The sequence below is a fragment of the Gopherus flavomarginatus genome, chromosome 24, assembly GCF_025201925.1.
Source record: "Gopherus flavomarginatus isolate rGopFla2 chromosome 24, rGopFla2.mat.asm, whole genome shotgun sequence".
Taxonomy (NCBI): domain Eukaryota; kingdom Metazoa; phylum Chordata; order Testudines; family Testudinidae; genus Gopherus; species Gopherus flavomarginatus.
Window position 1 is genome coordinate 13,979,092 of NC_066640.1, and position 56,864 is coordinate 14,035,955.

Here is a 56,864-nt window from a genome sequence, read left to right on the forward strand (position 1 = left end):
ATGTCAGCATAGACCAGGCTCAGGCATTTTTAGCATTGTGTCATGAAACCCTGAGACAGAAACCCTCAACAGCAACAAAACGAGGGGCAGCATCACATTGAGCAGCACTCCACCTCCATGCATGGTGCTGTTCTGGTCCTGCTCCCTGCATGCTGCCACGTCACCTCCATGCAGCTACCGGGTTGGGGTCCTGCTGGGGCATGGCTCTCTCTGAACAGTGTTTTGTCCCAAAGCAGCAGCACCTTAACCAACTTTCAACAGCAGATCCGGAGGATGGGTTGAGTCACCACCTCCATATAAGAGGCCTTAGTAGTCATAGTTATTACAACTAATGGAATTAGTATTTTACAAGTTACTAAAATTAGAGGTCAGATTTAACTTTATTAAAAATTCTTCTAATATAGAAAACGAGAGGAACCAAACGCAACAAACTATCGCCTAAAGTTACGTCTCTTTACATCAGTTACTGTATTTACAGTGTTAGACGGAAGTAGTAGTCCTGGTATTTAGGGAGAACTACAAACACAAACAATACATTGTACAGACCCAATCATTAACATTTCACTGCAGCAAATAATTTGAGACACTTGCTCAGACAGACAGCAGAACAGTACAGACAAGTAATACTTCACTTTGTTGTTTTCACCAAAGGTTTTTCTGTACAGGCTGAAATACTGATTGGCTCCCCGCTCCACCCCTCTGCCACAAAAGAGCTTCCACAGTTTTGGCATGAATGCCATATAGTATAAATGCTAATCAGGTTCATTTAGTGTGGTATGTAGTTTTGTCAGCACCCCTGTACATTAAAGCAAGATGGTATACTAATTAGAATTTCCGTCATAAAAGAAAAACAACTATCCATCCTCTGGGTAAATTGAAAAACTGAAATCAAAGAGGCAAAACAACAGAGTCCTGAACTGCATATGTCTATAGGTAGCATAACAACTCAAGGCTCTAACACTGTTGTAACATCAGGTATTTCTGAGTGCGCGTGCACGCGCACACCGGGGGAATAAATTTCCTATATACTTTTTCAAGAAACCGTGAGCTAATTTAAATGGTCTTTCCCAAGTATGAAATTTATTAGCTGAAACCTCTCTGAAGTCTGTACTGCAGGAAATGAAAATATAATACGCAAACACTGTTTCAGATTGCATTGTCTATACATATTGAAGCTTTTACACTATCTACATGATAATGATTAAATGTTTCTGTATAAATTTTACTACTCATTTAAAATGCTAAAGAAACTGTACAGTTTTTTTTAAGAAATTCATAAAAACGACTGTGTATGTTTCATATAAAGAGAATTCAGGGACAGGAGTTTGAAGACTAGAAATATGTAGTGTTGATCAAATCAATTTAAAGTCAGATCAAGCATTTAACCAAAAAATATTTCTAAAATGTAAGTTTCTAGTTTTCTGTTCATCCTGACATACAGATGACCAAAGATACTATGCATTTTAAAATCAGGAAGAACTCAAGTTATGAGACCCCTATTTTAATCTGCGCTACATACAAAATGTATTGAAAAGCAAATATAACTATTAAATAATTTAATACACAAGTATAGTCAATAAGCATTGTACATTGTAGCAAATGTACATTGAGTTTCAGATATACAAAATTACCAGGTTAATTCAAATTTACACAGTTTGCAAAATTCTGCACACGGGAAGAGGGCAGGAGAAAGGGAAGGGAGTTTGAATTCAAGTAGAGGGACCTATGGTGGGTGATACGTCAGTTGTCAACAGATGTGAACAAGCATGCCATTCTGTCCAGAGAAGATTGGAAATGCAGCACCACCCTCCTATGCAGAAGCAAGTGTTGGCTAGTCGGGTAACAGGTGGCATTCCCATTGTTATTTTCTATCACTTTACAAGTTCCTATAATTTCTACAGATAGAACAAAGCAATCCATATGTGCCAAGGTATTGCCAACAAGAAGCTAGAAAATCACCTCTGCAAACTGAAGAGCTGCACAGAGGATAATACACGGCCTCTTTATAACCCTTAGCCTTGAAAACCACTTTCAAGACCTTTGGGCACAACAGCTTCCCCTGAAAGCCAGAAGGCAGTAATGCCACAGGAGGCAACGTACCTGTGTAGACTCAAGTGAACATGCCTGGCTTGTCTGGAGACCCTTCATGTGAACCATCCCTAATGGTTTTGTTTCCTCCCCTCCACATTGCTTCACAGATAAGGCATTTGACTAACATTTATAATGGATTTCTTTCAGTTGAATGGGAACATGATAGGTGAATAAAGAGCTTAGGGTGGATGACAAGAGCCTAGAAGGCAGGAAAGGAACAGTGCTTGGATCATCTGAATAGGCCGATCTTTGAAGGGAATTATTGAAAAATATTTGTATTAATTTGAATATTACATTACAGAACAAGAACGTTCCCTATCAGTGAGAAACCAAGACAGACACACTCATCCCATTTTGTAAAGGCTCCATTCTTTAACACACATCCAAATGCAAAGTATAAACACTTCTAAACCAAGATTCTTTCACAGGATTTTCAACTGACCAGCACCCAGAACTGGGGGCATATTTTTAAGACAAGTCAGCAACCAGAAGTTGAGAATCATGAGGGTGGGGTGAGGTACTGACCACCACTGAGAATGTGGCCACCTTCCATAAGTGTTTCAATAGGAGGTGGTGTCTGTTCAGCACTTTTGGAAATCTGGCCATAGATGTATGAGAAAGACTAATTGCTTCATGCCCCAGAGTAAAGAAGGGATGTCCTAAGACAAGGGTCTGGATGGCACATGGAATGTGGCACCATTCACCTGAACATCACTGGCTGAAATCCAGACAAAGTGACTGCAGTGATAGCTGCTTGACTGCCAGTGTGAAAAGTCTATTGTGCCAGTACCCTTCCTAGTGGCAGAGGTCCATACCACAGTCTGGCATCTTTACTGGTAGTCCCATCAGAGGCCAGCAACACAATCCACCTGTTGAGAACGGAGGCCACAATGGTACTGTGATGCATGCTTGCAGTGCTACTGCCAAAGCTGTCTTATGAAGAGAGAGGATTTCTGTCCCCAGAGCTGTCAATCTGGGACCCTTCATGGGAATGCTGCACTGTCCTAAGTGTCAGTGATATAATTCAAAGGAACTCCGCAAAGTATACTCTGGGTAGCTTTCCTCACGATCAACTGGCACAACCCTTCTTGGGTACAAGACTGGCATTCCAGTCTGGGCAAAAAACATTCACTGGAGATTGTGCTGATTTAAAAGAAGAGACACTATCACAAATGTTGTGGAACAGTTTCTATTTGTATAAATATGGGAAACAAGGGATGCGTATTTGCATAAAAAGTACCCATAAAGTCCTGTCAGCTCACAAAAATGCTGTTATAGCCCGAGTTCTGGAAAAAAACTAAGTTTATGCTGCATCCATTACTGCTCTGCAGGCCTGAAATTGAAGTATCTCCCCCTATCAGTTTTGAAGATAACCATCTTCCCCCTACCGTGCATCCAATGAAGCCTAAAATTACCATGGCTTGCACAGCTCTGAGAACAGAGGTTAAACAGCTGCAGTACAGCAAGCAGAAGGATCACAAAACCCCATCGTTACATGGACAAAACAGATTTTTGTCCCATTTTAAAAAAATACATAAATTACTCAATGGTCAAGTAGTAGACTGATTTCTAGAAGGCAGGTAATATGCAATCAGGCAGATACCAGATTGCTAAATAGGAGAACCACCACCCCAAGAGACAAGTTTCAAATACACTCTGACCTTAAAATTGTCGAGTCTAGTAGGAAAGTTACCCCAAACATAAGATTAGCATTTCTTTAAAAAACATACAGGTATTACTGGAGTACCAGCAGTACTCATTTGATTAGAAATCTTAATAAGTATTTTTCTTATGAAAAATGCAAAGTTAAATATGTTTCAAAAAGGGGAAACACATTTAACCCTGTCTGATGACATTTACACCATTCTGCACTCAACATGTTGGAATCCCCACTATAAGCTGTGGACACTGCTCCACAGAATTAACTGCCAAACTCTACTCTGCAAAATGGAAATGACTGAGTTGTGACCACATCTTTCCTATTTTGGTAGGCAGCTGGACAGCACACAGACAGAGAAACACAGTAACTTCACAGCACCAGGGTTCCAAAATTTGAGGTACAAAACAAAAGTTGCCCAGCAGATGGAAAATCATTTGGAAATGCAAGGTTTCCCAGGTGCATGTGTTATTCTGTTGTAAGCCTCTTCTATATAGATATTCATGTCAGATTTGGGGAATGTTTACCCTAAACCACACACTTCGTTTTGCTTCTCTCTTCAACAGTTTAACTAGTAAATGAGCTAATTTTTACCTTCATTATGGAATTCTAATACTTTTGGCATTCTCAAAACCTTGATACAGAAGAAGAAAGGATGCCACTTCATGAACCAACTTCTGAAGCTTGTTGTAACCTATGGCTAGTCATGATTCTATCCAATTATTCCCAGGGAGTGGAGAGCACAGAAAACAATAAAAGCAGACATGCGTCATTTCAGGTAGGGTTTAAATATTTAGATTATGATCACTGTTCCAATCTCAATACATTCTTCATTTTCTGGTATTGTCTTTTTAAAAAACAAACATCTAACCACTTTAAGGAACAAGTGTTCCTCTTGTCCAGAATTAAGGTTTAGACAAAGAGGAAAACAAGTTAAAACCAGATTGTGAGTATACACACAAACTAGCTGTATGTTCACACAGGCTACATAAAAGCTGCTTAAAATGCCCTTCCCGCTTTGTAAGTCTATGAAATGTACATTATGTGATTATCAATCCATTTCCTATGAGGCCCTTGCTAGAAGAGGAATTTGCTTTTTCTTCTTTGCAGAAAAGTTTTTGGGAAAACGTTCTGGTTTTTCCCCCTTTTTTTGGCTACATTTTTAAGCATTGTCCTGGTAGTTTCTCTTTCACAGGAGACTGGCCAGGCTGGTGGTAGGTCCATTCTGAGCCTGGAACTGTACAGGAGGCGGTCCATCTGTCCACTGAAAGACAACATACAATATGAAAAAACCTATATTCACTACATGGGAGGGGGGAAAAAAATCACCGCAAGGTCAGAAATGAAGAGTTGGCCATATAATATTTACCACACTGAGATAATAAAAGTCAGGGCATCAAAATTAGTTGAGAACCAGAATGTTTGATTTTTATCAGCCAGCAGTCCGTTACTAGGAAACACCACAGAAACAAAATGCTACTATTCAAACTGCCAGTCATTCCTGGGTTCAATTTAATTTCAGACATTGGTCTCTTACTTCATTTGACCTAGGACTGACAAGCTACTGAGTGAATGCATATCCTGTTCCTTCCCGTAAGAATGCGAAGGTCCAATCCTGAAACCACTCACACAAGTACAGATTTGATGGATAGGGCCCCAAGTTGAGTCTGTCTGTACAAGTCCATTAAAATGTTCAATCTACAATTCAATTCAATAAAGGCCTGTTCCTCACCCACCTTAATACATTTGGGTGTTTTACGTTTTACAAAAAGTCTGCTGAGACAGAAAACTAATTTTTGTAATATACATTTTTCCAATCCACACTATCTAGCCTATGCAATCAGAACATGGATTATGAAAAGCTCAGCAGTGCAGGTTGACATCAAACTGAAGTCACTAGCACAGCACTATCACTGAAATCTGTCCTCTGGGATTGCAGGTTTTATACACATGCTCCTAGAAATCACACAATTGCTGTGGGCATCTTTGTAAACAAGAGGTTATATCTCAAGCATTCCCACCCCTGGGAAATCTCTAGAGGGACCTACTGCAGACAAAGCAGTTAAATGATTTCTTTCCATTCTCCCCCTCATTTGGTCCCCAGAAAGTTAAGACATTTAAATTATTATTAATTAAAAAAGATGGATTGACTTCTTTACCTCTTCAAAACAATTTGAGTGTCAGAACATTTTGACACTGATACAGTCAAAATTAGGGAGTCAGAGGTTAAGGTAATTCTCTGGATTCCAAATTCAGACACTGTATTTAGTTCTGTTAGAAGTGAATCTAAGTGGCTTCAGAAGATTAGCACATTCAAAGGGGTAAAAACAGTTTATGGCAATGTCTGTATAGATACAAAATGTGAAATTAAACCAAAACCTAGACTGGCTACCCAAAGACATTTCTATTTAGGCACAGAAAATCTAAACATGGCAGAAATGTCAACAGTAGTGGATATTTCTTGCAATGTACAAGACAATATCACTCTCAGATTGAAGATCTGGGTGCACTACCATAACCTAACAACATATCCAGAACATAAGTGGTTTCTTGCTTTTGAAAGCAAGAACTGTAAGTAAAATGAACCAGCTGATGGGTTACAAAAACTACTTTGCTCATGCAATAAATAATCATGTGACACTCAGAGAAAAATACACTTGAGAAATAAAGACATCACCAACCTAACAGCCTGTACAAAAGTTAACTCATTAATTTGATCTCCATTTCTCTTTTCTGTAATCAGTCCATTATAAATATGAGGAAGCAGCCTGAAGTTTGACGACTTACTGAGATACTTGTGTGTTGGGGAAAAGGGTGGCAGATGAGAGAAGAGATCAGTGTGTGGCTTTACACACACTGCACTGTGAAAGATGAAGACTACCTACCGTAATTAGGTTGTGTTCTGGAAGACTACAAGCTTCAATATGATCCTGAAGAAGCTGCTGTGAAAAGTTCTGATGCATCTGTGCAGCCTCATGAGCATCCATTGCGTTTCCACAGGCTTTGTTCAGATCTGAAAGAGAAAAAAGTGGAGTGTGTCACATTTTTGTACTAAGAGAAGATTAAATGGCTGACAGTTCGGGCAGATGGCATTTTTAATTCTTAAGAATGCCCCTTTTTATTGGCTGGAGGAAGAGATTACTTGTGTAGCCCCATGTGCAACTTCCTTCCTGTCTCTGACTTTATAAAAAAAAAGTCGTTTTCAAGGGACACTGAATTCAAAGCTTTTTAAATTGATTATCTCTCCCCAAAAGAGTCTGCCCTTTAAATAGTATGCTTGGATACTTTTATAACAACTCCTCAGGCCACGTCCAGACTACCAGCCGTATCGGCGGGTTAAAATCGATTGCTCGGGGATCGATATATCACATCTAATCTAGACGCGATATATCGATCCCCGAGCGCGCTTATATCGATTCTGGAACTCCATCAACCCTAACAGAGTTCCGGAATCGACACGGAGAGCCGCGAACAATCGATCCCGCGCGGTGTGGACGGGTGAGTAATCCGATCTTAGATATTCGACTTCAGCTACGTTATTCACGTAGCTGAAGTTGCATATCTAAGATCGATTCCCCCCACCCCCAGTGTGGACCAGCCCTCAGAGAAGTTTAAAGGTGTTTCTGCTACACTAGGGATGTTTATAAAGTTATTTTCAGCAAGGGAGAACAATGAAAATAATGACACAGAGTTAGTCTACACTAGAAATACTGCAGTGGCACCACTATGCCAGCACTGCCTTAGCACTTCACTGTTCACACTGGGAAGGGTTCTCCTGTCAGCATAGGTAAACACCTTCCTGAGAGGCAGTAGCTAGGTTGAAAAAAGAATTCTTTGTTTACCAAGCACTGCTTACACTGGAGATTAGATCAGCTTAACTATGTCACTCAGGGGTATGGATTTTTCATACCTCTGAGTGATGTAGCTGGGTGGACCTAACTGTTAGTGTAGACCAGGCCAAAGCCTGGAATTTTCAAAGGGACCCAGGGGAATTAGGCTCTCAAATTCTACCACCATTCAGTGGGAGTTTGACACTTAACTCCCAAGGCTTCCAGCCTAAGTACTGTGTACTGCACAAAGTAAAACTGAAAAGATAGAAAACACTCCCCCTTTCAATCCTGGTAACACTAGGTGATACCTGCAGCGATAGCCGGTAGATCGTTCAGACGGAAAGGTGAGTTTGCAACCGATGGCCCTTTATAACAAACGTTTACTTTTCTTATAGTCTACAACTCACTCTAAAGCACTCTGTAATAACGACCATGACAAGATGTTCTCCAAGTGCTTTTACTCTGCTACTTAACGGAAAGGCAAGATCAGACAGAATTGGACCAAAACGGCCAAAAGTTACATTTGGTGCTAACTTCTACCCTCATAGGGTACTCCCTCCCAGTGTCTTCAGTAGGAATTGCACACTTGCATCTGAGGGCAGATTAATCTTAGATATTGTATAAAATAAAAAATATTTAACAAAATATGCCTAAAATACTTGATGCTATTACACCAGCCACATCTCACATTCTCCACTATTGCACTGTTCTATTCTGCACAATGAGAGGGCAGGAGAAAGTTTCACTTTTGCTCAATGGTCTGTTATCTTTCCCTGTTTCAAAACTTATTTGTGTTCCTCTCAACATTTATTCTCTTTTTATTTTCAACCTCTATGGACAAATACACCAGTAGTTCCACAAGGACCAGTAATTTTTACTTGAACAGTAAACACCTTTGACAGTGTGTCTAGTTTACAGTGCCACCTATTGGGAAAGAAGTGTGTGACTGCATGTTTTGATAATTACAAGGAATTATATTCACCTGACTGGAGTGCTGATTTTAATAGAAGTTGAGTTATAATTTGCTATTACAAAACCTAAATTTTGTGGAGCTTTAGAACTGCACTGTTTTAATTCACTACAGGCTGAAACTTGGCATCAGTCTCACGCTATGTAATGTTTGCTCATTTAAACGAGTCCATCCCTTTTTAGTTCAGATTTGTGCCAAAAGAGCCTCACAACACAATTCTCACTCTCACATTATGAAGCACTGTCTGGTGGGGGACAGTAGCACTTTGCATACAGGAGTCACAGTGCCTAGTGCCCCTTCTAGTAGCTTTGTCTCTCTCTGCATTTGTCATTAACCTCTTTTTGGCACTGCTTGGGGAAAGCAGTCATAGCTGCCTTCACTTCACATCACTTTGGATTCTGCCTTTCCCAAGATCAGTTTCTGCCAAAGATGCTTGCCAGTCTCTCCCTCAACCCCAAACAGCATACACAATCCATTTGATTTTGCAGGCTGCTCTCATATTAGGTGACTGAAGAACTTTGTTCCAACACTAAATATCTCTGTTTATACAGAAAATTCTTATCACTATGACACTCTTAAGCAGGATGGAAGTTGGTGCACACACAGAATGAGTTCTCAGTGTAGTGTTTCAATAGGTAGTTTCAGCTAAACCATATTCCACCTCCGAAGTTAAAATACAGCTGAAGTTAACTGAATCTGTGTTCACAAGAGAAAAATGTAAGTTTTCAAATGCAAATTGAAGACAGATGGAGAATCAGTGAGGCCCAGAAATACAACACGGCTGTTCCCAATGCAAGGAACTGCAGTGAAGAAGGCTCTCACCCCAAACAGAGGTAACATCGTGAAAAGTGATGAAGAGAAGGCCCATGCTAGACAAGCAGAGGAAGTAGGAAGAGGTGCAGGAAAAGGTCAAAGGTAGGTAGGAGCATTGCAGTGTTAGTAGTAGTGTGAAGTTTCAAAATGCTCTGCAGAGCAAAGTGAAGGGACGGCTCTTAAGGGTGCCAATCTGCCCTTAATACGTCCATTTTGCCAGGGTACTCTCAGTGACTAGTAGCCAAGTGCTTTTTCATCAGCAATTCTAGGATGTGAACACAGGAGGAATTTATGAAGTAAAGTTGCATTTTTTTGTGGTTCAAAAGGGAAACCTGGGCTAAACAGGCAGCTATCATTATGCATAATCTTCAGTTAACCAAAAAGAAGAATGTTTATATCTTCTATTATCATAAACCTGAAGCAGTGTTATCCTGCAGTGAATATGATACTTATTAGAAATCAAGCTCTCCCTTAGACATCTTAATTCTTAAAAAAATATATATATTTTACCAGGATGACAGTACCAAGATAAAGAGCCTCTGTGTGGTGTATTTTGCCATCATTCTGATTTGACTCTTAAATATTTTGTCACATTCTAGTGTACTAACCCAGGGCTGTTTTTTCAGTATAAGCAATTCCACAAACTGTCCGTGTGTATGGCTCTGTCATCCCCCATTACTGAAGAGCTTTAATCTATTTCAAGGTGACTGCCATTTCCTTGAAAGAAACTTTATGAAAGACCTGTAACCACATACAAGGACTGCAAAAAGAGGAAAATCTTAATCCAGGTGACTAGTGACTGAAAAATGCTACTATCACATGGCTGCCTGTTTGGCAATCTATTTGCAGTAAATTAGTGGGTCACAGGCTAGTTACTAATGGACAAGTATCCACATCAAGAAACAAGTGGACCTCTTCTAGGCAGTCCCACCAGGTAATAGCCATTGAGACAGAGTCCTCCTTTCCACTCGAGCTCTATCCAAGGCCTGAATAAGGCACACTGATGGGACAGCATGGGGGAAGCTTATATTGCACCCGGACTGTGGATAAATTGAGGGTATCGGTCTCCAGGGCTATCAACACACCTCGCACAAGAGCGACACTCACATACAAATTAGAAAAGTATTTCAATTGCACAGAAGACATTTGTAACCAAAGCAGCAGGAAAACACGAAAATGTAAGTCTGGCCTTTCTTTCCTGCAGAGCTTAATGTGCAGCACAGTTTTTGTAGTAACACGACTATTTATATTAAATTGAAGCTGCAGGGTAAGTCAACTGTAGCATTAACACTGTCTGCCAAGAAACTAGTCAACATTTGTACAAAGAATCCTGGGTCTTGTGGGAGTCAAATTAAATGATATTTATGTATGATGTGGTATAACAGTCTCCCCGTCCTATTTATGAACGCTCTGACAGCAGCAGAAACTATGAAGTGAAACAATCAATGCTTGCAGTATCCAGGATACGGTGAAGCACAGAGAATAATGTTGAAAAAGGGATACTTTGTGAGAGAATCAACTACATACACGGAGAAAACATCCTTTAGAATCCTGCCTATTCATTCACCCTCGCAGCAGGCTAACCTCCCTTTACAGTCAAGAACTAGATCAACCTCTCTCTGGATTAATTTAACGCTGCTCTTGTGCTAGCCACATGGGATTGCTAGAAAGCAATACAAGATTCTCTCCCACCCCTTTTGCAAGATGTTCATGAAGAGATACTATGAACTGCAGGCACTAGTGATTCTACTGCTGTAGCAAAACATGCAGGGATGACCTCGGCATCCAAAAAAATCTGGGGCTGGTGTCAAGGTTAAAGATTCAATAGGCTCCCGGAACAGCCAGTAGCATCCATCTGGTATTTGCGTGGTGGTTAAGTGGGAAAACAAAATGTAAACCTCATCTTTCCCTCCTGGTTTAATTTACTTCCCTTTCTTTCACCTTGCACCCTAATGCTGAACTAGAAAAAAGTGATATTAAGATTTGAGACTACCACTTCTGCTATCAGGCACTGAAAAGCCGGTCAAACATTTCCCCCCTCTTTTTCAGACTGTGCTGCACCAGCTCATAACTGTCCCCACTGTCAGCCAATGTATCCTGATCTTTTTCTCCTCTGGGAACTGCACCTCTTTAGTGACTAACAGATGAAGTTATTTCTGGGCAAATAAGATCAGCATACAAGTTGGCTGAAAGTGGGAACAGTTGGGAGCTACTGCAATAGTCTGAAAAAGTGGGAGAAAAGTTTCTTAAAAATTACAGGCTTCCAATGATACACCAAAGACCAAGATTTAAAAAGTGACTAGTGATTTTGGGTGCCCACCTGGAGACACTATGTGGGGCTGATTTTCAGAGGATGGTTCTCAGAACTTTCTGAAAGTCAATCCCCTTTAAGGTGGCAAGTTAGACATTCAAAATCAACCTGTCCCTTTAGAAAATCTTGGGCAAGATCATTCTGCTCAAAATCAGGGCATCAAGTGCACATAGCTGCAAAGGAGAGGCTACATTAGCATATGCGAGTTGCTGCACAGCAAGACTGATAGTCAGGATTTTTGACATTCAGGTGACTGACCACCAGCTTCTCCTGAAGAGCTTCTCTGTAAGAAGCACCTGATTTTCACACACTTTAACTATGAGCATATCTGGTCAGAAAATTAACATTTATTGTCTTCGACACACACACACACACACACACACACACACTCCTAAAAAAACTGAGTACATAAGATGTTTATGTCACTAGCTTCTTTGTAAGCATTAGAACCAAAAAGCATGGTCTTTCCCTTCTCCCCAATCCTGAGAACTCAACTTGCTACTTGTCTTGTATACAAATATTTAGTCAAAGTGTCGCTCCTATCTTACCTCGCAGCAGAGCTGAAGACCATAGTTGCACAGACATGTCTGGGATCTTGCTAGCAAGTTGCATGGCTGGTACCACCATGTTATTACTTTCCTAGTCAAGAATGCATATTAAGGTCAAACACTCATTGTAGCCACAGATATTTTTAAGATAGAAAAATGTCCCATAAAATTTATAACACAAATGTCACAATGGCATGCTCACAGCCCCCCAGCTCTTCCCCCCTCACCCGAAGATATCTACCACCAGACAGAATATCTAGTTGACTCTTAACCCAACACTGTTCTCGTGTATTAGCTAAGATCTACTAAGAGCAATTTTCGCCTATGCAGTAACATGACAGTCAGTGTCTATCCTGGGCTATTAGAACCAATCTCATGTGAGATTATAATTCCTCTATATAACTCCAGTTTTGTTATTTCATCAGTTACTGATCTGCTTGCAGGAAACTAAATCCAAGCATCAGATATCAGGATTTATTCAGAAGAGAGTACAGACACCTGAACACACAATCTATACATTATGTGTATGACAGATTGACAGAGTACATATAGGAAGTTCAGAATTAAAGTTTACTGCTCCCTACTGCATAAGAAAAGCAAAGGAGGACAGAGATGGCAGATATAAAGAAGGTCTACACTATACAAGGGGCCAATTAAGAAAAGTAACTTTAAAGCAAGTGACCTATTAAGGATTTTGTTTCAATATATGGATCGCCAATAATTACAAATATTAAGTTATTGCTGAAATTGAAACAACTTTGATAACCACAGAATGGCTGCCATATGTTCCAATCCAAGAAGTGGCTGTGTTTCTGAGGTAGGACGGTAACCCCTAAAATATAGTCTAAAGTTGTCTAGGATCTTTCAACACAATAGAAGTTAGAGTACATCTACTGGGCACATCAGGGAAAACATGCTGTGGCATGCATCAGCTTGCCACAGCATGAGGATTTAAAAAGGATCTGAATTCAGAATACTTTCCAAAACAATCTAGTTTAAACCATTTCTCCTCTACTTTGATCCTCTTTTCAAGTGATTTTAAACATTACAAAAATACAATCTTCTGAAATAGATTGCAAATGTCACTGCTTTGTCAATGTACCATTAAACATGCAAATCACAAATTGAAAAGTCAATATGCTGCCCACTTTAGGTAGGATACTGCTATGTATGGAACTCTTAAAACAGATTAGTTTTACAAAACCCACTGATTTTTTTTTGGCAAACAGCAAGTAAAACAAGGGTCTCAGTAATAATACTGAAGACTGTAAAGGCTTACCCTGTGATTCCCTAACACATAGAATATATGACCCAGGAGTACAAGAGAACATGCTGTTAATCGGTTCAAGTCTTCTGCATTTGACATTTTCAGTGTCTCTCGCAAAAATCGTCTACAAAAACACAACGAAAATAAAACAAACATTCTATAAAACATTCTCCTTTCCTTCTAATATGTAACAAACATGTCATAAGCATAATCCAGAACTGAACGACTAACTGTGGAAGTCAAGAGGCAAATACTGGGACTCGGGAGACCTAAGATCTACTCCCAGCTCTGACACTGGCTGGTTGCAACACCTGGGGCATGTCACTTCCCCTCTGTGTGTCTCAGTTTCCCTATCTGTAAAACAGGGATTACAATACAGACATTTGTAAAGCACTTGTGAGATCTACCAATGAAGAGTGCTAGATATTGTCATTACTAGGAATTCAAAGCTGTAGAAAATTAAATCTAAAGGGGAATTTCCCTAAACTGTTTGTCAATCCTATTTAGACAACCAGCAAGTATTAAATCAGCCTGGCCAAATTCAAGGGAAGGATTCTGGCAGGCCTGGAAGAGGTCTCATTTCTCCCTTTCGCTCACCCCTTCCAAACAGCACTGACTTTGCACTCACTTTGCTTCATTGTATCTTCCTTGGAAGAAGGAGAACAGCCCTCGGATGTAGAAAGCAGCTGCTCGGAGACAGTGAGAGCTGGGGACAAAGCAATCAACTTAAATCCAGGAGTTCTACCATCATTAGATGCGTGATACAGAATACATTCTAGGAATTTATTTTCCAACACTTCATAAAGTATAGTTCTTTGTGCCAATGACTGACAAAACTGTAAGTACCCCTTCCTTGACATCACTTGCTTTTCATGCCATGCTTTTTTTTATTTTAAGAATTTTACAAGGCAAAAACGCTCTTGCAAAAACAGCATTTAGAAGATACCCAGAATCCTTACCTTACAGGGAAGTTGTGGTCTGGATTTATCCTTTCCAATAAACTGTAAAGCTGTAGTCAAGAAACAGAAATGGAAAAAAATTGTTTAACAAATATTAGCTTACAGTATGGGATATAAAAGTTTTAATGGGAGCAGTACATAAAGCAGAATGCCACAAGTTATATAAAAAACACAGCAAGCATTTGCTGTTACTGGCTAGAACACAGGATGGAACATTCCAACATTGGAAGGGTACCATCAGCTCAATATTGGCCCTAAAAATCAGGTTTACAAAGAACAACTTTCTTTCTTTCTTTCTTTAAGACTGTATAAGTGCTAGCATGAAACTTCAAATTTAACTGGAAAGACATTTAATGGAAACATATGACTGGAGTGCTTGAAATCCAAAAGCTGAATCATCTTGCTAGCTAACAAGAACCAGAACCTGACACTAGCCAAAAATTAAGGTGACTAATTTTCATTCTCCAAGCGTCCCTTTTTAACATGCTTCATGCTTTTGCTTGTTCAAATTGACAACGTACCATTTGTCCACATAACATTTGAAAGTAGTTTCTGAAAAGTAGCTAAAGAACCCAATTGTAAGTGCTAGAGAGAATACACTAATGCTGCTGTACAAATCATAAATACTTGACAGTTGATGTAAACTTCTTTGGAAAGAGAGTTGATTCATCAGTCCTCTGTGGGTAACAATTAACACCTGCAAATGTCCACTTCCAAACACTTGGCCATCATTTAATTAATTCTCATTAAACTTCATGTAATGTAGATATTGCTCTTAGATACAGATGGAAACTGAAATGGACAAATTAGTGATTGGCTCAAGATCACAGAGGGAGTCAGTGACAGGCCTGAGATTAGGACTCAAGTTCCTGACTCCCACTGCTGTGCTCAGACATCTAAATCACCTCTCTGTAGGATCCAAAATGCTTGTTTCCTTTAATAGTCTGCACTGGGCCAACTCATACCCTCAAGCCCCTGTAAGTATTATTATTAATAAATGACACTACTTTGATCAGATGGGTGGTTGCCCAACAAAGCACTTGCGGCAAAGCACACCAAGAATGAATAATCAAAAGTTCTGTCCTAAAATTTTTTCTTCTTGCAAACATGCACCTTGTAAAGCCACAGAACAGAAGCAGCCAGACACATACCTCTTGATGTCTGTTGCCCTCCCTGATGTACACACTGGCCAGGTTTGTCACAATAAATGCCCACAATTCCTGATGTGTGGTGAGCTAAATAGAAGAATACAAAACACAAACTAAAACCGGAAATAGCTGCAGTGGTATTAGTTACTAAGCAACATGTTTACAGCCCTTACAAGACAAAGATATAGCCTAGCCTAGAAGATCCAAGCCATCTAGACACTCAAAAGTGCACTCATACATAGAACTCATTTCTGAGAAGGTAATAAATGTTAAACCCAACAGCAGTCTGTAAAAGTCTCTAAAGCAAAATTCATGACAGGCAGCATTTAAACAACACATTCCTGTGATGAGGCTTTTTTGTTTTGCTGTTTCATCTTAGTTTCTCTTACATCTCTTCATATTAAAGTGCTCTCAGTTTGGGTAAGACAGACCTGCTAGGCCAGCCCTTTGAGCAGTGTCCTCTGATACTGCCACATTCTAGTAAAGAGAGATTGTTGCGAGCACAAATGATAACATTAAAGCACTCAGGCTCTGCACCCCCCTCCCAACCTTAATCCTCTCCCTCTCAACAGGAATAGTGGAATGATCCATTCAGATGTTTCACTGAGTAAGATAGCTTTGCCTTACCCAAGGAGATGTAAAGCAATACCCATGGCTGCTTCTAAACAGTTACTTAGACCCTAGAGAAATTGAAGGTAAGTATTCTGTGCCCACCTCTACATTTAATAGAGCTACCTCAAGTAGTTTTAGCATTAAATCTTACCCGCAATGCTGTTGTAAACTGTGCTTCTGCATTGTCCATGCAATTAACAGAAATGCAGTAAAGCCCCTGTAAAAGAAAGTGCGTTTTAGACTATGCATTCTAATAACTGTAGCAAAATTGCAATTCTGCAAGTAAAGGAGATGGTCGCAAGTTTGATCCACGAAATCCTGACATTATGAGTCATTAACAGGAAAACAATTTAATGTGTTATGCCAGACACCACCAAGCCTCAGTTTTGTTTGGTTCACTTGAAAAGATCAAGTAATTCCTGTATTGCCAACTTCTCATCACATTATTGTAAAGTTCATTTCTTCTTAGAATCTATTTGTTTCATATAACATTAAAAATACAAATTCTACATACAATGAATCATCTGATGCTTATTCTGTTACCAAAATGGATTCCCTACAGCATACAATATACCTTGTGGATGTTCACTTGCAAAGCTCCCATACTTAAATGTGATGTATTTTTAAAGGAGAAGAGTTTAAATAGTTAACAGTTCTATGGCTATTACAAAATGCTTGGTGTTTGCTTAAAAGACAGATTAAGGCAATTCACAAGATTTCTAGACAATGAATAAATGATCTTGCTTGGCGCAAGTCTAAAAAACTGGCTGAGGTTTGCATCACTATAACAGTTATCTGTAACAATTAAGGAGGAACTCTAGGTATGGTGCCATGTATAGGCCAAAATTCAAGAGTAATAGTGTGTACTCACTAGGAGAGTATGTAGCTGCGCAGCATGATTAGAAAACAGTCTGGGAGATTGCTGGCAGAGTTGACAGACTTGTGAGATCTGTTAGAAAAAAATATTTTAAAAGATTAAACCAATTATTTCTTTATTACATCTAGGATGAGCCTGCCCCCACTTCCCAACTGCCTGAACTGTAAGAGCCATTCAGCTTATTGCTGTGCTTTGCTCAAAATTAAGTTAAGCTCTGCCTTGCACCTTTGAAGCAGAGACCAGACATGCTGCAAGCTAAGCCTTATATACAGTGTGTATACGCTCTTCCCCATACTAGGATATGTGCACCAGTTAGTTTTCAGAATTATTTGCTTTATGGCAGATAATATCATGTGCTGGGCACTATCCACCCACATGAAGTCATGGGTCCTGTCCTGAAGAGCTCACAATCCAAGACAACATGCAGCAGGAAAAAGATGGAAGAGAGGGACAAATATTCAAAGGGTTTAAAAAAACAAACAAAACACCCATGAACTATCACCAATTACTCCTTTATTTAGGCACTATTACCTGGCTAATTTCTTCTAAGCACTGTGGTAGGCAGTGTGAAACGATTTGAAAGGTCAGTGGACCAATTCAGAAAGCATGTTTCATAAATAAGGGATGGAATGGAAGACAATGCAGACATTTGGGAGAGGACTGGGCAAAAGGGAAGCTGAGACCATTATCATCATCAGCGGGGAGAAGGAGGTGGTGACATAATAAGACAAAGAAAAGTAGGGAAGGGCTGGGAAAGCCAGTGTAATATGTCTGAGCTTGAGTCAAACAGAGAATGGGGAACCGGAGGAAGGATTCAAAAGGGGGATGACATGATCAGAGGAACAAACAAGGAAAATTAATCTTCAACTGCATTTTTTTATGAACTATCAGAATGGAGAGGAGAGCCTGGATGACAGTTTTAGCTGTATGGATAGAAAGAAACAGCTGGATCTTATTATATGCACAGGATGAAGTGCACCATGGTCAACACTATGTGGAAGTAAGGGAAAGAAGAGTTGAAGACAACTCTAGTTATGGGTTTGAGTTTAGAGTGACAGAAAAGAAGATGAGGGAAAAGTATCTGGAACTCAGTTCTGGCCATTAGCAAGCTATACTATTTTAAAACCCTGTGAATAAAATCTCTGAATGAATGGGAGCTTAATTTCAAGGCTTAAGAACCTTGTCGTCTTAAGGATTCCCAGACACTGCTATGCATGTTAGTAGTTACACTGAGACTACTGGGATTCCAGTGAGAGTCTGAACATGTTATTTGGAAATTAAATTTCCATATCTTTAAACTAATGTTTATTGCAATGATTCATGAATATTCAAAAGATTAAATGAGCATGGAAAGACAGTTTTACCTCCTGCAGTGCTGTAGCTTTGTGCCCCGTGACAAGCCGACACATGATAATATGTTCCAACAAAATAACTTGGAAAGATGACAAAATAGGACTGCAGTCCAACACTAAGAGGGAAGCAAGGGCAGTTCAGGAAATAAACTTATATAGCACTACAACATCCTAATCTCACAGCCTAGGCCCCATATAACTACTACAAAGCTAGCTTCCCTCATGCCAACAGTTCAACATAACTTCAGCACAAAGACTTCTGAGCAGAAGTCTGTATGAACTATGTGGCACTGGATAAGCCAGTTTGCTCCGACCTACTGTTTCAGTTGCCACTGGGGAAGTGAGCCTATTTTTAAAAGGAGAATTGTCCCTTCATCAGGGAAGAATGGCAACCCAAGGTTCACTTAGCTGAACCCCTGGGGATCATGACTTTGCTTCCAATAAGTGAGATCTTGAATAGTCCAGCATTTTGGATGGCCAAGATTCCACAAAGCAGTTTAAAAACTGCAAGGAACTGATAAATTAATCTTTTTGTACTCCCATAACTCAGCAGGCTAACCAGTAGGGGGGAGGGATAGCTCAGTGGTTTGAGCATTGGCCTGCTAAACTCAGGGTTGTGAGTTGAATCCTTGAGGGGGCCACTTAGGGATCTTGGGCACAAATCAGTACTTGGTCCTGCTAGTGAAGGCAGGGGGCTGGACTCGATGACCTTTCAAGGTCCCTTCCAGTTCTATGAGATAAAATAATTGGAGATATACCTTTCTTTTTAAAAAAAAAATATGTAGGGAAAAGAATTCCTGTTCTGGACTCAGATCTTAAGAAACCAACTTTCAGACCAGAGCAAAATTCTTACAGCTAAGCAGTAAATCCTCATACATAATCTTATGGAAGTAACCCTGAACAGATCAATAGCATTAGAGGTGCCTGTTCTTGCAGGCAGACAACATGTTTTGATATTTTTATTTTAGCACCAGATAAAGGTGCCTTGCAACTCATCAAAAGTTTTAACCTCCATACTTACTTTTTAGCTTTTCTAGCTGCATGAGTGCTTTGTCTGTGTACTTTTGTGCCTTCTCCAGGTATCCTGCTTGCATGGAATGCATCACTGTCACCTGCCACAGAACATAAGAAAGAGGCTCTGAAAGTCTAACGCCACACTCCAGAACTGAAGTCAAAACAATTTAAAACATCAAACTGAAATCTAGTCTAGTTAAGTATTTTCAGGCACATGGAGTCATATCTCCTTGCTTTGTTAAAAAAAATAAGCTTCTGCCACTGTCAGTCATGAAGAACCAACAAAGCTCTAGGAGAATGAACTGGATTCCACTTGGCTCATGTAAGGATGTCATTGTTAACTAAGTTTCATTTTCAGGGCTTCTTGTACAACCCCTTTAAATGCTGCCGTGACTGAAGGGAATAAAAAGCTGCACAGGTGTCACAGACCAGAATCTGAAGCTAATGGTAGAAGTACAACAAAGCAACACAGAGTCTGAAAAACCTTTATTACCGCTGATTATGGACAAGCTAGAAAAAACAGCACAACTTTCAGATCCCAGATTTAGTTGGCAGGGATGATCGATCTGGAAATTAACACAATGATCATGATGCCATCTTTACAAAGTCAATTTCTAGAGCAAAACTCCATAGATTATTAAACTTCCACGTAAATTTACTGCTCTTCCATGATAGTCTCCCACAATATAGGACATCCACTGATATTTAAAAGACCTTGATTGCCAGCTGCAGCTTACCACGTGGTGACTTGGACCACTAGGAACTAAATTTGAGAGTACCAGATTCATGCTTACTTGTGACAACTCTGGTTTCTAGAAGCAAAAGGCTATTGCATTAAAAAACACTGTATTTAAAACACACTACAACAAGGTGCAGAATGGCAAACTCTCCTAGCCAATTCTTTCAGATCATGTTTGCCATCTGTTGGTTGTTTTAAGCCATGTAAGTCACCAAACTCTGACCTCAGTAAGTTTGAACTTACAGGATGAACTGCATCTTTTTGATCCCTGTGGAGAGCAAGGATCAAGCATTAGATTAGAAGAACTATATACATGTGGGAGGGCAGAAGTAAAAACTCTTTGCTCTGTACTGTGCATTCAGTCCATACATAACAATGGCAAAATCCACAACCATTTAAAGAATTAAAGTGCTTGTACACTGGATTATACTCTGGATACAAGGTTCATCCTGACATGAAATGAGCGCATTTATCCCACACCTCATCAGTTAACAATGGCCGCCTAAGTAAAACAAAGCTTCTCACCAGGTAGACCAGCACACACATATGCTCCTTCGGCAGCCAGTGAAAGAGATCTGCTGGGTTGCTGGGTAGAATTTCGTCGTCATGAAGAGTCGATATGGTCTGAATGCACTGCTGCAGCTGCTTCAGACATGGTTTCACACTTTTCACCTGTGAAAGTTGATTCATATGAGTCACAGGTCATGCCATCTGGGACAACACCTGAATATGTATACAGTTCAGTAAAGATGCCAACCAGTTAACAGTACTTGCCTTAAAGAGTTTACTCTACTCTAAAGGCATAAGATGATGCAGTAATTTCACAACACAAGACACCACAGCCTTTTGGACAGGAATCTTTTCCTGATTCCCAAGCATGGTAACTTTGCGGAATTATCACATACCTGCCCAGCATCCAGGTAATGAGTCACCTGCAGCACCAAGAAGAATACTCGCAGTGATTCCTTCTGGATGGGATTTCCTTGCCAGTTTTCAACTATCTGTCCGCACAAAGTAAGGAGTGGGTGCACTTCCTGCAGTTTCCGTTCCATTAGAAGAAGCTGTAAGAAAAGCATTATGTGTATAAACAGTGCAGAAGAAACAGCTTAAATGCTCAGTGAAGCTGAGTCGAAGCTGTTGAGTGCTCTTCCCTTTTGAATGTTGAGTGTGATTTATTTAAGTCCCTAAATGTAGATTTAAGACGTTAACTTTAAAGGCACCCTTTTTTAGAAAAGAATTTGTCATTATATGTTACTGGACCTTTTATCTTGCATCACAAAAGGGCTTCTTCACAGATTATAATCAACTTCGCTAATCTGAGATATGCCTGCCTAACGGTGCTTGATTTCTTCATGAAATTACTTGTGTGTTATGCGTATTATACTTGTGTATTTTGAGCAAGCAAGACATTGAACTACATAAAAATCCTGCAAGCCAAAGGGCAGATTTCAGCTGCATTTCAAACATCACGCTTGCTTATGGAAATGAAGCAGAATATGCTTAGCACAAGGAAGGCACACAACACACATTCAAACCAGACAATTTCAAGACCAGTAGCCTTATTCTGTTCCTATAAAGTATATGAACTGAAGTAATAGTATTAACTTATTTGTTACACTTAAATATATCCAACTTACCATCCCTTTACTTAGCAGAAACAGTGCCCTGAAATAAAACAAAACCGTGTCACAGCTCTAAGAAGGTACAACACTGAACAAGATATACTCATGAGAGAAAACTCAGGGTAAGAGAATGCTGCAGATCCTTTCAGCACAGACTATACCATGCCAGAGGAAACAAGCTATTGGTATAAGCATCACATTTATAATGCTCAGACTGCCTGGGACTTTGGGTCAAAAGTCTAGTACAGGTGTCGGCAACCTTTCAGAAGTGGTGCGCCGAGTCTTCATTCATTCACTCTAATTTAAGGTTTCACGTGCCAGTAATACATTTTAATGTTTTTTGAAGGCCTCTTTCTATAAGTCTATAATATATGACTAAACTATTGTTGTATGGAAAGTAAATAAGGTTTTTCAAATGTTTAAGAAGCTCCATTTAAAATTAAATTAAAATGCAGAGCCCTCAGGACCGGTGCCCAGGACCTGGGCAGTGTGAGTGCCACTGAAAATCAGCTCGCGTGCCATAGGTTGTCTACCCTTGGTCTAGTAGAACCAACTCAGCCCTTCACCCTTTCATGGTAAATGAAGTCCATGCAATCTATCACGTGAGGGCCTTTGAAATGAGATCTTACTAAAAGAGGTCTTGCCGGCTCTGCAAGGCCATCCATTCCATGGTCCTATTTATCAGAGCAAAGGTGTCCTTGGTCAAATTTTGCCCTCCCTCATCACTGTGCAGCATGCTGTGTCACTGGCTGGGTGTGGCCACCCCAGTAGTGGCAGCACAGACTTTAGAGTACCTTTGACGTAAAAGACACAACATAAAGTAAATTATAAGACAATATGTGGGATGGAAGAAGAGGGTTTAATCAAACTTTTGCTGTTTATCAACCAAACCACAGAAAATACCCATTGTCCTCCATCTCTGGGGCTCCACTCAAAGCAGCAATAAGGGTCCTGCCAGAGCTAGAAGAGGAAGGCAAGTGTAAAGTTGGAAAAAGGAGTCCAAATCACAGTGTCAGGGAATTAAAGAGTCTGAGGCTTTAGGTCTGTATCTAGGCCTTGAAAGGTCCCAAAATGCAGGGGAGCCAAAGACTAAAGCCTACACGTTGGGAAGATTTGAGTAGATGAGGAAGGCAAACAAAGTTCTGTTTAAGACTAAGGCTCTCCAGAGCTTTGGTGCAGAGTGCTGGTGTTTGTTTTCTGCTAAAAGGAGCCTTGGATAGGCAAGAGACTCAGATTTGAGAGAGAGAATACATGATAAGTACTGGTTTGATTATGATGGATTTACAGAAGCTCATTTGCAACCAGTGTCTCTATGTAAATCAGAATAAATTAGAAGAGGTAAGCGAAGGAAACATACCTGGTATATTCTGATCCTACTACCCGAGCATATTCTGCTCCAACTCCTAGAAGGTCACATGCAGATACCAAATCTTTTTCAAGTGTGTGAAGTTGCTGAAGAGAAAAAAAAAGTTAGTTTTCAAGCTAGCATTTTTAATGACTCAAACTTCCAATTATGGGTTTGTTTTCTCTCTTTTTGCTCTAGGTACATACTCTTGTTACAATAATTGTATCAAACTTTAATTTCATAACAAAGTATCCAACTGCTTAACAGGAGTTCTTTACATGTCACCTGAACACAACAGGTGTTTTGTTTCAGGTTTCAGGAAACGTTTCCTATTCCTCTTCTGAAAAAAGTCTTCAACATTTCAGAGAAAATCCCCTTCAAACCATTTTTTTTACACTTATCCAAGTTACCATAAAGTAGAGATGGTTTATTCGATATACAGCCTAATCTAAACCTAACGTACAGTCAATAGCAGTGGTTCCTTTGGCAGGGAATGCACTATCATAAAGTCAGTGAGCACCACCTGATATTCAATGCTCCAGGCCAGGGAAGAAGAGTGGGGTAGGTTTTTTTGTGATGCATCCTTAGTTTTTGAAATTGGAATTTTCCCAATCTCCAGCCAGAAAGCCAATTCATCTCAGTGAAATGTATAACAGAATAAAGAATTCAGGCCTTCTGATCAGAAAGAAGCTAGAAAGAAACATGCCCCAATACCAGCAACATATTTGGGGGTTGTAAGAAGAATCCTTCACAGAAGCACAGAATGTAACTGGAGGTTAAGCTTCCTATAAGTACACATATAACTCACTGATAGCTAAACATTTGTCCCTGAATTGACAGAAGTGCAAGGCTCTCAAAATCTCAACTCAAATTACACAGATGAGTAATTTTCAAGGAAATAAGTTGTTGCTATTTGCTTGAGCCTACACAGAACGAGGAAGAAGAAGAGTAAAGGTGAATGTTAACACATCCTTCAAGAAAATAGTTTGGCAAGCTCCCTTTGAAAGTGCCTCTAAAGTGCCTGCCCTGGAGATTTCCACTACGTGCACCCAACGAAGTGGGTATTCACCCACGAAAGCTCATGCTCCAAAACACCTGTTAGTCTATAAGGTGCCACAGGACTCTTTGCTGCTTCTAAAGAGCAATTCCCTCAATTCTTATCAAACAGCCTTCACTGTATTCTGCATATCTAACAGGCTGCTGAGAAAAGGCACATCTTGGAAGAGATATTGCTGAACAGTGCTCTCTTGACTGTACAGTCCAGCAGAGAGAATGACCTGCCTCTCTCACTGCTTAGTTAGCCTGTAAACTCTTTAGATGATATGATGTGCTCCTAATCTTAACAGGTTGGGATACCCTATAGATAGGTTAAGAAGTATTCTCTGAACACATGGACAACAAAAGTAAGGACAAGATGTCAAGCACACCTAATTCCAAGATTATTCTCAGATGATGCCTAAAAACCAGTACTGTGTTAAACGTTCAACCAAAGCCAAGCCTAAGAACATTTACAAAATAGGGACAATAACATTTCTGATGTTGACCTGAAGCCTTCATAGTAACTCCACTTTCTAACCCAGTTCTGCTGTGGATGTTACGGGAAGTGGAAAACAGTGGAACCCAGACTTCTATCACACCATCCTCAGGTAGGAAACTCACTATTCTATCCAGTAAGGCTTTACGGGGAGGTTTCTATTTTATGTACGTTTTGAAGGGGATTCTTCTACCTTTTCTCAGGATTCTGTATCCCTGCTAGAATCCTGAGGATCCCACCCTCCCTTCTCTGCCAGCCACATCATCACTTATGCAGGCAAGGAGGCCTCTATTAGACTCCATTTGAAGTCTATCGCAATAGTACAACATGAAGCATACGCGATAATTCAGTCTATCCACTAGTACCAGCCACTGGATCAAGAGACAGACACTGCAGACACCGCAAGGCATGGGTAATACAGAAGTATTCTCTCCTCTTTGCAAAAATCTAGAAATTTACAAGCGCATTATACTTTCTTCCTGCCATTTTCATAGTCCTTTTATGCAGCTTTATAAGTCACCTGAATAATACTTACGGCAAGCTGAAAAAGTAGTCTACAGTGCCAGTATGGAGTCTGCTGTGAAATCTGGATGGCTTTACGCAACAAAGGCTTTGCTGCATCAACTGAATTCTGAAATAAAAATATGTACGTTAAATTCAACAGTAAAACAAACCTATACAAGGAATCTTCAGCATTAAAAGCAGTGAGATTTAATGAAAGATATTCTGGTTAGGTCTTGATTTAAAAGTCATAAAGCAAGAAAACAAAAAAAATTGAAAACAAACTGACATGAGTAATCAAATTTGCAGTCCTCTAAAGATGTGCTGAACAATATTAGTAAATAAATCCATCTGCACACTCACATCAAACTCTTCATACATGCACAAAAATGCATACTAGAGAACACAAATGGGCTTGCTTGAAAAAACTGAAGACCCCTTTTAAAAGCCTTTTAGTAAATCTAATCCAAAATATTCAAGGCACATAACAAAAGTATCTCAGGCAACTCCAAAAAAGTTAGCCTGTCTTTTCCTCCATGACTAATGGAATAAATAAGGATAGTAAACTCATTTTATCACAGAACTTAACTGTAACAGTAATTGCAACCAGCATAATGTGATATATTGAAACACCTCAGAACTTCCATATTACTTCACTATAAATTAAGCTTCCTTGCAACAGAGATCACCCATACTCAGAAATATGTTGTAACTGATGTGTGCTCATGCGGTGGTTCTATACAAAAGAAAATACGTAAATTTTCAAAAACCCTTCATCCTCTTGACAGAGCATTTATGATCAGAAAAGTAGCATATTTTTTAGGAGCAGCCTCAATACACTTACCTCTTGACAGTACAGTTCAGACAGAAGGCTTGCTGCTTCAAATTTAACATCTTCAAACTGTGGAATCTTGCAGCATCAGAGTTAAGCGAATAATAAACTTTGCTACAATAAGTATTAATCCACCAAGCAATGCTCAATATGCCAAGTCAAAGCTAAAAAATTGAAGAAAGAAGCCCCATGTCTGGAAATTGGGAGAGAACTCCCGACAAAACAACAAAACAGATTCACTCTGGCCAGTTATGTTTGCTGAAATATTTCACATTAAATCCAGACTATAAAAGTGTTCAAGTTGTACTGTCAGATGGTAAGGAAAGGATACTTGTTGTGATATCAACCACTGAAAGAGAAGACAGATTACCATAGTTATTGCACAGTCAACAATACTAAGGGGTTAATTAAAGAAACTGCCCCCGGCCACCCATTCTCTCCCTCTACAATTTCTCTGGTAAATAGAACATGGCTTGTGGGCCTCAATCAAAGGAGTCAGCACGGTCTCCCTCCATGGCATGAAACCTTTCACTCTGCCCCCCTGCTCAGTGGGCACCCAGTCACGAGCTGGCTGGGGCAGAGACGGGGAGAGCAGCCTGACTGCCATTCAGGGAGCTGGTCACCAGGGCAGGGAGAGCTGCGGTGAGTGGCGGGCAGCCTCCACCCGTGAGCACCCTGCAGGACCCCCCTCTCCTGCCCCAAGTGTCCTCCCCCAGCCCCACTCGCTCACCGCCTTCTCGAGGTGCCCGCGGGCCTGGTCCCCGTTGCGGGTGTGGTGGTAGAGCACGGAGCCCAGCTGCAGGTGGGTGCGGGCCTCCATGCGGGCCGGCGGCTTGCGGGGCAGCACGGCCTGCAGGCAGTGCACGCACAGCCGCACCTTGGGCGGGCTCGACGTGCGGAAGTGCTCGGCCAGGCCCAGCAGCGCCAGGTACCACGACTCGCCCCCGCCTCCGGGCCCGGCCCCGCCGCCCGAGCCCGCCCCGGCCCCAGCCCCAGCGCCGCCCCCGCCGGCCTCCCCGGAGCCCGAGCCCGCCGCGCCCCCCGCCGCCTGCTGCGGCGGCGCCTGCTGCTGCTGAGGGGCCGCCCCGGCCGCCGAGCCCGAACCACCCCCAGCTACCGCCGCCATCTCAGGGCCGCCGCCACAACGCGGGGGCGGGAGCGGCTGCCCGCGCAAGGGCGCATGGGAGATGGAGTCGCTAGCCTGCCTCACAGGCCATGGCGGCCCCGGCGCGCATAGGTCACGCGAGAACTCAGAGCAAATCCCGCGCGCGCGGACGCCGGGGAGCAGCACTCACGTCCGAGGAGGGCCTGTTCCGCGCGAACAGGCTCATGGGAAATGTTGTTCTTCACTCCCCTTCTCCCCCGCCTCCTTGGAGGCCTCGCCAAATCGCGCGAGAACTGCGCGCTCTCAACGGGACTTCCCGCGCGCAGTCTCATGGGAGCCGTAGTCCCTCTCTTCAGCCCTACCCGCGAGGCCGAATCTGGCTGTTGGGGCGAAGATGGGATCTTGGGCCACATACGGAAGCGAGATGACCTTTAATCCTTCCAGATTCCCCACCCCATCCGCCTCCCGCTTTCTGGATTTAGGACTACAACTCCCAGGCGCCTTTGCGGCGTATTAGCCCTCCCCCCCAGTTCCATCCCATAAGCCCAGGTTACCGCGTTGCATTGTGGGATAACGACATCAAAATGGACAACTCTCGGGATGCTCCAGGTACCAGTGTTGTCTCCGCAGCCCAGCCCCCCCCCCCGCCTGTCTGAGAGAGGCCCAGATCCTGCCCCGATCCCGGGAGGGGGCCCGGCCCGTCGCAGGGGGCTGAGCTCCTGGTCTGGCTCAGGGGTTTCCGCCCCAGTCCGCTCTCCCCGCCCCTCCCCAGGCTCGAGCCCGGCATCAAGTCCAGAGGGGCGGTAGGGCTGGCGGGGCGCCTGCCGTGGGTCTGCCCTCCGTCACAGCCCAGCCCTGGAAGGGAAAAGCCTTTCTCCCGACTCCCCGCTGAGCAGGTCAGCAGCCAGCCTCCCGCCCCCGGCACTCTGGCTGCGAAGCTGTAATTGTACAAGTGAGGGAGGCTTTTAAAAAGTGATTGATACATGCACAGCAGAGCCCTTCGGCTTGGGAGGCAAAGCACTGTCATCTCCTATGTGAGAGTCTCTAGCTGAATATAATAATGCTCTGTCTTTCTGTAACACCTTTTGTTTGACGGTTTCCAAAGCACTCACAAAATGTAGGTCAAGTCTCGCGGCTCTGTCCTGCTAGAGAGAGCAAATCTAAGGGGGTGTCTGCACTGCAAGCACTGCAGCCAGGCTGCCGTAGTGCAGACACTCCAGTGATGGAAGGGTTTCTCCATTGCTGTAGCCTCAAAAGGCAGTAGCTAGATTGATGGAAGAATTCTTCTGTTGCTCTAGCTGCATCTACAGTGGGGTTTGGGTCGACCTAACCATGTTGTACAGGATGTGAAATTTTTCACAGTCTTGAGCAGTGTAGCTAGGTCAAATTCAGTTGTAGATGTAGACCAGTAGTCCCCAACGCCAATGAGCCATGGAGAACCGTGGCAGCAGACAAGCATCCGCCAAAATTCTGCAGACAAGCATCAACGTCAATAGGCGTTGGTGCCAAAATGCCGCCAACAAGTAACATCATCCAGAGGCATCGCCGCCGAAATACTGTCAAAAATTGGCAGCGTTTCGGTGGCGACACCTCTGGATGACACAGCTTGTTGGATGCATTTCGGCGGATGCTCATCTGCCGGCCAGTATGCGGATGCTCTTAGATGCCCCGGCGGGCGCCATAGCACCTGCGGGCACTGCACTGGGGACCCCTGATGTAGACCAACTCTGAGGTAGAGCTTAAAGGACTTCCCAAATGTCCCCTAGTCAGATGGCATAACAGTCAGGAATAGCAGAAGTGGGAACGTGGCTTGTTTGGTTTTTCTCTCTTGCCCCTCCAGTTATTTATAAGCACTCTAATAATTCTCTAGATGATCTCATAAAGGGAAGAATAGGGTTTTATTTTTGATCCCACTTTGTTTCTCCAGGAAAAGCTAGCAGATGGTTTGGCGTTACACCATCTAAATCTGTGAAGATGAATATGAATATCCTTCATCAGGAAGAATTGATAGCACAAAAGAAGAAAGAAATTGAGGCCAAAATGGAGCAGCAAGCAAAACGGAATCACTTGGCCAGCCAACAACCCCCTCGGCTCAATGAGTGCGTAAGAATCATGGGGTTTTGTCACTAAATTTTGTTTCAGAAACCATTACATACATGACTGTGATTTAAAACCCCCCCACAACTTTAGTACAATTAAATATCTTTTAATGCTAGGCAGCTTTCAGTGTCTTCTCTCCTTTCTAAAGTATTGTGCATGGTTGAGCAGCTAGCAACAACAATTAAATATGATTGTTGGTAGCAGAGTTCTAGTATGTTTTACCCGGAGTTTTGTGCCTGATACCTGTATTATGTAAACCTTGTTTTGTAAACTACTGTGGGGTTAGTCTCTAGTGTGGTTTGGTTAGTGTAGTCCTCTGAACAAATGCTGCTCAGGGAAATGATACAGAAACTCCACTAGCAGCAGCCCTGTTTTAGTAGGGTGGGGCATGAACTATATGGGATGCACAGATAATTCCATAATAAGCAAATTCTGTGGCTGTGGAGCTTTAGAAAACTTAGGGGCATTTTGTACAGTGAGAGAGACATAGTCCAAACATTCGACTGGGAGTCAGAAACACCTGAATTCTAACTCCAGCTCTGACCATGACTCATTGCTGGTTTAAGTGACTTACTCAACTTCCTGTTTCACTTTCCAAACCATTAAGTAGGATTACTAATACCTAACGGGGGTGTTGTGTAGATTAATTAGTATCTAATGTTTTTAAAATGCTATATGATTAGGAAGTCCCTTTCCACCTTGAGAGATTAGCAATTATTGGCATTTTATTTCACTCTCTGAGCTACAAGGAAGGACATGAAGCATCTAACCTCGTTTTCTTCTTTTTTTCTATTTAGAGATGAAAGTGGTGAAAGCGAAGCCTCTGTTTCCAACAAATTTGCCAACGATGGCAGCTTTCTCCAGCAGTTTCTTAAGCTGCAGAAGGAAAAATCAAGTACTGGTAAGTTAACTCTTGAGCAACAAGAAGTCCTCCCTCTTCTCCTTTGTGACACCAGCAGCACAAGAGCTTCTCTAAAGGTGTATTTACACTGAAGAGCCCAATGTTAGAGTGCAAACTGTTTGCTAACATTGGTTACTTTAAATACTGAAATAGAAGTAGTCCCTCTAAACTGAGATGAACGTGACTTGGTGAGGCAGTATGTTGTACAGAAGCTTGCATTGCTACCATATGTATTTAACAAGATGTGTTCTCCAGCTTGAAATGCATTTTCTTAACGTTTCCAGGAGACCCTAGTCTTCCTTAAACTCAGCTGCCTGGCTGAGTTTGGTGTTTACCAACAAATACCTGTAAACCTAAAATTAAACACAATTCGCTGTGGTAACCATATTGGTGCCCTATGCAAACTACTCAGTGAAATCAGAAAGGCTACACCAATTTTTTTCCTCCTCTTCTTTTCTAAGAAGCTTCCCCAAGTTCTGGCAACGTTTCTGCAAACACCTCCGCTTCAAGCAGCGGAAAGAAACCCATCCTGATCGGGAAACGTTGCAGCTTGGGCGCGAGCAGCATGGTGAACCAAGTGAAGAATTACTCCCATTCCAAACAGATGCCAGTTGCTAACCGCCTCAGTGTGTTTCAGTCGCCAGATGATGATGAAGAGGAGGATTATGAGCAATGGTTGGAAATTAAAAGTAAGTTGCATCCTATTAAACTGAAGTTCACCTCTTATTTATTTTGCACACAGGTTCAGTTAGGCTATCAGTAAGGGTTCAGATGGGAAACAGCTTGGTTTAATGCTCCTTCAGACTTCAGTTTACAGTCTTTCTTATGGGGAAAAGTTATTGCTTGATGCTTTCTCATTGGAAAGATCTTACTTTCTCATGTGCTGTGATTTGGTACTTCTCAGCCCAGATCCCAACTGGCAGATGTCTGCATCACAAAATATAAACACTATAATTTACACTGATTGGCCATGACAGGGGCTGAGGATTGAATTACTGGACCATGGAGAGTGAACTCCCACCTCACCCTTAGAATCCTGTTCCTCCAGTTTGGGGCTGATACACAATAGTTAGCCAGAGTGGAGAAAGCTCCCACTATCATTGCCTGTGCTGGGAATAGAGGATTATTTTCTCCAGAGCTGTCAAGCCAGCACCTTTCACCGTTACAAAATTCACACTCTCTAAGGAGTAGGGGAGGGGAAGGATGTGTTCTAAGCTTTCCTCCACTTAGTTGAGCTCGCTTAAGGAAAGCAGGCTGAATGGTGCACAATTCTTTTTTAAAAATGTAATCTTGACACACATCTGGTTTGTTTCAATCGTTGAAAATGAAAGGCTCCCTCTTCAGGAGTGGCTTTCTGAACACTAAGCATGTTATGGAGATCAGATAGAAGTGAAGCCCTCCCATCTTTCCAGAGTTTCATTAGGAAATCACCATTTTGGATATCTTGACTGTGAACTTCTTTTTTTACCCTTTAAATCAAGATGGGATCCTTTTTCTAAAAGAGAAGCTCTAGGAATTATTTTGAGGAAGTTTATGGCCTGTGTTACAGGGAGTCAGACTGGATGATCACAATGGCCCCTTCTGGCCTTGAGATCTATGGGCTTGTCTACATTACCTGCTGGATCCACAGACAGCTATCTATACAGCGGAGGTCGATTTATCGCGTCTAGTCTAGACATGATAAATCGACCACCGAGCACTTTCCCGTCGACTCCTGTACTCCACCAGGTTGAGAGGCGCATGCAGAGTCGACGGGAGAGCATCAGCCATTGACTTACCGCAGTGAAGATACCGCGGTAAGTAGATCTAAGTAGGTCGACTTCGGCTATGTTAGTCACGTAGCTGAAGTTGTGTAACTTAGATCAATTCCCCTGCCTGTGTAGACCAGGCCTATGACTCCTTGATTAGGTTAGAACATCAAAGAGAATAAAGAATGTGGCAGCATATCAAATAACAGAAAGTCTCACTTAAATTTTGGGCCAAGATGATCTTACAGAAACTTATTGAGCCCTGCTTCCCAGCTAGTAACTTGAATTTCCATTCATGATGTGTACTAATGGTTTAGAAGCAGTCAGTCTGGGCATATTTACAGACCTTCTAACTAGGCTTTGTTTTATGTGATTTAACAAACTGTGAAATGGTCTTAGTGATGCATTAGAAAGACTACTTTTTGCTATATGGGATCAGCCTTATTGCTATTTCCAGCAGAAACTTAAGCAAAATCTCAGGCAGATCTGCACATAACAGTGTAGAAACCAAGGCAGGAATTAAACATCCCTACAACAACTGGAAAACAAGTGTGGGAGACCAAGTGGCTAATGGGATTGGTGCTAGGATAATGGAGCTTTTTGGTCATTGGGTCAAATCTAGTCTAGGTCAGTGCTGACAAATCAAGCCACTGAATAGCTATCAATGTGAAATTTGTTTGGTCTCTATCTAGTTCCCAGTGAACATGTGTCTTTTGTGGGACTTCCTGTGACACTTGAGATTAATTGGCCCCTTGTTGGCAGATTCATCAGAGAGGCCAAAGGGTAACTTCTCAGAGAGTTAGCTCTCTCCCCTCTAGTAATGGTCCTCAAGGCACACTGGCAGGTGCAGCGTGAGGAAGTGCATGCTCCCACTGCCCAGACTATCTGGTATGTGGATAAAGAGTGACATCTCGGGAGCTGAAATCTGCGCCCTTTCATGAACAATACATTCTTTTTAAAAACAGCCACATTGTCCTCACCCCTTTGAGTGTGTGTTAGAATTGTTAGTAGCTAATTACATAGAAAATTACAACTGAACCCTAAACTAGAAGGAATCCAGGTCTTATATTTTCTCTCATAAAAGGTTCTAGTCAGATCGTTCCTTTCCCACTGGGAGGGTAAGGCCTGAGAACAACTCAGCTTTGTAACTTGTGCAGCTGTGTAAGACTGGATCCCCATTTCATCATTTTTCTCCTCATCCCCATCCCACTCTTGTCTACCACTATGGTTCTTAGAAGTAATGTGCCTGTTGGGTGTGTGAGTTGAACCCCAGTACTGACAGCCTGCTTAAAGTTTTACCCCCAGAGGATGCAGAGACCCGGAAAGTGGTGGAAAAACTGGCCAGGTTCGTGGCCGAAGGGGGACCAGAATTAGAAAAGGTCGCTATGGAAGACTACAAGGATAATCCAGCATTTTCGTAAGTTTGGGGGCAACCTTCATTTGCTAAAGCAGGATATTATATCTCTAGGTGAAGAACCTAGGCCCTGCATGCATAGAGCGGGGGCTTTGTGATCTTCTGGAAGGAGCGGGGTTGGATCTTTATGGTGTCCTTTCCTTCCTATGTTTTCACAAAGTACCATAAGAATACTCTGTGCATCTGGAGAGCCTTCTAGTCATGGATCTCAAAGCACTTTACAAACACCAATCAGTTATGTCTCACTATCTCCTTTGAGGTAGCTGAGTGTTATTGGCCTTGTTTTATAGATGGGGAAACTGAGTTATAGAGAGGAGATGAAGTTGCTGAGGACATGTAGCAAATCAGTAGCTGTTAGGAGGAGAACCCAGGAGCCCTGACTCGCTATGCTCTTGTGGTCTTGCGGATAAGAGTACTGGGGTGGGAGTCAGGAGACCATAGGTTCTCTCCTCTCTGCCTGCTTGGTGATCACTTCCCCATCTGTAAAATGGGGCTAATGTTGCTTAACTTCCTAAAGTGCTGTGAGATTTACAGGTATAAAGTGTTATATGCCAGGGGTTCTCAGCCTTTTCTTTCTGAATACCCCCTCCTCCAACATGCTATAAAAGCTCCACGGCCCACCTGTGCCACAATAATTGGTTTTCTGTAGGGCTGATGTTTGGGGAGTAAGCAGGACAATTGTCTGGGGCCCACGCCACAGAGACCCCCTGAAAGTTACATTGCTCAGACTTTGACTTCAGCCCTGGGTGGTGGGGTTCAGGGTCCTGGGCTTCAGCCCCATGCTGTGGGGCTTTGGCTTTCTCCCCTGGGTCCCAGCAAGTCTAACATTGGCACTGCTTGTCAGACACCCTGACACCTGCTCGCTGTCGTTCCCCGCCCCCTGGGAGTGCCAGACCCCTGGTTGAGAACCACTGTTATATGCTATACAATTTATAAATGGAGTCATTTAAGATATTTCCAGAGTAGTTTATCTTCTGATTTTGTTTAGTCTAGCCTTTTTTTGTGTGCTAAGTGAGCAGAAACATTAACAACTCAAATCATGCGTTAATGACTTTTTTTCTCCCGTCCACTCCAGATTTTTACATGATAAGAACAGCAGGGAATTCCTCTACTACAGAAAGAAAGTAGCAGAGATGAAAAAAGAGAATCAGAGTTTGCAGACGTCCTCTTGTCAGAAAGGTAAATGAGGGGGTCGGGAGCACAACCTGTCCATCATGAAGTGTAGATCAGAAAGTCTTTGTCAGTGTTCTCTATAACTGCTCGTTAGACGTTTTAAGAACCAATCCAAGTGGAATATGCAGCAAGTTCAGTCTTACTGTTGGTCTCTTGCTGCCTGTAAGTAAAGCACTGTCACAAAATGTGATGTTTCGTGGCATCGATCTCTGATGCCGCTATATTCATTTCCTGAATCCTGAGAGAGCCTGATCCTGGGAGCTCTCCACGCATGAAAGTCCCATTGAAATCAGTGTGAGTTCAACACACTGAGAGCGTGCAGGGTTGCTTCCTGTGGAGGAAGAGTATCCTAGTATTTCCCAAACATCTTCAAGAAAGTGAGCTAGAAGAAAGAAGATTCTGCATTGTTTGGTCCTGAAAATGATGTTCCAACTCTGAAAGTTGCTTTACAACTTTACTCTACATGGGTCAAGATGGAAACAAGGTATTTGTTTCTTCAACATTCATTCCTCTGTTTCTGCTGCTTATTCCCTATTGAAAGCCATTACATTCTGCTTGCATCACAATTCCACAGCCAACAGATGAGTTCTTGCAAATTGGGAATTGTGGCTTTAGGTGGAAAAGCAGCAGGAGCAGATGATCTGCCAGTGAATGAATGTCCTGGGCAGTGAAATGCAAAATATTAAATATTTTGGAAAGAAGGGAGTGGCCTGGTGAGCTGAGCATGATTTCTAGGTCAGGAACATCTCTCTTCTAATCCAGCCTCTGGCACAGAATTCCTGTGTGGCCATGGCAAATCACTTAATCTCTCCTCTCCATTTCTTCATCTGTAAAGACAGGGATTAATGTTGTTTACCAGTGCAGGGTATTGAAGGTTTATTAGTTAACACACAGTAGCAATGATTTTTATAGAACTTTTTAGGTCCACAGTGCTTTGAAAACCCCAATTAATTAATCCTGGCAGCACCCTAACAGTTAAGCGGCATTATCCACCCTTTGCAGGTGGGATATTGAGGCAAGGAAATGTGCTGATGTGCCCAAGCCTAGACAGCGAGTCAGGTCGCCTGGACACCCACTCTTGTGCTCTAACTATTAGGTCTTGTTGCTATAGTGCTCTGAAGATGGGAAGTACCTTATAAGGCAGTTGTATGTAAATAAAATACTTTTTGATTGTTCATAAGGGGGAATTGCTCTGACAATATTCGCGGTCAGAGCTTTCCCTGCACAGTGGGACTAGGGCTGCAGTAACTCCCTCCGCCAGGTAAGAGTGGGACCAAGGCTTTCCCCTTTTCCCCTAGACTGGCCAGCAAAAGCGCAACAATGAGAGTAACGCAAACCACTCGCTCTCACATCTGACCTGTCACCCTCATTTCTGAGGGCTGCAATCCTGGCAAAGCTCCCACTGATTATAGAAGTGGGGGCCTTAACTAGAGATGACCGATTGCATTGCGGTTCTCTGATATTGGCAAATATCCAGCACAGGAAGACAAAACTAGCTGCCTTCCTAGGTACGAGAGACAAATATGGGTGTTTGGAAGGGGAAAGCTGCCTTGTGTATTAACCTACTCTCACCTGCCCCCTGGAATGCAGAAAATCAGTGTGTGAAAGTCCTGGCCATTCCCCTGGATGCAGAGCCATCGTGCTAGCTGATACCTCACCGCTTACCCAGTGATATGAACTCTTGACCGTTTGTGTTTCTTTACATTATTCTTAAAAATAAACTACTCCTCTTGCCCTTATTCCACTCTTGGGGTCCGTAGAACAGATAGGCTTTTGACTGTTGGGTGTGTGAGTTGGGCCCAGTATTGACAGCCTGCTTAAAGTTTCACCCCCAGAGGAGGAAGAGACCAAGAACTTTGCTGAGAAGCTGGCCAGGTTCATAGCAGACGGGGGTCCAGATGTGGAAGCTATTGCCTTGCAGAACAACCGAGAGAACCATGCTTTCAGGTAAAGGAAGAAGCCTGCAGCCGAGTATGCATGTTTGTTTGTTTTTAGTAGGGTTTACAGGGGACAAATCCCTGTGAATAAGGTTTAGGATACAAGCTGCAGAATGATTATATTGCAAAGCTGGGTATAGAGCCCAGGAGTCCGACTTCGCAGGCCCCTGCTCCAACCACTTAACACCATATTTCTGCATGTTAATGTGGTTTAATTGTCCTGAAGTCTGATCTTTACTTTTTGCTATTTCCACTTTGCCAGACAGTGCTACCTCCATCGATGCCCTGTGCATTCACTTCTGCAGCAGTCTCTGCACTTCTGTTTCATGTTTCCCTGTGGATGGAACACACTTCCGGAATCTTTTACCCTCTGCTCATTCATGTTGCTCCTTAGACCCGCTGCTGCTTCAATGGCTGCTAGAAATGAGTCAATATTTATTATTTCATCTTCTTTTGTATTAGATATCATGGCACTGGAGTCATGTGTTGCCATCACCTGATCCCTTGCCGTGCATGTTGTATCCCATTTCACTCCCGTTAGTGTCTTGTTGTTGTCTTAGACCCGGATTCTCCAGTGAGCTCTGCATGGGTACAGGGGTCCCTCTGCACAAAGCTCATTGGAGGATCAGGGCATAGGATTGTACATTTTGGGTGCTGGTGCTATCTCCCCTCTACGTCTTGTTCAGCACGTATTACGGTAGCACCCAAAACGTGTATAAATAATGGACACTGCTTTGTGCCGGATAGGTCGCCCCTTTTCCAGTGCAAGCACTCGCAGCTGTCATTCTGCTTATTTCTTGCTACAGGACACTCCTGTAGCTGACCAAGCCTAGAGCCCAAATCACAGCCCAAGACTGCCATTTCTGAACAGAAAATAGTCTAAACAAACTGAGTGGCATATGTTGCTATCTGTTTTCCCTAATTGTGCATTCACTTCCTCCCTTCTGTGGCAATGCACTAGTATTGATTCTGATCCTTTACACCTTTCCCTGCAGCTTCCTTTCACCCATGACTTCCACCTGCTGCTGATACTCACTGCTACTTTGTAGGGTGCCTTAACTGAATTCCAGGAAGAGCCCCTCTTCCACCCTTTGGAAAATTTCTCATCAGTTTATCTGACAGACCCCGTTCCTCACAACCCCCACTTGGAACTGCCTAGTTTTTCTTCTCACCCAAGCAGCTCATCGTTTCTGCCATTACAAGGGATTACAGTAGGTTTCATGGGCGTGAAGCTAGACTCACCAGTTTTTAATTAGCCTGTTCCTTCTTGAAATCTTGGCATTATATTGGCTACCATCCTGCCCTCAGAAGCCCCCCACTCCCTTGTGTTGAGTGGCATATCAGACAGACGTGCCAGCATCTGAGCCACTTTGTCATTTAACTCCCTTAAAGCCCTGCTGGGAATCTCATCTGGGCCTGCTGCTTGGGTTAGTTAATGTATTGCTCATGGAGAGTCTGATCCTGCACTCCACTCTCTACCCTGAAACAATGCCCATTGAAGTATGCAGCAGTTTTGTTTGAGTTAGGGAGTGAGAGGTCACACCTCGGTGAATTTAGAATACAGCAGAGACGTGTACATATGCCTATGTAGAATCATGCCGTTATAGATGGAAAGGGCCTGTTACCTAACTGAGTATGTTCTCCTGCAAGAACGCAACAGTCTCCTGATGAGAGGCTGTATCCAATAATGAACTGATCCACCGAAGGGTGAGGGATGGGGAAGTTTGAAGGGAGTCAAGGTTTTATGTTAAAATACTTAAATTGAAAAGGGGATGGGGGAAGCAGTGGATAAATTTGTAACAAATCTGAGTGTGTCGAATCTGTGTGGCTGTTAGATTGCAGACACTTCCTATTCCTCCCACAGAGATTGAAATAGGTTTTCCCTCCACCCAAAAGGGAAAAGACATTATTTGTGCATGAGGTTACAGCCTATGACAATGAGCTCTGGGTGTGGGGGAGGGAAAGGGTTACATAAGATGACTCTTAGTGTCAGTAAGATGTTGTCTGGTGATTTGAATACTTGAGTGGGAGTGTGCTCTAACCACTAGTCCATTTTTCTCTTTGGTAAGGTGAAGACTTGTCTGTTGTGAACTGGAACAGGCTGTGTGGAGTATAGTGGGCGGACAGGGGTGGGGGCGATTTTGTGTTTCCACTGACAATGTGATCTTGAAAAGGCATCAGATACCTAACCAGAACAACCACTTTCTTACTACTTTTCTGTATTTCTATGGTATTGTAACCATTAGCCGTGGTGCATTTACAAACAGCAGATAAAGCCCCTGCCCCAAGGGGCTCACAAGCTAACTTGCACCACAGGCAAATGGGGAGAGAAGTATCCAGGGGTGAAGTGGAAGAAGTGGGTTTGAAGAAGGCGGGAGGTATTTCCAGGCACATGTCGGGAGGAGAGTTCCTGGCCAGGTCACTGTTAGACCTATCACTAAATTGAACTGTTGCACACCAAGCTTTTTCTTTTTTAAACTTAGGTTTTTATATGAACCAAACAGCAAAGGCTACAAGTATTACCGGCAGAAGCTGGAGGAGTTCCGTAAGGCCAAGAGCAACTCCATAGGGACACCTTTTGTGCCGGAACCCAGCCTGAAACACAAGAGCATTCCTGAGGCCACACCATCGTCATCATCCTCTCCAGCTTCCTCTAAACAGCCGGCTGCAGCCGCTCCTAAAAAGAGGAGGAAGAGCAGATGGGGGCCAGAGGAGGAAAAGGTTGACTTGCCCCCCCCAGAGCTTGCCCAGCAGGGGTTGAACTCTTCTCCCTCCCCATTATCAGGTTAGTGGTTCTGTATTTGGGATTGACTGGATTTTTTTTTTTTTCCTGGTAGCTTGTGATCTGTCCTAACTCAGTTGGCTCTGCAAAACAGGATACCCTGCGAGTCTATCTCTTGTTGTAATCTGCCCAGTCAGCAACCTTCTATCGCTCAGCTATGTCTAGCAGCTAACTCTCCGGGTGTGCAAATCCAGATAAACCACCTTATCTCATTGACAGTGGGGATTGGGATCTTATCGCTTTCCAGTTATCTTTAAAACTCTGCTGAGCTGTAGCTCATTATAGCCTCAGCCTCCATGCTATTTAGGGCTATTTCACGTCAGGAATAGAGACGGTCAGAAAACAAATATTGAAATATGAACTCTGCTTATTCCCCATGGCAGGCTAACATCCTTGGGCAGCTCTTCTATACTCTCTTTGATGATGACGGTCAGAAAAGTAACTGAACATAATCAGCTTTGCTCCTGGCTCTAAGGCATTGGCTCTCAACCTTTCCAGACCACTGTACCCCTTCAAGAGTCTGATTTGTGTTGTACCCCCAAGTTACACCTCACTTAAAAACTTACAAAATCAAACACAGAAATACATAATACACTATTACTGAAAAATTGCTTACTTTCTCATTTTTACCATATAATTATAAAATAAATCAATTGGAATATAAATATTGTACTTACATTTCAGTGTATAGTATACAGAACAGTATAAACAAATCATTGTCTATGAAAGTTTAGTTTGTACTGACTTCGCTAGTGCTTTTTATGAAGCCTGTTGTAAAATTAGGCAAATCTTTAGATAAGTTGATATACCCCCGGAAGTCCTCTGAATACCTCCAGAGATACACGTACCCCTGGTTGAGAACCACTGTACTAAGGGATGCAAGCGAAGCTGCCAGTTTCCAATTTTTGGTTTCCAGGGCCTATTTCAAGTCATGGGACTGCACGCTGATCCAGGATTGTGATTTCTCTCTCAGGACAGCATGCTGCAGACCCCTTTCGGGGTGCAACTCAGATCAGATAGGAGAGGACTCTTTCCAATAGAGGCACTCTTACTGTGCCTGCAAAATTTAAACGCTTATGTCCTATGTATGCATGTGTCGCTAGGTAATGAGTCAGATGGTGAGCTGGCTATGTGTACGTGAATGCATGACTTTCAAGTGCAACTGATGAATGTTGGCATTTTTCAGGTGCAGCTTAAGAGCCTGTTTTTGAATACTTTGCCTGTCTAGTGTGATGAGGGGAAAGGATGTGGCTAGGACAGAGAAAAAGAGGAAGAAGAGAACAGAGATGAGGGAGGTAATGGAAAGAGAAGAGCCAACAAACTACAGGAGGGGTATTGATATGACTATAGAGGGCGGAAGTATTGTCCTCTTTGCAGGAGGTAATAATAGGGCAGATGAAGTGGTAAGGATAATAGAAGCTCTACTGTCTTTCTGAGCTGCAGAGTGAGTTCACAGTTGCATATGTTCAGCCTGTGGAATTCACTGCCACAGCAAGTCATTGGGTCATGTACTGTGGCTGGGTTTTAAGAGAGACTGGATAATTGCATGGCCATTGATAATGTTGGACGGCCAAGATAAAGGGCAAGTGTAGTGTAGTGTCAGCTGATGGCCACAGGGATCAGGAATAGAGCTGGTCAAACATCCTTCCTCAAAATGTTTTGATCAAAAACCCTGTTTCCATTGAAATCTAAGCATCTTGGAAAAAATGTTGATTTCAACAAAAATTCCTGGAAGGGGGGATATTTTGAAACAACAAATGTTTCATTTTGGAAAACTTCATTTAGAATTTTATTTTTGGGGTTTTTTTATTTTTACATTATTTTACGACATCAGTAATGGTTGAGATATTTTATTTTTAAAATCACGAAGGGCAGCCGCTACTTAGCACTCATTGACACATCTTATCTTTTCTAGATGAGTGTCTCCTGTTTGTGTTGTAATGAAACAGTTTAGCACTGATACAGTTTGGAATTAAAACAAATTTTAAAATGTCAAAATCCTGCAAAATGGAAATTTTGAGTTTCAACCAGCTCTGTGTGGAGGGAGATGAGATACCAGGCTAAATGGACCACTGGTCTGATCTTATGTTCCTTTTCCTAGTGAGACAGAAATCTAAAGTGTGTAAAAGCCAGGCTACGTGGGTTGTCACACCTTCGTTTATCTATTTTATTACATTTTTAAAAAAAAAAGTTAAAAAGCCAAAGCTGGGCAGATGCTGTCATAATAAAATAAGTGAATTCCTGCCTTGCGCATCATGCTGCACTTGGGGTCTGATAGAATCTTACAGCTGCACATTCCTTTGTGTCTTCCTGCTAAAATCATTTGCTTTTTCCTTTAACCTCTGTGTTAGCTTCCTCTTAATTAGACAGGTGGCATGCTCACTTTCCACAGGGCATTGTGTCAAGTAAAAGAAAAGATGGCAATCTGCCAGTCATAAGAAACTGACCTTTAACACTGTGGTAATGCTCTGCAGGGAAAGTGTTTATTGGTTCAGATGGAATAATCCTCTTCTAGAATTAACATCTTTAACTTGACAGATGACTAGAATACCAAATTATAGCCATGGCCCTGCTGGAGTTAGAGCCGCAAAACGTGCTTTAGATGATTCTTGTCCATGCCTCCTCAGCCCCATCTTCTTAGCAAATGTTGCTGCTTTGGAGCCTTGGACAGTTAGGCAAGGACTGTTTATCAATTCTCAGGCCTGGTCTACACTGCGGGGGGGATCGATCTAAGATATGCAACTTCAGCTATGAGAATAGCATAGCGGAAGACGACGTGTCTTAGATCGAGTTAGAATCACTTACTTTGCGTCCTCGCGGCGATGGATCAACGGCTGCCACTCCCCCGTCGACTCCGCTTCCGCCTCTCGCCATGGTGGAGTTCCAGAGTCAACGGCAGAGCGATCAGGGATCGATTTATCGCGTCTACACTGGATGCGATAAATCGATCCCCGATCGATCGATCACTACCCAGATCCGGCGGGTAGTGTAGACATACCCTCATTCATTCCCTGTCAGTTTTCAGTCTTAAATCAATATCATGCGGAGTGGAGAGTGTAGTATGGCCCTTTTGGACAGATATGATGCTCCTCTTACATATATTGATGTTTACACACTTAGCAGCTTGTATACTACAGTGAGTGATGTATTCAAAATGCTGAATAGAACAGGGATGCTATTAATTAGTAAAGTCTAGGGAACTACAGGAGAACTCATGAGTGTCGTCTGGGCAGGTCTGATGCTAACTTTGGATTGGGGGTGGAGCACTGTTTTGGATCTGTCTAGTTATAATTAATATGATCTTCAGAATACTGAGTCAAGTCAGGCAGCTAATGGTTCCCTTTGGCTGTGGAGTGATTGCACTTGTAGTGAAAGGAAGGGGAGACATCCTCTCCAGGCATGTGGATAGGGGTAAACTTTACGGCAGTCTTCCGCTAGATGCTGCAAATATAAATTGCACCATTAACCTTGTAGTGGCCAAAGCTAATGTTTTGCAAGACACACTTTTCCTAGGATGAAAGCAGCAATTTTTCCCAGACTGAGGAGCAATTCCTCGTCTTTTGCCTGTTTGCGTGGCACTAGCGATCCCAGGATAACTCTAAGTCCCAGGGTCCAGTTTCAGGTAAGTATGCTGACTTTTGCACAATGTACAGGTTGATACAAGTTGCCCAGGCAACTGTCTTGGCTTTGTTCTACAGTAGTTTTCCCACCTGCACCAAAGACTTTCTTCCTTCTGTCAACTTTGCCTGCTTATAATATGTGTCACTTTGAGGGATTTTTTTAATTAGCCTTGGTGCACAGAGCTAAACATGAACAATAGGTCTTTCAGCATGTTGTTGTCATGTTGGCCTGGAGCTGCAAGGTCATATGTTGGTTCCATGAAACCGGGTGTACAGTTTTGGTACAGAGAGGAGCAAAGGCGTGTACTGTATGTCTGGGATGGAAAGGAAGATGCCACTCTGTCTCACCTTTCTCCTTTTAGTGCTGTCCCTGGAGGCGTGCCGACACATTGGCCTCCCGAGCTGTGTTGTGCTCTTAGTTCTAGGTGGCATAAACTCTCAGGCTAAGTCAAATGGCTGCTGACCTTCTCTGTGACGGTCATATGGATTTCTTCAGTGTAGCCAAAGAAAGGCTTTCTGTTCCTTGAGAATCGGGCTGACCATGTTTTTGGGGCTGCCACTAAAGTGTCCCAGTCTCACAAAGGACATTTTGAGCCTGATTCTCCTCTCACCAGTCTTCCCTCAGTGACTTCAGTGGAGCTGCTTCTGATTCTCACTCGTGCCTGTGAGAAAAGAATCATGTGCTGTATTTAAAGGGCCTCTGTCCAATAATTTTAGGCATAGATTTGTTTTTTTATTTGCTGTTATTTCACTGGGAATTGAGGGCGTACTCAGTACTCCACAGAGCCCGTTTGTCTCTAACTGTCTCTTAGAAAATCTCTTGCCATGTTTCTGCCTAACACAATATACACACTTTGCTCTTGAGACTGATTATAGGAGTATCCAAGTGCTCTCGGCCATATGAGCATGAACCGCTGGACTGCTTTATGTTCTTGTTTGGAGGCAGTGCTAAGGACGCCATTTTCCAGATCCTGACATGCTTGGCAAAAGCCATGTAGGGAAGGGGATAAAGCGCTTTGATCAGTTGCCCTAAGTGAGAGTGAGAGAACTGGAGAGATGACCCCTGGGACCTAATTACCATCTGCACAGACATTTGGTGTCATGAACAATGATCCTATTATTATCAGGCTTCATAATTAATTGATAGTGAATAATTAATAAAGCATCATTTAGCCATAGCCTGGGTTCTCATTAAATATGAGATTCTTGTAGCCACTAGGAAAAAATCCTTCCCCCTTGTATTGAAAAACATAATGTACTTTCAAGTGCAGGGTTTGTGTGGGGTTTTTTGCAATCCTTTAAATATTTAACTGCAACTCCTAGATATTTAAAATGGGAGCTGTCAGCCCAGTTAGTTAGAAATACACTAGCCTTAAAAGTTGTTCTTCATTGTAAATCTTGGCTTCCCTGCCCCAAGAATGTTTTTGTTTGTTTTTTTATTGCTGCAGAAATATTTTCTTAAAGAGAGAGCATCATACAATTTTAAAATGCCCCTATGAACGCACAGCACTGAATGGCCATTCAAAATCATCAGGGCCCTGCCCTACTGATCTTAAAACCTAATTGCAGGGCCTTTCCAATACAACAGCAGGTAAAATAATTTCAAAACAGAAGCTTGAGACCCAGGTGAAGCAGAACAGGGACACTAGCTGAGACTTAAAATATGTCTCCTCTTTGAAGGCAGGAGGTCTGATGTCCTTGGCAATGCCCCTTCTGAAATCTGTAGCTGAGAAATTAAACATGTAGTAGGGAGTGGTAATTTCCAAAAAAGGTGTGATCATTTATCATTCTGAATGACTGACAGCTCTTCACATAGTAAACACAGCACATTTACTGCATAGATGTACTGAACAATACACTGACAGGCCCAAATCTGCTGGGCACTTAATGCTGTAAAATTAAATACCAGTTTCTTTGTGGTAGAGAGATTCATAAAGGAGCTTAATGAGAAGAAATAAGCTTAAATTAAGAGAGGGTAATGTTAGCCTGCTTGAGAGAACAGACTTCCTGATTAGTGTGATCTCCAAGACTGTGGAATAGTTTCCCAAGGGAAGCTGGGGAATATCTGAGACCAGAGAGAACAAAGCCCTGGAGAATATAAATGTAGGGAACAGTTCTGAGTTGGCCAGGAGGTGGAGTGTGACCTAATGAGTCTTTTTCTTTTGAGAGTCTTTAAAGTTCTATTGGGTGTTGTTGTGCAGCTTAGCATCTTAATGCTGGAGTTATGAAACAGACTGTAAGATTTTAACAGATAAGATGTTGGGATGTGGTTCCTCTGTTTTGAACAGCTGGCTCAGTTTTTTGAAAATCTTTTAACATTTGCTTATTTCAGTTCAGGACCTCAAGGGTCTTGGTTATGAAAAAGGGAAACCAGTTGGACTGGTGGGTGTGACAGAGCTCTCTGATGCGCAGAAGAAACAGCTGAAGGAGCAGCAGGAGGTAATGCCAGGAAATGATTTCTAAGCTAATTTGTGCAGCAGCACTTTGCATTGCAGCATGGTTGGGTTAGGGGAGGAAACATGGGTGGAGATAGACAATGGAGATTTTCCCAGGGGCCGAACAAACAAAACCTTTTGATTCATATTGAATTCGTAAGTATCAGATGATGCTGTAGTCAGCAGAAATACCTTCTAGACCATAGGGGGACATGAGCAAAATCCCATCTCCCCACTAAACAAAAAAGTGTTCTGCCTGTGAGCTCACCTTTCCTCTTATATGCTATCCATGTGGGACTTAATTCCCCTTCCAACTAAAGCCCAGTGTCTGTAAGGCTTGTTGTGTCATTTCTCTTCCCTGCTGAGATTTGTGTTACTGTAGTTCAGAGGATCATAACTGGCCACTTCTGGGATCCTGAGGGCTGCATTTAAACTACAAACTACATAAAAAGGGAGCTGCCTGCATTGTTAATATATGGGTGCAGCTCTCAAACATGCCAGCAGGGGATGCTCCTGTTTGTCCTGAGCAGTAGGCTGTTTGCAGTTTGACCAGGGCCGGCGCTTCCATTTAGGCGGCCTAGGCAATCGTCTAGGGCGCCAGGATTATTGGTGGGCGGCGTTTTGCCGGAGGGGGCGGCAGGCGGCTCCGGTGGAGCTGTCGCAGTCGTGCCTGCGGAGGATCCCCTGGTCCGCGGCTCTGGTGGAGCTGCCGCAGTCGTACCTGCGGACAGTCGGCTGCTCGCGCGGCTCCGGTGGACCTCCAGCAGGCACAACTGCGGCAGCTCCACCAGAGCCCCGGAGCAGCCGACCATCCGCAGCCACAACTGCGGCAGCTCCAATGGAGCCGCGGGACCAACGCGCGGGTCTGCGAAATTGCCATGCGCCTAGGGCGCTAAAACCCCTAGCACCGGTCCTGAGTTTGACTCAGCATTGCCTGCTGGGATTTGTAGTCTTTGTGGCCTGCATTTCTGTCTCATAGCTAAGGCAGCCATGTGCTATATTGCATAACTTAGAGACCTCTCTGTGTCCACTCTGCTGCCTACAGACTGGCTGCCTCACTGAACAGGCTGCTGTTTTGCTTCCCTAGATGCAGCAGATGTATGACATGATCATGAAACACAAGCGAGCCATGCAGGATATGCAGGTGATGTGGGAAAAGGCGGTTCAGCAGCACCAGCATGATTACGACAGCGATGAGGAGGTAGACAATGAACTGGGGACATGGGAACATCAACTTCGACGCATGGAAATGGACAAGACACGAGGTGGGTGGGAAAGCCGCAGCACTCGATTTTCTCTTGTTCTGCTGCTGTGCTGAGATTTCCAAGGAATGGAATATGAGGTCTTGTGGCTAGAGTCAGGACATTCCCAGTTCTGCCACTGACTCATTGAGTGCCCTTGGGCAAGTCATTTAACCTCTCTGTGCCTTGGTTTCCCCACCCATAGAATGGAGATAACACCCACTTCACATGGGATTGTGAAGCTTAATGCTTTGTAAAGCACTTTGAGAGCCTGAGGTCAAAGGTGCTGTAAAAGGACACTCTTGATCATTACTATGTTTTTTTTTTTCTCCCCTCCGTGTCTTGAGCAGAGTGGGCCGAGCAACTGACTCAGATGGGCAGAGGGAAGCATTTCATCGGAGACTTCCTGCCACCTGATGAGCTGGAGAAATTCATGGAGACGTTCAAGGCATTAAAGGTGAAATGAGCGACAGTTTCCTAGGCCACAGTGGAACTCTCCAGCAGAAATCTGACCTGTCTGGTAGCACTGAGGGAAAGAACTCAAGCATTTTCAACCATCTACCACAGTAGGCTGCCTGCAGTTCTGTGAGACACTTACTAGTATAGCTTCTTTGCAAGTGAGGTTTTGGGGTCTTTTTTAATGCTTTAAGCCTGTACAGGTTCTCCATCCACTTGCAGAAATGTCTGCATTTGGTGCTGAGCCTCTTGGCATCAGCCTTTGGAAAGAGCTGGTGTCCTGATTCAGCACAGCTATGTGAAGCTGGTGTTTTTCCACCACTGGCGACTGAAGGAAAAACAACTCCATCCCCCAAGGGTCTTGTCACTGTAGAAGAGAGGGGCTGATCTGTTTTGATCCACGAGGAAGCCCGGCTGGGCTGGGTGACAAAACAGCACGTCAGCAAGGGGGAAAGGGCATTAGTGACATTACAGGGAAACAGACAGAGCTTTTAGACTGCTTGCCGACAAGTCCGCAGTTACAGTGTCAGAGCAGGATAAGCAATCGCTAATACCAGGCAGGGAAAATTGGAATTTTTAGCCAGACAAGTGTAATAAGGCAAAAATATAAAGCCTATGCAGAGTCCTTGACTCCTGCCAACTCATAGTTGTACAGCTTGCTGCTGGCATCGTTGATAGTGTTCTTTTGTAGCCAGCACTGGAGCTGGGGCCCGAGGTAAGATCTCTTTTTAAATAAGAGCCATCTTTGGAGCCAGTCCAGTGAGCAGCTTTCAATTCAGAACTCTAATATTTCTCAATTTAATCTCAGAGCTGCACTCCCTGCGCCTTGCAGATTACATTTTGGACTCTGGGTGGCTCTGCCATGCTGTATCGTTTCCCTGTTTCCTCCCCTGTGTTGCACTAGCAATGGGATCCCAAGAAGTTTTGTTAAAATTATTAACTGTCCCTGACTGTTTGCCAGGCCTACACTAATCTCCCCTGCATGGTGCTTTCCCTGCAGTGTAACTCGTGTTGCCTTTTGTTGCCCTGCAGGAAGGTCGTGAACCAGATTATTCTGAGTACAAGGAATTCAAACTGACCGTGGAGAATATAGGTTACCAAATGCTGATGAAGATGGGCTGGAAGGAGGGTGATGGGCTTGGCTCCGATGGACAGGGGATTAAAAATCCAGTCAGCAAGTAAGCAAAATGCTGTATTTTCCTTCTGTTGATTCAGTCCTTCTCTGTCAGGTAGGTGTTGATGCTCCCATCGCAGCTTGTTAGAAGTAGCTGGAACAAATGTGGCTGTAGTTCATCATTTGGATGGTGCATGGAACCTTCTTAATAAAGAAAAAAAAATCCTATAGAGGCTTTTTTGGTTCCAGAATTAGATTTGTTACTTTGCACAAGATAGATGACCTGTGATCTGAGCATGGGCCAGGAACTTCTGAATTCTAACCTTGACTCTCTCACTGACATCCTCTGAGACATATATTCTGTTACTCAGTTTCCCCATCTTTAAAATGGGGGTAGTGCTTACTTGCCGCACACAGGCCATGTGAGGATTGATCAATGTTTGTAAAGTGCTATATGTGATTAAATGTCCAATGCATGCCTTATGCCGCTGGAGGACTCTGATGCAGACTTGCTGCTCTCTGGTGTTGCTGTTTATCGAAGGCAGTTGCCAGGAGATGGTACGGTTCCAACTGCTTTTCAAAGCCACGTCAGTACCAAGCAGAAAGCTTGTGTTTCATGCCATCCCTCTGGACATCAGTCTGTTTCCTTACTCAAGTGTTTTTGGGATAATAAAGAGTGATTGCATCCAAAGTGGATCAGAATGACCAGCTGTTTGTGGTGTATGCTGGACTATAGGGAAACTGAATATTGATGATGAAAGCAATTAAGACTGTTTCCTATCCAGTGGGTCCTTTATAAACTACAGTTGTGCATATCTAGTGGAAAACACAGACGAAGTGTCTCTACAAAGCATTTCAGCTCCTTTCTCTCAGGAATATCTATTTGGTGAAGTGGTGAAATCAAGAGCTGTAGGGAGAGATTATTGTGTACAGATTAATGAGGTTTCCACTGCCCCTTTCCTGAATATGCTGCAGGGAGCAATCCTGCACTGCACTGAGTTGGGCAAAATATGACTTAGACCTCAGAGATGACAGAGTCTGCTATGACTTGGAGAGGCAAGGGAGCTGTCTGATGCACAGGGAAGAAAACGGATTTATCTCCCAGTGACCTCCTTCTGTTTAATGCTCATTCCTTAAATAAGCAAGGTCCAGATCATTGCATTTGGTCACCTTGACTGCCAGAGGCTATAAGAAGCAGGGCAGGGGATCCTTCACTAGAGAGACACCCAAAGCATTGAGAATTATCCCTGTTACAGGGTTAATTAACCCTTTGTTTAACTAGAGCTGTATTTACGCTGCAGCTTCTCACTACAGCAGTGGAGTTTGCTGTTTGAAGGAATGAGATTGCAATGTTGTAACAGCACTGCACTGTTCTAAACTCAAAACCTGATTGCTGCAGGTCTGTCTTTATGGGTTGCATCCCACAGGCAGTCCCTTAGTCTTGGTCTCTGTGCCCTGGTTAGAGAGGACAGATCGTAGGAGGTGGTGGGTTCTTCTGATTCGCAGAAAGATGACCTGTTAGCATCTGCTTAACTGGAAAAGGGTTGTTGTTGTTGTTGTTGTTAAACAGGGGTACCACTGCAGTGGATGGAGCTGGGTTTGGGATTGATCGTCCCGCCGAGCTATCAAAGGAAGATGACGAGTATGAGGCGTTCCGTAAAAGAATGATGTTGGCCTACAGGTTCCGACCCAACCCTTTGGTGAGGTGACTCCTAACACACTTCAGACGTAATGAAGCTTAAATAGTGTCTCTGCCCATATCCTATAAGAGGGAGGAGGGGGGACATATTAGTGCTCAACAATATTTTACCTTTACAGCCAATTTTGCCTTGTGTAAAAAGAGAGAGGACACGGTATAGCCCTTCATCTTCAAAGTGCTTCCAAAGTACCGACTAATCTCCACAGCACCCCTCTGAGGCAGGCTCCGGCTAGCCCGGGGACCTAGGAGTTGGGACTCTGAGGCCTCATTCTCCTTTGTCCTTCCCATTGTGCAGTGATTTGCATAATATAAAGTGGGTGTAAAATAGTTCCAAATGGGGTGTTGGGGTTTCCACTGCCTTGATATTGATGTAAATAACTGCACACGGGGCAGAGCCATGGAGATCCATACCCCAAGAGTTTATTCCCAGCTCTGCAGTTGGCTCACTCTGCAACCTGAGGCAAATCACCTGCCTGTATTTGTTTTCCTATCTGTAAAATAGAGATGCTGCGTCTAACCTACCCCTTCACCTCAGGAAAGGGTGTGTAGAATGTGAGACTCAATGTTTTTAAAGCACTAGAATTGTGTCTTTTTATCAGAGGATAGTCCTAAATATCCCCAAGAGTTCCATTTTAATAGAACAAATAAAGTAACAGTCATAGGGAAATGACTGTAACAATTCACACTAGGAGATTTTCCTTTTGGTTCTGTTCTTGTGTTGAATCAAATCATGAATACCACAACACCCCTGACAGTCAGCTCTCCTTTCTATTATTTTTAATACAAAAGTTCCTGCATTTAGCTGGAAGCTTTGTGTGCCAAGTATAAACACTGCACACAAAAGAAGCTGATGGTTTATCCTTGAATATTCAACATAAAACATGCTGGGAATCATTCTTTTTGTGGCAAAAAGCTTATTAGTTTGCATGTGACTATGCATTACATCCAACAGGCCAGTGCACTTAGTGTTGCATTCCATTTGTAATTTTCCAGAGGAAACCTCAGATTTCACCCCTCGAAACCTCCTGTTTCAGTGGAGTCCTCCAATTAATATTAATTAAGCTCACATGGTCATTGTTCTGTTCAAGTTGCAATTTTAATTGATCTTCTGTTGTTGTTCCCTTTTCTACAGAACAATCCGAGGCGACCTTACTACTGATAGTGTTTTCAGGACAAAGTATTTTCAATACTGTTGTAATTTTACTGTGAAATGTTACAAAACTGCATTATCATCCTTTTTTGCAAATGTTGTAAAATCTATTAAAGTCAGAGTGACATCTTACACCCAGAACAAAGGCCTAGAAGCCCACTCACTGCACACTTGAGTGCCATGACAACTGCGTCAGAACAAGGCCTGGGATGGTATTCAAAAGGAGAAGAAAGCAGGTGAGAACAGAGGTTTTTGTACGCTGCTCTCCAGTACAGAAGGGGAGCACCAAGGATACTAATGGGAGTAGTTCAGGGACTCCATTGGTTTATTGCTCAGTGCCATGTTACTTGCCAAGAAATACATTTTTTGTGTTTTTTGCATTCGCTGCTCAGATATGCAGCCTATGCTGCCTTGGCCGTAGCTTTATTGAAAATATATATGAGGCAGCCCCCTTTATCCCCAAAGGTGAGTATCAGTTAGTGGACTAGCCTTTTCCCCTGAAGATCTGAGTTCAAATCCTGTATTAAGTCCCAAGTATAAAGAGTCTGGCCTCCAGCTGAAACTGCAAACCCAGTGCCTATTTGTTTTATCTCTGCTTGGTAGAAGACACAGTCTTGAGCAATGCACAGAGCTGCACTGTGGGGGATTGAGGCCTGCTGGGGAAACTTGCCGAGCGCCAGTTCCATAAGTCTCTTACTTTTCTGAACACTAAATTCACACACAACTTTCAGCAAAACAAGAGGCCCACCGATCCTTTCTGTGGATGTGGGTGGCAGAGAACCAGTCCTTCAAACCTCAATTATTAAAGGGCAGTGGATTTTTATTGGTCTGTGAAACACCGCTGCATTACAACTCTCCTCTGCTCTGGCTGTAAACAAACACACCCATCTGCCCCCCAGCTTTTTATCACAGACTGATCAGAAACAGTGGCCTTGCCACAGGTTTTTGTGGGTGGACATATAGCCCCATGGTGGGATTCTTTCAAAACATCTCAAATTGTAAGATTTCTTTTCCCCCTCCCAATGTTTGTTGTTTGCCCCCTCTGCCCTGATACCAAAATCTTACCATTTAGTATGTGATTCACTTTTTTGTTAACCTTTCTCAATGATGTAGAGTTAATGGCTTGGCTTTCAATAAAAAATAAAAACAGAGCCTGGTCAATTTGATATGAGTTCATCATGGGAAAATTAAAATGTATGGGCACCTCGGAAGCACAGGCAGTCAGGCTTGCAACTAAGAAATACGTGATCCATTCCTGGCAGTGATATACGCCAGTGTAACAGGTGCACTTATTACAGCTTGCACACCGGGGTATTGCAGATGATGGGGCTAATCAGCACATGGGCAATAACTATGAAACATTAGGTAATAAAGGTAGGAAATTTTGGCAGGCCACTGGTGAGGCTGTGCTTCTCCCAAAGCTATTAAGGCTGCTGTGACATTCAGGCTTTCCTGAGGAGTTTAGTTGATGCACTTAGTTTATGGACCTCACAGTTTTGGGGTGTGCTGGTCTGTTCTTGCTTCTCCTCTCCACATGCTGGGTCTTTGGCTGTGAATGAAACAAAGCAGAAATTCCTAACGTTTCCACGTTTATGAAAGAGCAAAAGCACCGCAGGGAATAGAGCTTGCTGCTCAAGTCACCTGGGCTTCGTAAAGTTACCTTACAGCATTGAATTCCAGTGACTACCTATGTGGGCTGAAGGCCCAATCCCATAACCATGGGGATGGCTGCTGTGGACATGGGCACATTATCAGAATGTTCACTTCAAGTATAGGTGTAATAATAGATTGAGAATCCCTCGCAGCCAGCCATTAGGGATGTCTTTTTAAGGCAGTGCAGACTGGTGCTTCTGCAGGTTTCCTGTTTTAAACAGCTGGTGAAATATCTACAGCTAATCAAATGCTGCAGAGACTGTCAAGTGTTTTCACTCTTCCATGCTTTGCAAATCTCTCTTGAAAAGTGAGTATACCCTGCTTTTTCTACCCGCTCTTCTGTTGGCAGATGTTATGTATTCCTCTTTTTCAACACACACCAATATGTCAATGGCCTTGTTTCTCAGAAGCACCCTGTACATTGACACAAGGTTTGTTCCTCTGTGTGGGCATCTCTGGCTCAACTTTTATTTATTTCAATTTAAATAATTAAAAACACCAAATGCACCATTAACACAACATCTACATCTCAGCAGCATCAAATGATCAATTCAACGGGAGCTCAGCCTGCCACCTCCACAAACACCTTTCTGTCTCTATCATCTAGGAAGCACGTCCTCGGCCTTCTCCCCAAATCCTACCAAACTACTATCTTTTTAGTGTGCCCAGGTCTATTTCTAACCAAAGGAGAGCATGTTCCAGAGTCTTGAACCCCACAGAGAATGCCTTGCCATACACCCCTTCTAGTTTATAGGAGGAGATCTCCCTGCTGACCATAGCTGTAGCCAATGGCATGAGGACAGAGACATGTGAAACCACACTTTTAGCAAGGGGTAGCTGTATTGGTACTTTGCTGTTCAAATGGATAATTAGAATACAGGAAAGATTCCTTACTTGTAATAGTAATTCTAAAGTGGGCTTAAATTTGGAACCCACGGTACGTGCCTGTCCTCATTTTTTATTTTACTTTATTGTCCAGTACTTGTGAGAGCTGCCAGTGGTCACAGGCAGGACGCGTGCCCCGTGCCAGTGGGTGCTGGGCGGTGACCGTCCCTTCCCTGAGGCGTTTACAGTCAGAAAGTAAAGTTACACGCTTTAACCCAGGGGTTGGCAACCTTTCGGAAGTGATGTGCTGAGTCTTCATTTATTCACTCTAATTTAAGGTTCGGCATGCCAGTAATACATTTTAATGTTTTTAGAAGGTCTCTCTATAAGTCTATAATATATAACTAAACTATTGCTGTATGTAAAGTAAATAAGGTTTTTAAAATGTTTAGGAAGCTTCATTTAAAAGTAAATTAAAATGCAGAGCCCCCCGGACCAGTGACCCAGGCATTGTGAGTGCCACTGAAAATCAGCTCGCGTGCCGCCTTCGGCACCCATGCCATAGGTTGCCTACCCCTCCTTTAACCGCTGGATGGCCCAGGGAGATCAAACTCCCCTCTCAGTCCCAGGTGGGATCCCTGTGCCGTAACCCAGAGTGCATTGGTAGTGTAGTGCTAGGGGGATGCTTACATTTCTGTGCTTGTGTGGGAGCAAATGGGACTTTGGCCTCTATGGCTGATAATCTAGTACCTTTCACAAGCACTAAACCCCCACAAATGTGTGAGGTGGGGCAGAGCTGCATTCCTTCTGTGCACAGACATGGTCATGTCACGCCCACTGCTATTAATCAGTGCGTGTACAACTGCCTGTACTTTGAATTGTTGCTTAATAAGATGAATTGTCATCTCGGGGCATATGCAAAGTAAATTCCACTTCTGCTGCTGCATAACGAAGCACTGAAACAGTGCAGGGCAAAGTGCACCACCACTCATTCATCCAGGGACTCTTAATCGTGATGGAGCAAAGGAATGACACAACGGCTTAGGTGGAAAGCTTTTGGAAGCAAGGTAAAAGGTCATATGCTGGTAGTTTTGTTTTTATGAATGTCTGACAAACAGCACTTCGATTCTTGGAATGTTTCTGGCACACACTAACTGCTACCATTCAACCAGGTCCCTCCCCCAACAACTGGCATTGACTCTGTGTCTGAAAAGAGAGGTTAAACGAAGAGGTCACAATCATGCTGGAAAGAGCCTGTCTCAACAGAGACCTTGAAATACCGGCTCTACCACTGCTGATTAAAATTCTCCCAAAGGCACTTAAAAAGTGGTGGCTTTCATTGGCTTTTTATTCTCTCTCAAAATCTGAAGATGTTTTTTCTCTGGAGCTGTTTGAACGCTTCAGATTTCCAGGATGAAGGAGAAGAAAATGCTTCAGTCACCAAGCTTTTCAAAACACCTTGTGGAGTACAGCATTTACATGTGAATCTCAAGGAGACAAGCGCGACCCCTTTGTTTATAAACTTAAACAGTCTATTTAGTGCGGTTAATAAACAAGGAGGAAGGATGATCTTACAGTTAAGGCATTGGCTTGGGACTCAGGACATCTGGGTTCCGTTCAGCATCTGCCACAAGCGCCCTGGGTGACCTTAAACAAGAAGCTAAGCCCCATTTCCCCATCGGTACAATGGAGCTGTTACTTGCTATGAGGGCGCATTCGTTAAAGTTTGTGAGGAGCTCAGATACTGCAGTGACAAGTTGTGAGACGTAAACCCTAAAATTAATGAGATTAAATGAAGAAACGCTGCATATTGGAGGAAAAACTTTCTAGATTGGTTTAGACTGTGGAAAGAGCTTCCCAGGGACAGAAGTAGGGACTCCAGCCCTGGATACTCGATGTGCAGTAAGCAGCAATCCTACACTGCCATGGCAAAGTGATTTGATTACCTACTGAAATAGGTCTTTTTGTCTCCCTGATGGAGGACGTTGACCTTCAGGCTTTTTCTGACTTTTATTTTGGGTGGGAGGGGGTTATGTTCTTGAACCAAAGCTGCTTTATCTCATTCACAGTCAGCGAGAAGCTTGGGTTGCAGCTTATGCTGTCAGTAAAGTACTTACAGAGCAGTTACAGAGTAATGGAGTGTAATCAGACTATCGGGGTCAGCAGTAAGATGTCAAGGGTGAAGAGATGCAATATTCTAGGCTGTCACTTCCATGGGAGAGAGCATTTAGGGAGCAGCCAGGAACCCAAATGCATCCTTTTAAGAATCTAGAGGCATCTGTGACATAAACCCAGTGAAGTCAGAGTAGGAATAAATTGGGGCCAGAGAGAGAGGGATTGTCAGATGTTCATCCTCATGATTGTGAAAGGGGGAAGTAGACCTGCCAGCCTGGATCAGACTCATGGTCCATCTAGTCCAGTATCCACCGTCTTCAGAGGATGCTGCAAGAAGCCCCATCATAGGCAGAGGTGGGGTAATTTCCTGCAATAATTCCTCCCATCCTGAGTCCTAATAGAAATTGGCTTCACTCCTAATAAATGAGGTTTCATTGCCCTTCCAAAACTCTTTCCATTAGCATTAACTGCCATTAACTCTGGTTATTCTCATTACCAGATAAATGTCCAATCCCTCTTTGAATTTTGCTAAGTTCTTTCTCTCAAAGCCATCCTTTGGCAATAAGTTCCACGGACTTAAGTAAGGAAATTTCTTTGGTAAGGACAATCTTATGTAAGCAAAATCAGGAAGCTCAACATTCTACATTGCAAGCTCCTCTAGCGGGCACATTTGTGGAATTGTATCTGAGCAACTTAGCCCTGATGGAATGTCTTGGGAATAACAGGAAAATGAGGGGTTCCAGGGCACAGATACTGGCGCCCAGCGTTCTGTACCCAGTCTCTCATTCCGAGCTGCAGCTGATCAGCTTGGAAATGAGCTCAGCTGAAAAGACACCACCTCCCAAGATGTAGGAGTGGTTCTATTTGGCGAGATGATGATGGTGCTTAGAACCACTTCAGGCCACTTTGCTGTGAAGCCCTTTCTCCTTGTCAGTTGTTCCGTGGGCGTGGAGCGATGCTGCTGCCATCTTGGAAGATAAAGAGTGTTATTGAAGGCACCAGTGTTGCAGCTTCCACCAGCTGCTCTCTGCTTCTCTAACTGCCACTGGAGAAGGTGCCAGTACCAGCAGGATGCGAGGGCAGGGCAGAGGTGAACTTTCTGCAACTGAAACACAAATAGCCCAGCTGGCTCTGAGTGCAGGAGGCTGGTGGGCACCTGGCGAGTTGGTGGCAGGTGCCTGCCCGGGGTTGTGTTTTGCCTGCTAACAGGGTGGTGGTCGCCGGAGCTGGCCGAGGAGGCCGGCAGGTTTCCAAGTTCTTTCCTGCTGACTCCTGCTCGGACAGCCCTTGTCTTCCCAGTGCTGCTGGAGCACTTGGCAGAGGTGGACTGAACCTCCAGGCAGCCCAGGGTGAATGTTCTAGCAGGCCAGGCCC

General features: G+C 43.1%; 2 protein-coding genes across 3 annotated transcripts; one reads left to right on the forward strand and one right to left on the reverse strand.

Annotated features, from left to right (window-relative positions):
* Positions 1-361: 361 nt before the first annotated feature.
* MAU2 (MAU2 sister chromatid cohesion factor) lies at positions 362-26,558 on the reverse strand. The gene is made up of 18 exons (XM_050934061.1): positions 26,354-26,558; positions 26,035-26,100; positions 25,225-25,320; positions 23,168-23,262; positions 21,826-21,853; positions 21,094-21,249; positions 20,714-20,860; positions 19,457-19,547; positions 18,448-18,551; positions 17,078-17,155; positions 16,358-16,423; positions 15,598-15,681; positions 14,447-14,496; positions 14,116-14,193; positions 13,500-13,611; positions 12,221-12,311; positions 6,634-6,761; positions 362-5,012 (listed from the first exon to the last, which is right to left on the reverse strand). Exons 1-18 carry the CDS (start codon positions 26,393-26,395, stop codon positions 4,938-4,940), a joined length of 1,587 nt encoding a protein of 528 aa, XP_050790018.1. The 5' UTR covers positions 26,396-26,558; the 3' UTR covers positions 362-4,937.
* A 1,080-nt stretch (positions 26,559-27,638) lies between these two features.
* SUGP1 (SURP and G-patch domain containing 1) lies at positions 27,639-52,048 on the forward strand. 2 transcript variants are annotated; one of them, XM_050934055.1, is made up of 14 exons: positions 27,639-27,736; positions 29,055-29,226; positions 30,025-30,128; positions 30,590-30,817; positions 33,170-33,293; positions 34,366-34,469; positions 36,287-36,410; positions 38,884-39,185; positions 45,135-45,241; positions 46,325-46,502; positions 46,829-46,935; positions 47,967-48,112; positions 49,619-49,748; positions 50,880-52,048. In XM_050934055.1, exons 1-14 carry the CDS (start codon positions 27,712-27,714, stop codon positions 50,904-50,906), a joined length of 1,878 nt encoding a protein of 625 aa, XP_050790012.1. In that variant the 5' UTR covers positions 27,639-27,711; the 3' UTR covers positions 50,907-52,048. The 2 variants fall into 2 exon arrangements, with proteins under 2 accessions (XP_050790012.1, XP_050790014.1); XM_050934057.1 differs by having other exon boundaries at positions 30,593-30,817.
* Positions 52,049-56,864: the final 4,816 nt, after the last annotated feature.

Excerpts from the sequence above, each read along its gene's own strand:
- MAU2 (XM_050934061.1), bottom strand. The coding sequence starts at position 26,395 with ATGGTAATCTGTCTTCTCTTTCAGTGGTTGATATCACAACAA. Across the intron at positions 21,250-21,825 it reads TTCTGCTAAGTAAAGGGATG|CTTCTTCTAATGGAACGGAA; the intron begins GTAAGTTGGATA and ends CTTTTCTTACAG. Across the intron at positions 18,552-19,456 it reads GCAGCTAGAAAAGCTAAAAA|TGTTGGACTGCAGTCCTATT; the intron begins GTAAGTATGGAG and ends CTTCCCTCTTAG.
- SUGP1 (XM_050934055.1), top strand. The coding sequence starts at position 27,712 with ATGGACAACTCTCGGGATGCTCCAG. Across the intron at positions 36,411-38,883 it reads CGAGAGAACCATGCTTTCAG|GTTTTTATATGAACCAAACA; the intron begins GTAAAGGAAGAA and ends TTTTAAACTTAG. Across the intron at positions 48,113-49,618 it reads ATTAAAAATCCAGTCAGCAA|GGGTACCACTGCAGTGGATG; the intron begins GTAAGCAAAATG and ends GTTGTTAAACAG.